The sequence below is a fragment of the Eumetopias jubatus genome, unplaced genomic scaffold (assembly GCF_037043125.1).
Source record: "Eumetopias jubatus isolate StellerSeaLion01/CBP00866 unplaced genomic scaffold, mEumJub1_p1.0 scaffold_1, whole genome shotgun sequence".
In the NCBI taxonomy this organism is placed as follows: Eukaryota; Metazoa; Chordata; class Mammalia; order Carnivora; family Otariidae; genus Eumetopias; species Eumetopias jubatus.
The window spans coordinates 167,830,992-167,901,669 of NW_028274807.1; the positions used below are offsets into that span (position 1 = coordinate 167,830,992).

Genomic DNA, 70,678 nt, shown 5'->3' on the forward strand with positions numbered 1-70,678 from the left:
ATTAACTTTGATGAAATAATGGATCATGGTAAAAAAAAAAAAAAAAGCCATGAATCTATGTGCAGTGTTCCCCTAGCGCTGGAGTTCTCCCATTCTCCTTGATCGATCAACTTGGTCTTGGCTTGCTGGCTGTTCGTGCTGATCTTCTGGGGGAGGGGCCTCTTGCTGTGGTTTCCAAATGTCTTTGCGGAGGCTGAATTGCCCCGCCCTTGTCCGTCTGGGCTAAGGAAGCTGCTGGGGTTTGCTCTCAGGAGCTTTTGTTCCCTGCAAGCTCTCGGTACAGCTTTGGAGGACCAGGGCAGAAATGGTGGCCTCCCAATCTCCACCCGGAGGAGCTGAGAACTCGGGGCCCCGCTCCTCAGTGTGTCCCCAGAGAAAAGCAGTCACTTCCGTGTCCCCGGTCTCCAGCCGCACTCCGTGCTCACCTGGCCTGTGACCGAGCGTTGCTATCTCTGGCACCCGACCCCGCGCGGAGTCTCCAAACCCAGCAGATCCCTGCAGTGCGTTCCCGCACCGCTCCTCCCCGGGAAGGAAGGGGAGTCTCCCCGGATCTGCTGCTTGTTGGGTCCCTGCTGGGGGAGCCGTGCCCCGACTGGGCCGTGGATCACAGTTTATGGCAACCCCGAGCTGAGAGCCCGCGACTCTGCTCCGTCTCTGCAGCCGGCTTCCCCGCTCTGATACCTGGGAGCTCTGGCGCACTCAGGCACCCCCGGTCTCTCCGTGACCCCAAGGGTCCTGAGACCACACTGTCCCGGGAGGATTCCACCCCCCGCTTAGCCACTGCAGCGACGTCCCTCCGCCGAGCCAACTTCTAAAAGGTCCGATTTTGTGCTCCGCGGCTCTAGCACTTGTCAGAAGCGGCCGGCGGAGGCCCCTCCCCCGCCGTCTATCCTCCCGAATATCGCCTCGGATTCACTTCTCCGCACGTCCTACCTTCCAGTAAGTGGTCGCTTCTCTGTTCAGAGAGTTGTTGCTACTCTCCTGTTCGATCTCCTGTTGAGTTCGTAGGTGTTCAGAATGGTTTGATCCCTATTCAGCTGAATTCCTGAGACCAGACGAAATCTAGGTCTCCTACTCCTCCACCATCTTGCTCCGCCCCCCCCAGCTGGAGTGTATTTTATGTGCTGGCCTTTACTCCCAGTGCTTTGATCCTGACTAGAAGTCTGTGAGGGTCTTCAGTCATCCTCACTCCCATTAGAGATAATAGTAAGAGCCTTCATACAGCAAATGCCTATTGGGGGCAAAACTTTGTGTGCATTATCTCATTTAATTGTCATAATAACACCTTTTCACGGTGGAGGAGATGGAGGCTTGGAAGAACTGACTTGCCTAAGAGCGTACCCAGATCCATCTGCTTTTGACCTCTCTCTCTGCTGTTACCCTAGTGCAAGGCACCATCCCCTTTCACAGGCTGCTTTCATAGCTCTCTGCTGACCCCTCCGCTCCCACTTTTGGCCCCTGTGTAGATTGCATCATTGACCTCATTACTCTTGTATTCTTCTGCTTTGTGTGGACTGTGCAGTTCTTCTGATCAAAGGGGTGGAATGTATTTTCTTGCCCCTTGACTTTGGGTTTGGTCATGTGACTTGCTTTGACTAATGCAATAAGGCAGATCCTTAAAAGATTTGTTTCACTTGACATCTTGAGCTTCTGTTGTCACCTAGAGAATGGTATGTCTGCAACAGCCTGCTGGTCCCAGGAGAATTATCCAGCCAGGCTCAGCCTAGATCAGTTTACTCCCAGCAAACTCACACGTGCATAAGCTAACTAAGTACTTATTATTGACGTGTTCTCAAAGGGTGGACTAAAGGGGATCTGTGAGGTCAAAATTGTTTTTATAATAACGTGAAGACCTTATATATCTTTTATATAGTGTTGACATAGGCACTGATGTTCAATCCAGTGGACTGGATTAAAAAAAACAAGACCCAACTCTATGCTGTTTACAGGAGGCATGCTTTGGATTCACAGGTAAAATAGATTGCAAGTCAAATGATGTAGAAAATTTATCATGCAAACAGCAACCATAAGAAAGCTGTAGTGGTTGTACTAATATCAGGTAGATTTTGAAACAAAAAAAGTTACTAAGAACAAGAAGGGACATTCTATAATGAGGAAAGAATAAATCCATCAGGAAAATGTGACAATTATAAACATATATAAGCCTAATAGTGTCCTAAAATACATTAAGCAAAAACTGATGGAACTGAAGGTAGAAATAGACAATTCAACAATAATAGTTTATGACCTCAATATCTTAGCTTCAATAATAGATAGAAAACTAGACAGAAGACCAACAAGGAAATAAAAGACTAGGAATAACATTATAAATGAACTAGACATAGCAGATATCTATAGAACATTCTGCACAACAGCAGCAGAATCCACGTGCACATGGAACATTCTCCAGGACAGACCAAACACATCGTAATAAATTCAAGAGGATGAGAATAATACAGAGTGTGTTCTCTGGCCACAAAGACTGAGATTAGAAATCAACAACAGATGAGCGCCTGGGTCGCTCAATTGGTTAAGTCTGTCTTCGGCTCGGGTCATGATCCCAGGGTCCTGGGTTGGAGCCCTGCATCAGGTGCCCTGCTCAGCAGGGAGCCTACTTCTCCCTCTCCCTCTGCTGCTCCCCCTGCTTGTGCTCTCTCTCTCTCTCACTCTCTCAAGTAAATAAATAAATAAAATCTTTTTTAAAAAAAGAAATCAACAACAGAAGGAAATTTGGAAGCCACGAATATCTGTAAATTACACAACACACTTTCAAATAACTAATGGTAGAAGAAGAAATCACAATGACAAAAAATTCTTTGAAATGAATGAAAATGAAGATACAACATACCAAAACTTATGGGATGCAGCTAAAACAGAGCTTAGAGAGAAATTTATAGTTGTAAATGCCTATATTAAAAAGAAGGAAGATCTCAAATCAACATGATCTTCTACCTTAAGATTCTGGAAAAAGAAAAGTAAACTAAACTCAAAGCAAGCAGGATGAAGATGATAAAGAAGATTAGAGTAGGGATTAATGATATAGAGGATAGAAAAACAACAGAGAAAATCAACAGGATGAAAAGTTACATGAAAAGATCAATAAAGTTGATAAGCTTTTCGCTAAATTGACCAAGTAAGAAAGAGAGAAGACTGAAATTGCTAAAATCAGGAATGATTTTAGGAATTAAAAGGATTATAAGAGAATACAATGAACAACTGTATGACAACAAATGAGATAACTCAGGAAATGAACAAATTCTTAGAAAGACAAAATTTATGGAAACTGAAGAAATGACAGAATATCTGAATAGACCCATATAGCAAGTAAAGAGATTGAATTAATGCTTAGAAATAAGCAAAACTACCCATAAAGAGACCAGATCCAGAAGGCTTCATTTATGAATTCTACCATATATTTAAAGAATAATTAATGTCAATTTTTTACAAACTTCCAAGAACAGAAGAGGAGAGCACATTTCCCAACTCATTCTATGGGGTCAGCATTACTCTGATACCAAGACCAGGTAAAGATGTCACGGGAGAAGAAAACTACAGACGAATATATCTTAGGAAAAGGGGCCAAAAAAAAAAAAAAAATCCTCAAGGAAGAAGAAAAAAAAAACTAGGAAACTGAATCTACAAACATATTAAAAAACAAACCTTACACATCATGACCAAGTGGGATTTATCCCAGGAATTCAAGATTGGTTTAACATCAGAAAATCAAATAATGTAATATACCATATCAATAGAGTAAAAGGAAATAAAGGAAAAAACAGTCATCTCAATGGATGCAGAAGAAACATTTGATAGAATAACACCTCTTCTGATAAAAATATTCACAAACTAGGAATGGAGGGAACTTCCCCCAAACACAAAAATCCCACAGCTAACCTCATATTTAATAGTGAAACATCGAATGCTTTCCTCCTAAGACCAGGAACAGGACAAGGAGGTTTGCTCTCACCACTTCTATTCAACACCATACAGCAGGCTCTAGTCAGAACACCTCACTAAAAAACCATTAGAAAAAATAGAAGAGTTTATCAAGGTTGCAGAATACAAGATCCATATATAAAAATATTTGTATTTCTATACACTTGCAGTGAACAATCTGAATGTGAAATTAAGAAAGTGATTCCATTTACATTAGCATAAAAAATGGAAAGACATCCCATTTTCATGGATCAGAAAACTTACTAATGCTAAGAAGGCAATACTCTCCAAGTTGATCTACAGATTCAGCGCAGTCTGTATCAAAATTCCAGCTGATTGATAAGCTGATTCTAAAATTCATAGAGAAATGTAAAGGGCCCAGGATAGCCAAAAACCAAAAAGAACAAGGTTGGAGAACTCACCCTTCTCCATTTTAAAACTTACTACAAAGCTACAGTTATCAAGACAGTTTGGTACCAGTATAAGGATAGACATGTAAGTAAATGGATTATCGTTGAGGGTCCAGAAATAAGCCATCATCATTATGGTCAGTTGGTTTTCTACAAGGCTTCCAAGGCCATTCAATGGAGAAAGAATAGTCTTTTCAACAAATGGTTCTGAGAAAACTGGATATCCAGATGCTCGAGAATGAATTCAAACCCCTGTCTCATACCAGGTGCAAAAATTAACTCACAGTGCATCAAAGACCTTACATGTAAGAGCTAACACCATAAAAATCTTAAAAGAAACCATACGCATAAATCTTTATGACCTTGGATTTAGCAGTAGTGTCTTAGGTATGACACCAAAATCACAAGTGACCAAAGAAAAAAATAGATAAATAGATAGCCCTTCATCAAAATTGAAAACTTTCATGCTTCAAAGAACACTATCAAGAAAGTGAAAAAGACAACTCACAGAATAGGACAAAATATTTACAAGTCATATTTCTGACAAGGGAGGTGTTTCTAGAATGTATAAAGAATGTTTATAATGCAATAACAAAAAGATAGCCCAATTTAAAAAAATGGGCAGAGGATGAATAGACAGTTAACCAGATAAGATAGGCAGATAGCCGGTAAACACACAAGAAGATGCTCAACATCACTAGCCATCAGGATAGTGCAGTTCAAAAGCACAATAAGGTATCACTTCACATCCAGCAAGATGGCTATAATCAAAAGAGAGATAATAACAAGTGTCGACGAGGGTATGGAGAAAACGGAACCCTCATGCCCTGTTAGTGGGAATGTAAAATGTTGCAGCCACTTTGGAGAACAGTGGGGACATTCCTTAACATGTTAAACATAGAGTTATCAGGGGTGCCTGGGTGGCTCAGTCGTTTAGCGTCTGCCTTTGGCTCAGGTCATGATCTCAGGGTCCTGGGATCGAGCCCCACCTCGGGCTCCCTGCTCCGCGGGAAGCTTGCTTCTCCCTCTCCCACTCCCCCTGCTTGTGTTTCCTCTCTCACTGTGTCTCTGTCTGTCAAATAAATAAATAAAATCTTTAAAAAAACAAAACAAAACATAGAGTTATCATATGCCCCAGCATTTTCACTCCCAGATGTATGCCCAAGAAAACTGAAAATATGTGTTCATAGAAAAACTTGCACACAAATGTTTATGATGGTAATATTCATCATAGTAGTCCTTCCTTATCTGTGGTATGCTTTCCATGATGTCATGTTACTAATGGTCAACCGTAGTCCAGAAGCAAATGATCCTCCTTCTGACATATGGTCAGGTCAATAGTAGCCTGACGCTACATCGCTGTGCCTGTGTCATTCCCCTCGCTTCATCTCATCACGTAGGCATTTTATCATCTCACACCATCACAAGAAGAAGGATGAGAACAGTACAATAAGATATTTTGGGAGAGAGACCACGTTCGCATAATAACTTTTATTGTAGTATATTGTTAGGATTATTCTATTCATTATTGTTGTTAATCTCTTACTGTGCCTAACTTATAAATTAAACTAGTATATTTAGGGTCGGTACGATCCATGATTTCAGTCATCCACTGGGGGTCTTGGAACTTATCCCCCACAGATAAGGGGGGGCTACTGTAGAGCCCAAAAGAGGAAACAACCCAAATATCCATCAACTGAATGGCAAAACGGCTACACAATTGAATAGTATTTAGCAATAAAAAGAAATGTAATACTGTGACACATGCTGCAGCAGTGGATGAACCATGAAACCATGACATGAGGTAAAAAAAAGATATAAAAGACCACATATCGCATGATTCCATGGTTCCTGGTTATGAAATGACCAGGCAATCCATAGATATGGAAAATACATGAGTGGTTGCCTAGAGCTGGACGTTTGCAGAGAAATGGGGAGTATGCTAATGAGTATGAAGTTTCATCATGAATTGAGGAAAATGTTCCAAATGACTTAAAATCCCATAAATGACATAAAATCCCATAAACCTTACAGTTTTGGAGGTCAGAAGTTGGGAATGGATCTCCCTGGGCTAACAGCTAGGTTTCATTCCTAGGGCTGCATTCCTTCTGGAGGCTCTCCAGGAGACTGTTCCCTTGTCTTTTCCAGCTTCTAGGCCACCTGCACTTTTTGGTTGGTGCCTCCTTCCTCCATCTTCAAAGATAGCAGTGTAGCATCCTACGGTCTCTCTCTGACACTGACACGGACTCTGCTCCCTACCCTCTTTCATCTATAAGGAACCTTGTGATTACATTGGGTCCACCCACATGACCCAGTAAAATATCCCGCATCTCAAGGTTGGCTGACCAGTGACTTTAATTTCACCTTGCCGTGCAACAGAAGAGATTCACAGGTCCTAAGGATTAGGTCATGGACATCTTGGTGGTGGGGCATTATTCTGCCTACCACAGGTGGGTAAAACTGCTGGTACTTGAATATGAATTGAGGCCCTGGTACCGCTTTCCAGTAGTAGTCATTTTATTCTTCAATGCCACATACTTAGAGTAAAAAATGCCAGTTCCACTTAAAAATGTTCTGGATGAAGCAGGAAAAAATACTGATTTTGTTAAATATCAACTTTTGAGCACACTGCTCTTTCATAGTCCGGGTGATGAGATAGGAAGTAGGCACAAAGCACTTCTGCATATGATGTATGGGGGCTGTGACAAGGAGATGCACCGGTGCAGTTGGTTGCTTGAGTTGTCAGTTGGACTAGCTGCTTTTTTCATGGAACATAGTTTTTACTGGAAAGAACTAGTGAAAACAAACTATGAGTGTTCATATTTGGGTATCTCTCAGACCCTTTCTCAAAAATGAATGAAATGGACTTGTCACTTCAAAGAAAAGAGTTTACAGGATATGTTGACAAGGATTAAATTAGAGCTTTGAATGGAAAATTAGAACTTCTGAAAACTTGTACATAACTCGCTGAGTTTGATGGCCTCCTAATACCTAAAGACACTCCCGATGAGATCATTGGTGATATTAATGAATGTGAGTTTTAGAATGTTGTTTGAGGAAATTTATCAACATTTAGAAGATCTATATAAACTCAGCGAACCAATATTTTTCAACTGACTAATGCAGGTTGTTATGAAATCATGCATGGGTAAATATGCATTTAATGGTCAAGATCAATCAGTGGGTTTTGATGTATCAGTGTGTTAAAAGTTCATTTAGATTCAGTTCCCACATTGCTACTAGCCTTTTTGAAACAATGACGTGTTGAGTTTTAGTGTAGTACCAAAGAAGAAAGTCCACAATACTGAAAAAGCTGTTAAAATACTCTTCCTTTTTCTAACTACATGTGAGTAAGTCTCCTTTTTCATCCTGTTCCTCAACCAGAACTTCATATTGCACCTGATTGAATGTAGAAACAGATACCATAATTCAATTGCCTTCTTTTGAGCCAGATCGTGAAGAGATTTGCAAAAATGCAAATAATGCTATATATTTGTTTTGTTTTGGTGCAGTGGTTTTAATAAAATGCTGTGGTTTTAATTAAAAAGTTTTGATTACTGGGGCACCTGGGTGGCTCAGTTGGTTAAGTGTCCGAGTCTTGATTTCGGCTCAGGTCATGATCTCAGGGTGATGAGACTGAGCTGTGGTGGAGCCTGCTTAAGATTCTCTTCTCTCTCTCCCTCTGCCCCTACCCACTCGCGTTCTCTCTCTCTCTCTAACTAAAACTAAAAATAAAGTTTTGATTACTAAAAAAAAATAAAATCTTAAAAAAGCTGCGGGGGGGGGGGTGGTGGGGCGGGCACCTGGCTGGCTCACTCAATAAAGTGTGTGACTCTTGATCTTGGGGTTGTGAGTTGGAGCCCACTTTGGGTGTAGAAATTACTTAAAAAAATAAAATCTTAAAAAAAAGTTTTGTATGTTAACATGTAATTGGTTTATTATTGTTATTTTAAAGGGAATTAATATTTAAAAATTTCTCACAGTTAAGATTTTTAATACACTCCAGTATCAATAAAAATAACATATAACAAAAGTTGTTTGGGGTGGGGTCCTTGGTAATTTTTAAGTATATAAAGGTGCCCTGAAACTAAAAACTTTGAGAACAACTGTCTTATCAAATGCCATTGAGCTTTTGTGGCTGTTTGCTATGCAGCAGTACCAAACCAGTATACTCTCTGGTGGTCATGTGTCTACTTAGCATAGTGATCTTTGAAAATATTCATCATTCTGGGCGCCTGGGTGGCTCAGTCGGTTGAGTGTCTGTCCGACTCTTGATTTTGGTTTAGGTTGTGATCTCAGGGTCGTGAGATTGAGCCCCGTATCAGGCTCTGTGCTGGGTGTGGAGCCTGCTTAAGATTCTCCCTCTCCCTCTGCCCCCATCCCCCTTTCTAAAAAAAAAAAAAAAATATATATATATATATAATATACATATAATAGAAAATATTCATCATTCCATCGACAGATAAACAGAGAAAATGTGGAGATACACATGTATATATATGTGTATGTATATATACACATATATATATAAAATACTCTTCACTCATAAAAAAGAAGAAAATCCTTCCATTTGCAACAACATGGATGGATGGACCTTGATGCATTATGCTAAGAAAAGTAAGTCAGGCAGAGAAAGGCAAATATTGTATGATCTCACTTATATGTGGAATCTAAAAAAACAAAACCACACTCATAGAAAAAGATCAGATTTGTGGTTACCAAGAGAAGGTGGGGGGATTGGATGGAGGTGCTCAAATGTACAAAACTCCAGTTATAAGACAAGTACTGGGGATCTAACAGTTGACACTACTGTATGGTATATCTGAAAGTTGCTAAGAGAGTAAATCATAAAATTACTCATGATGAGGGGAAAAATATTTTCCTTCTTCTTTGTTACCTGTATATGATGGAGGCTAACTAAATGTTTTGTGGTAATTATCCCACAATAAATATTAAGTCATTAGGCTGTACACCTTAAACTCATACAGTGCTGTATGTCAATTATATCTCAATAAAAGTGGGAAAAAAGAAACCTGCTGACACCTTAATCATGAATGTATAGTGTCCAGAAGTGTGAGAAAATAAATTTGCGTTATTCAAGCAAAAAAAAAAAAAAATCTGTAGGATTATATCATTACCCCGCTCGAAACTTCCAATTTCTCTTACATTTAGAATGAAGTCCAAATTCTTCTGTGGGCTCACGAGGCCCTCCATGATCCGGCCCTTGACCTCCATGACCTCATTTCTTACTACCGTACCCTCAGTTCACTCTACTCTGGCCACACTGCCCTTCATGCTACATCACATTGTTGCTGCCTCAGGGCCTTTGCACTTGCAGTTTTCGCTGCCTAAAATGCTCGTCTCCCATAGCCAACTCCCTGTTTATCGAGTCTTTGCCCAGTGTTACCTCCTCAAATCGGCCTTCCCTGATCGCTTCACCTAAAATAGCAGCCAAGTCTCCCTCCATCCCCTTACCTTGATTTTTTTCTTCTTCAGAGTTCTTACTCCCTCCTACTGTTCTATGTGTATATTTGCTTATGGTCTCTCCCACTGGAACGTAAGCTCCACGAGGGCAGGGACCTTGTCTGTCTTACTCATAGCCCAATCTCAAGGGCCCGAAACAGTGCCTGGGACTTCACACACCTGGGAGTTCCTAGCGGTAAATCCCTCAGAGCTAAGGTTGTGTTTTAGTAAACATCTCTGTGTGGTTAGTTTTTTGGAATGGGAACTTATGATGGGGGCGGCAGCGTTTTCCAGGAAAGGTGGGTTGGACATCATGCTTTGGGCCCTACTTCCTTGAGAGCTGTGGGTTCACAGACTTGTGTGTCAGTGTGGGGTCTGAGAGAGGCGTTAGGACAAGGCTTGGCGGCAGGTGTGGCCTCTTTGACAGGCGGGGCCCAGGCATGACTGGAGTCTTGCTGCTCTGGACGTGGAGTGGGAACCTCCCAGAGGGGCCATTTCCGGGAAATGGCTGGCAGGCTAGCCTCGTGCCCGGCCTTTGCAGTCACGCAAACCTGGGTTCAAACCCAGGCTGTTTGTTTGTTTGTTTGTTTTTTCCTAGCTGTGTCACCTGGAACAAGTTACGTAGCTTTCCCTAGCTCCCAGGTGTTACCTGTAGGCTGAGGCTGGCAATGGGCTACACTCCCCCGAGTTTAACTGAGGTAGTCCCGCAGAGCTCTCAGGAAGCATACAGCAAGCACTCAGTATGACTGCCCTGCTGCCACGGAAGAGAATCATTCCCTAGTCTCAATTTCCTCTTCTGAGGAATGGGATTCCTACTGAAGGACCTCAAGGAATTGTTTTTTAAGCTTTCACAGCTGAATAGACCGAATGTGCTCTGAGGAAGAACAAAAGCAGGACAGATGGGAGGTGGTTCTGATTAGGCCTCTTTATAAAGGCTCTTCGGCTCCCTGCAGAGTCTCCGTTGTGCAGGCCAGAGGAGCCCGGCTTCTGCAGGGGCTCAGTTCCCTCTGCCTGCAGCCTCCTTTGGATGCAAGCGGCAGCCATTCCCTCTCCAGACACCCTGGACAGCTGTTGGTGGGGGCCACACAATGCCCAGCTGTTGCCAGGCCGGACAGGACCTCCGGGTGCTGCAGACCCTGCCTGGGAGGGCAAAGCCAAGGTAAGGCTGCAGGAGAGGCTCAGCGGCAGCCCTCTTGCTGCTCCTTTCCCCGGCGGGTGGCCTGGCAGGGAGGGGCAGCTCGCCTTCTGTCAAAGTTGACCAGGCCACTCGATAATCTTTTCTTTGAGTCTGAACTTCAGGAAGCTCTGCAGGAGCAAGAAAGCTGGATGCAGCCTGGGCATCTCTGTGCCTACGGGTAGGGTTAGGTGTCCACCCTGCTTCTCTTGATACCACAAGTTAGGTAAGTGAGATTCGAATTAGGGTTTAGGCTAAACCTCACTGAGGCTAAAATTAATTCAGTTGGGTCAAACATTTCCCCCAAAAGGCAACCTGACGTAGAATGGGATCTGGGTTTGGAACTAGTCCCAGCTGGATTTGAACGTTCCCTCCCCGACCCACATACTCTGCCTGGCTGAGGGGACTTTTGCAACCCAAGTTCATTTACCAGAAGTCCCTCTTTCTTTCTTTTTTCTTTTTTTTTTTTTTTTAAGATTTTGTTTGTTTATTTGACAGAGACACAGTGAGAGAGGGAACACAAGCAGGGGGAGCGGGAGAGGGAGAAGCAGACTCCCTGTTGATCAGGGAGCCCGATGCGGGGCTCCATCCCAGGACCCTGGGGCCATGACCTGAGCTGAAGGCAGATGCTTAACGACTGAGCCACCCAGGTGCCCCAGAAGTCCCTCTTTAAATGGATATTCCTCAAGAAGGGAAATGGCATTAGACCTCTGATGTGGCAGGAGAAATAAGTGACTCCAAGAGCTTTTTCCTAGAATCCCAGATACTTGGGGGCAGGGACACAAGAGAGATGTGCCCCTTGCCCCAGGCCTGTGTGTGTTCCCCCACAAACACTTAATAGACACTTACTGAATTGCTCTCTTGTACCAGCTGCTTTTCATACCCATTCTCACCCTTGCACCATTCGATAAAGGAAGGTATTCTTGTCTTCTTGTTACAGTTGGGAAGACATCCTCGTGCCTGTATGAACGCACGCCACACTGTCAGCCCTGGCATTTCCATGTATGTGGCACTGGGTTATTAGTCAAGTCATTTATCACGGGACTTGTGCACACACACCTTGTTAGGCACGGGGGGTGGTGGGGGGGTAGTGGTAAATGCCGCCAGACCTGGCTTCTGCCTCTGGGGACAGGCATTATTCACCCCCCCCCCCCCACACACAGGTGAAATCACACCAGTGCAAAGTGCTAAGGAGAGGTCTGTAGTACCACACGGGGTCCTGACGGGCTTAGGAGGACGTGGTGGGTTTGTTGGGATATGACACACGAGCAAGAGGGAACTTGGCAGTGGCAGAAGCTCAGAGAATTGCAAAGAGGGTGGCACAAGCCAAGGTTGCCTGGTGGCAGGGGCTGGGTCCCTCGGGTGCCATGGGCTGTGTTAAAGCATTTGGTCTTTATGCCCCAGGGAAAGACACGGAACTGTTACCAACAGAGGATGATGTCATCACATGTGGCATTTTCAAAGGTGACTTTCGGGGCACCTGGGTGGCATGGTCAGTTAATCCCCTGACTCTGGGCTTTGGCTCTGGTGGTGATCTCAGGGCGGTGACACTGGGCTTGCGTCGGGCTCCCTGCTCAGCATGGACTGGCTTGAGACTCTCTCTCCCTTTTCCTCTGTCCCTCTCCCCCATGCTGTCTTTTTCTCTGTCTCTCAAATAAATAAATCTTAAAAAAAAAAAACAAATCAAAAGCAACTCTGGCTGCTGTCTGGAGAGCAGGTGGGAGGGGCAGCCTGGGGAGTGTGTGTGAGGGGCAGCTTGAAGTGGAGCGTGGCATGGAGGTCGGAGGGAGGACATGGAGCGTGGCATGGAGGTCATGGAGGGAGGACAGCTCCAAGAGGTGCTTCGGAGGGATGGGGTGGATGGTTCGCAGGAAGCTTCTGGAAGGCTGGCTTCACGGGCATGCAGTCTATGCCTCAGCGTCGGCCCCATCCTCAGAGCGCCCCACACTTGCTTTAACACTCTTCTCTCACTGTCTTGAAATTCGTAATAGTGTTTGACCAAGGGGCTCTGCATTTTCACTTTCCTTTCACTGGAAAGGGGAATTTTCTGCCCCTCACTTGGCACTGGGTCCTACAGGTTAGGAAACTGGGCCTACCCCCTGGGGCTGGACCCAAGGATCTCAGGACTGCCTCTCCCCCAGTTGCAGGCAGTCTTTGAACCAGCTCATCTGAGTGGATGCCCAGGCCTGGCCCCGTAGGGCTCATGGCCCGGGGCCACCCACCTGGGCATGAATCACAGCTTCAGCCCAGGGGCCCTGGCCCTGCAAGGAGTCAGCAGAGGAGGGCCATTTTTTTTTTTTTCTCCCATTCTGGACCTCATTTTGATTCTCTCAGAAACAAAGGGGATGTGTAGGATGATTTCTAGAGTTCTCTCCGGCCCCGACATGTTGTGTTTGATCTGGTTCCTGGCGGCCTGTTCGTGTTGTGCGAGGCGCTCAGGGCTGCTGGGATGTGTGTGTGGGGGGTGGGGGGTGGGCGGCTAGGCAGGGCCCTTGCTTGTGTTCTCTGTCACTTGCCTGATTTTCCACCATTAGAAATGCACTGTGAGGTCACAACCAAAGCCCTCTGAGAGCAGTGATATTTGGGGTATTTTCAGCTGAAATTTGAGTGGTGTGGTCTTCATCGGCAGGGGCAGGGGAAGACTTGTTAAGAGAGGGTGGACCCTTCCCCCCTCATCACAATTTGGCCTCGGACAAGGCTTCCCAGGCCCCCTGGGTGGGCTAGGAGTAACAGTGTGCCAGGGACCGTTTCTGCTGGCCTAGAAGACCTCTGCTTTCTGGAAGTGGCCCTACAGTTGGCAGAGGTTTCTGTCTCCTTTCCAGGTGGCTTGCCTCGGTACTCTGGGTCTTGTGTAGGACTGTGTGGTTTCTTGAGGACCAATACCCTTGGCTCCTAATCTGCGACCTTCAGCAATAATTTTGGGATGGGATGTGTGTGGGGGGTGGAGGCACATGGGGAGAACTCTCACTAACAGGGTTTTCTGGGGCTCTTATCATAAGCAGGCTCTGCTTCACTCAAATGAGGGTGCTGCCGTGAGCCTTGAGCTTTTGGGCTTGGGGTAGAGAGGACAGATTCCACCTTCATCTTCAGGGCAGGGCCATCGGTTTCCAAGCTGTAGCGTCCAGACTCCTGCACATTCTTGTAGGCAGCGACCACCGTGGTACCCACCACGGGCCACGGGCCACTCTAGGTCTTGTTCCATTGAGTCTTCCTGAACCCCTCAGTGACCTGGTGTGATTGTGTACTTTCCAAAGATGGCACAGAAATACTTTTGGTCTCATTTGCCTCTAGCACCTCCCCCTGAAAGAGGCAGAGCATAGTTCTCCTCCTCCTGACTGTGAGTGGGACTTTGATACCACCTTGTTGAAAGGAATGTGGTAGAGGGAGAGGATGTGACTTCTGGTGATACGGCTTCTTTCCAGATCTTTATCCTGTCTGTCTGTCTCTCTCTCTCTCTCTCTGTGTCTCTCTCACATAGGAAGCTGGCCTTTGGAACCCAACTGCCATGCATGAGGTAGCGTGGGAGCCCATTTGCAGGGGCTCTAACTACAGCCCCAGCTCTGGTCCCCACCAGAACCCACCGCTGTCTGCGGGAGACCAAGCCTTCACGAGCCATAGAGGATTCCAACCCTAGCCTTTGAGTCGTTCCAACTGATGTTGAATGAAGCAGAGACGGGCTATCCTGGCCAAGCCATCATTTTGTGAGTGGCATAAATGTTGTTTTAAAGCCTACATCTTGGGCCCATTAGTTCTGTAGCCATAGTAACCGGAGCACATGGGTATTATCACCGTCATCGCTTGTTAATTGAGTTAACTGAGGCACAGAGAGGCTGAGGCTGTCTCTCAGGGTAACACCGTGAGCAGGTGGCAGCAGGCCTGCCTCACCCCTCCATGCAACGCTGGATCCAGGAGCTCTGTGTCTATGCAAGGCGAGCCTGCATGAGCCAGTTCACTGAATCCTCCTCCGCCAGCCTTGAACTCTGAGGGTCCCCTGAAGGCAGAAATAAGGAGACCTCGGGAGAGCTGAGGCTTTAGGGTCATCCATTTTGGAGGGAGCAAAGGGAGTGTCCACTCTCTGGCACCCAGGTCCAGAGTTCCAGAACTCAGTTCTCAGAAAAGGGGCAACTGATGAGGAGGGGTCAGAGATCTGGTCTGATACTGGTGATCGGGGCAATCTTAGGCAGTCACTTCCTGTTGCGAGCCTCAGTTTCTCCATCTGTAAAGGGGGCAAGGTGTGGAATTTGACAAAGGGATGAGCAGGAAGGGCACTCCCAGTAGGGGGCAGGCTACTCGAGGGGAGGGAGTGTCAGGAGTCCTGCCCATGGAGCCTGGCTTGCTGCAGGGAGCAGAGTTTTGTGGGCGCAGAGGAGGTAGACGGGCAGGCCAGGGGCCTGCAAGGGGCTGTGGGGTGGAATTAAGAGTCTGCTGGGGACTGGGAGTGTGGTGTCTGTGCCATGTTGGAGGAGCGGTTTGGTCAGTGGGGAGCTTAACCAGCACCCTGAGCCTGGTGTACAGATGGGAGCTCAGCCTCTGTTTCACTGGGTGACATCAGAGGCCCTTCCTCCTTTCCAGCCCTCACATCCGCCCTACGGGAAATGAACTGAGATGTGTATCTGTGTTCTTCCTCGTCCTAGCGCTCCAGAATCCTGGGGTCTTGCCCTCAGCTCGGCTGTCCTGGCTCAGCTCTGGGATGTGGCTTTTAGGGAAAAGCTCCTGCACATGGGCTGCCTCCAGGAATACAGGCTGAGGGACCTTGGCTGTCCCGGCCTGGTCTGGTGCATCTTTCTTGTGAGGACATGTTGCTGGAGCATGGCCCTTTAGGACATGGTTGATGAAGTGTCACAGCATCTTACAAGTGGAGAGAAAGTGCTGCGTGCTTGACAGCTTCGGGAAGAGCTGGGCGAGGGGATGGAAGAAAGCAGCTGTTCCGTTCCAGTGGGGTTCCTGCTGCGGGACCAGGACCCCAGCCGGCTGCCAGCCCCACCCAAGGCCTAGGATGCTTGAGAACACTTGCAGGGAATGCCCCGACTTCTCCAGTAGGTGAGGGAGAGCACTGTGGAGGCAAAGCAGAGGGCTGGAGTCTGGAGTTACTCCCGTCAGTCTGTGATAAGGCTTTTGGAAAACAGAATTCACTCTTTTCAGATTGCAAAAAAATCCATATGTACTATGAATATTAGAAGGTACAGACCATCAAAGTATCATGTCCATCCATGACCCTACCCACCAGAGATAACTGCTGTTAATTTATTTGTAACATCCTTTATCGATAATTCTTGTCCTCCTTTCTCCCCTCCATCTCCTCCTCCCCCTCCTCCTCCTCCTTCATCATCTTCTTCTTCCTCTCTCTCAGATGCACGCACGACACACACACCCCCATTGCACGTCAGTGAACACAGATCCACCCTGTCATTTGTCCCTTCTAGGCGGTCTTTCCCTGGAGGTACATAACAGCGGTCTTGTCCCATTCACCGCTTTTGACCGTTATCAACAATGCTCGATGAACATCTGTATACACATCTCTTTGCCTTCTTGTCCAGTTGTGTCCTGAAGTTCTGTCACCAGAAGGATTCATTTGCTGCATCAAATAGTATCCAGGTTTTCAAGGCCTTTGATACACACTGTCCTATTTCCTTCTAAGGAGACTGTCCCCAAATGCATTCCCATCTGCATTGTTTGAGAGACCCAGGTGCCCCCCCCCCCCCGAGGTATTTCTCTTGTTCAGTCTCACAGTCTGAGAGGTGAAAAATGCTGTTTTCAGTTGTTGAAGACTTCCTCTCCTGGCCGGAGTTTCCACACTCTTCCTACCTGGGTTTCCTGAGGACCTACTACGTGCCCTAGCCACCCCTGCTACTGAGGAGGTTTCCCCATGCAGCCCGTTCTGTGCCCGCTGCTTTGCTCCGTGTGTTTGGCCGCCCAGACTTAGAAAATGACAGACAGGGCTGGAGGGGACCTTAGAGATTGTCCAGTGCCCTCATTTTAAGGAGAGGAAACCGAGGCCAAGGAGGGGTGGGGGCTTGCTGTCAGTGCGATTGGAACTCTGAATTCAGGCAGGAATTCCAGTCCTTACGCTCCTCCTGATTTTCTCACCCATCCTCAGGAGCACTGGTTGGTCCGGTTTAAGTCCTGGGTTCCATTCAGGGTCACCTACAGCAGGTGCTAAGAAAATATTTACCGAATGAATGTGCATAACAGAGCACAGGAAATAGTACATTTTGTGAAAATGTGCTCAACATTCCAAGAAGAAAGGATGTTTTGTTGGATGCCCCTCTGGGAAGAAATGCCTTTTTTTTTTTTTAATAAAAAAGAAAGTGAGTAGGCTGTTGGAATTGGTGTAGGAGGAGAGATGGGGCTGCCTGGGGCTTAGGGCAGTGTTTGTGTTTGGAGCTGTCGGGTCACTGGAATTTCCCTCAGGTTCCTCCGTGCTCCCAGAGATGGACTGACAGACACAGGGTAGGGGTGGCAAGAGCTTAGTTTCCTTTGGTGGCTGGTGTGAATCTACACAGACTTCCTAAATGGTCCCCGGGGACTGTCTCAAGTCCTCTCCCTTATCCCCTTTCCTCAGACCACACCCCCTTGCCCTCGCCTTCACCAGAAGGTCCTTCTGGCTTTTATCTCCAGCACTTTTTCAGTGCTGCTCAGGCCCTTCAGGACACAGGAAGTGGCTTGGTCTACAAGAGACTGAAGTTTTGGTCCGACTTCATTTCTGATGGCAACGGGACCTTGGGCAAGTCGCCCGTCCTTGCCATGTCAACCCGGCCATCTTCCTGTTCAGGCCAGACTGGCTCTCAAGGGGGCTCTTATCCCGTCTGCCTCCTGCCCCTTGCCTCCTTCCCATCCTTCCTCCTGCTGATGCACATATGTTATCGCTCATCACAGGTAACCTTCAGATAACCCCCTCTCCCCGCCCCCCGGTTTCCAGCACTCTGAGGGAGAGAGTACAAAGCCCCTTCCTAAGGCTGCCAGCCTAAGGCTGTGGTCTGGTTCAGGTGGACCTCTCTAGGCTTGCCTCATCCTTCATGCCAGCCACACTGACCTTTAACCAGCTGGGTGCCTTGGGCCAGCCCCTCACCCTCTCTGAACCTCTGAACCCCATCTGTAAGAGAGACAACATGAGAATCCCAATTGCTCTGTTTGTTTGGAGGATAACAACCACTTTGAAATGACTCTCAGCTCCTTGGGGCCCTGCTTCTCCAAAAGAAGTCACAGATTCCAAAGATCACGGTTCTCAATAAACCTTTTCTTCTGCAAAAGAACAGGCTGCTTTTATTCCAAGCTCAGTTATTCCCAAAGAATGCTTTTTGTCTCGGTTATGTCTTGTTGTGTCTTCACCTAGGCCAACAGTGTCTACAGATCGAGAATACATTTATTTATGCCACTTCCTTAATAGGGGTTGTGTTGTCACATCCGTTGTCATGCTTTATCTCCGTCATTGCTTTCTTTCGGGAAGAATAATCCCACATGTATGAATACCATGCTTCCTCACACACAGCCCTCCTGTAGCCAGATTGTCACAAAAATATTATTCTGGGAAGCAAGGGTCTGACCCTAGTGATTAATTTACTGGGGGATGTTCTTGGGGAATCCATTAATCATTTTCTCAACACATTTTATTGATAGGTATGTACAATAGGTAAGGTGATGGGTAAATATAATCTATCCCATCGGGGGTGCTTAAGGAAAACCCCTCCCTCATCCCACCATGGAGTGGGGCAGGTGTGTTTTACCTCCTAGAATTAGGTTCTCAGATGGCATAGATCATCAAATTCTGGAAAACTAGAAGGATGAGATCTCAGAGAGTAGATGATCTTGACCAGCCCTCTCATTTTACATATGGGGAAACTGAGGCCCAGGGAGAAAGTCAAAATCACTTAATCCTCACCTGAGTAGTTTATAACTTTAATCTGTAATTTGTGTGAGAGACTATCAATTAATGTGTTAAAAACAAGACAAAAGACCCAAAATGAAGTTGCTTATGCTAAGCCCCACATCACCAAACCCAGATTCAGTTTCAGCTCACCCAGGGATGGAATTTCAAACCAGTCAATCTGGTACTACCTGATCAGCACTAGTGAGTATCTGCCTGATAGAGCCCTGCCATTCCCTATAGTGAAAGTAACCTGGCAGTAACATTTTGTTGCCAAGAATAACTTCGTGTTCTGGGGCTCCCTTCTGCCTATAAATACCTTTCCCCATTTTGTAAAGTTCCTCGGAGGTTCTTTTTATCTAGTAGATGGGATACTGTCTGATTCATGAATTGCTGAATAAAGCCAGTAAGATCTTTAAATTTTATTCATTTGAATTTTGCTTTTTAATGATATTATGATACAACTTCCAAGGGCAAGAAAAAGACAACTTTCACCTCCTCCCAATGCTGCTGGAATTCCCAGGCCCATCTTGGAACGCTCACTCACCTAGAACCCTGGGACCAGGATGGAGTAATGGTCTGTCCCTAGGATGTCCTGGCACAGGGCTGTAATTGTGGATTCAGGAAACCCAGTCATTGACTAACTCAATTCCACATAATTAAAAGAGGGAGAAGGGAAATGTCAGGAGGAAGTATGCATTTCAATTTTAAAGAGCCTTGTTCATTTTTGAATCCTCACCTTTTTTTTCTGCCTTAATTCTTGGCCTCTGTAAATTACTTTAACACCCACCCCCCCTCGCCCCCCGGATTTTAGAATAGAAAAGGAGTTAGGAGTCAGAAGAAGCTGTCTTTAACATTTCATCTTCCTTTGGCATCATGTAGGATTTTAATTTCGAAGCATGGGCAAAGAGGCAGAAAAGGCTTCAGGCCACAGACGAAAAGAATCAATTTAAAATGAAGATAGATTTTTTTCTTTTCTTGAGATCTTTCCCCTAAAACTCCCTAAAGAATGAAGCCCTCTGCCAGTGCTGATGAGAACAGAAGGCATTTCTCGTTCCTTAGAAATGGGTATAGGAACAAAAGTATTCCAAAGCAAGGACTTACTTGAATTCACTGCTAAATCCAGTATATCAGGCTCTCGGGAGGGAAAAATAAGCGCTGAAATTAACCTGATGTTTGGGAAATGTCCGTTAAATGCCTTTGCAACTTCATCACCATCTACTCAGGGGAAAATATCGCTATTCCAGCGCTATTCAAGCTTCCCGTTTGCCTGAGAGTCAGGAGCTTCCAAACCAAGAAAGGAAGAAACCAAGCGGGTTATTTATGAGCTCCTTCCCTCTTGCAGTTTTAAGCCACTGTGAAAGAAGCCTGTTTGTTGCCGCTCTGGGGCGAACCCGGGGCGAGTTAACCCGGCTTGGCAGGGGTTGGCGGGGCCGGCCCTCCGCGCCTCCCAGCGGCCTCGTGTGGTGGTGCAGCCCCGGCTCAGGCTGCAGAAAAGCGGGCCGCCGGCAGACACCGCCGCATCCTGACGCTGTCAGCGCGCACAGCTTGGGCTGCGCTTCTCGCTCGCCTTCTGTCCCTGTCCAGTGACCAGTTAGGTGTGGGCGAGGGGAATTCCAGCTGAGGCTTCCGAGTCTGAGACCTCACGATAGTATCAGACTGGGTGCCGCCCGCAGCCATCCCAACCTGGCCTGGGAGCGCACGCGTCCTCGGAGCTCTCCGCGGCGGTGCAGTTTCCCCAGGGAGGCAACTTTAGGCCAGCTGGAGGACTGGGTGCAGGTAGCTGGGTCTTGCGCACGGGTAAGACGGGTTGGCTGGGGCTGGGGGAGCCATTGGAACCCGAGTGGAGGTGGTGGGGTGCCTCGCGCCCCTGGCACCTGGAGGCACTCCCCGTGCTCCCACAGACTGCAAAGAGACCGCTCAGGATCAAGATGCAGAACCCTTAACTGTCGAGGGTCAAGACCACATCGGCTTCCTGAGGCCGCTGGGCTGGGGAGGATCCTCATGGGAGGGCTTCCCGGAACAGCAGTTGGGCGTCCTGGGGGTAGGTATTGAGACAGAAGTTCTTCTAGGAGGGACCGCTGGAATGGGGGTCCCATCGAAGCAGTCGTTGTGGAAGTTCCGGGGGTGAGAGCGGATGGCTAAACCTCTTAGAAATAGGAGGTTGGTGGGGGATGGTTCTGAGCTGGGGTTTCCCAAGCAAGTGGCTGTTTGGGGGGAATCTCTGGAGGAAGTAACTGGAGTAAGGAGAGATGGCTGTTTGGGGCGGCTTGCGGGAAGATGCATGTGCTGAGGGTCGGGGGGTGAGGCGGGGCGGGCAGCTGCTTTGGGGCCCTCTGGGAGAGGTGGCTGTTGAGGAGGCCCAGTCCCGGAGGAGAGTGATTAGGACCCTCCCCTCTCCCCCAGTACAAGTGACTTAAAATCTTAAGGAACTGGCCGTCTGGTAGATTCCCGCTCATTTCCAGTAGCTCAGAGGAGGTACCTCAAACGGGGATTTCTGGGGTGGCGGCTGAACCACCCCTGGGGTGGCGGCTGAACCACCCCCGGGCTGGCGGTTGTGCCCCTAGTCCCAAATAAGGTGGGAAGGGGACCGCTGAGCCGCACGTGCATCGGGAGATAAGCGCTTGGTCTTCACAGGGGCCTCTGGATTGTTTCAGGCTCCCAGCAAATCGGCCCTCCGGAGTTTCAGGGAGTGGAACCCGAGGAGCGCCCCCCACCCCCGCCACCCCCAGGCGCGTCGGGCCCCACCCCGCCGCACTGCTCCTTAAAGGGCTTGAAGACCGGGGGCGCACGGCAGCAGCCACGGTCATGGAGGGCGCGCTGGTGGCCAACTGGAGCGCGGAGGCGGTCAACGGCAGCGAGGCGCCTCCGGAAGCCGAGGGCAACCGCACCGCCGGGCCCCCGCAGCGCAACGAGGCCCTGGCGCGCGTGGAGGTGGCCGTGCTGTGCCTCATCCTCTTCCTGGCGCTGAGCGGCAACGCGTGCGTGCTCCTGGCGCTGCGCACCACGCGCCACAAGCACTCGCGCCTCTTCTTCTTCATGAAGCACCTGAGCATAGCCGACCTGGTGGTGGCAGTGTTCCAGGTGCTGCCGCAACTTCTGTGGGACATCACCTTCCGCTTCTACGGGCCCGACCTGCTGTGCCGCCTGGTCAAGTACCTGCAGGTGGTGGGCATGTTCGCCTCCACCTACCTGCTGCTGCTCATGTCTCTCGACCGCTGCCTGGCCATCTGCCAGCCCCTGCGGGCGCTGCGTCGCCGCGCGGACCGCCTGGCCGTGCTCGCCACGTGGCTGGGCTGCCTGGTGGCCAGCGCGCCGCAAGTGCACATCTTCTCGCTGCGCGAGGTGGCCGACGGCGTCTTCGACTGCTGGGCGGTCTTCATCCAGCCGTGGGGGCCCAAGGCCTACATCACGTGGATCACACTCGCGGTCTACATCGTGCCTGTCATCGTGCTCGCCGCCTGCTACGGCCTCATCAGCTTCAAGATCTGGCAGAACTTGCGACTCAAGACGGCGGCGGCGGCGGCGGCGGCTGCAGAGGGGCCGGAGGGCGCGGCTCTGGCACGGGTCAGCAGCGTCAAGCTCATCTCCAAGGCCAAGATCCGCACGGTTAAGATGACCTTCATTATCGTGCTGGCCTTCATCGTGTGCTGGACGCCATTCTTCTTCGTGCAGATGTGGAGCGTCTGGGACGCCAATGCGCCCAAGGAAGGTAGCGCTGGCGGGGAAACCCGGAGGAGGGAGCGCGGCGGGGCGGTGTCCTTGTCCTGCCTCCTCCGCACCGACAGGGCTCTGGGGATCTCGTGCGGGGGATGCGGGCTTTGGAATCCTGCAGAGCTGGGTTTGAGTCATGGCTCCATTATCCACTGGTCAAGGGATTTGGGGCTTAACTTCCCTGAGCCTTGACTTCTTCTTCTGTAAAATGGCCATAATGGTGAAAGTACGGGCTCTCATCCGGGGGATGAAATGAGAAAATGCACGCAAAGTCCTTAGCACAGTCCTTGGGCTACATAAGGGGCATATGGTTCCTTATTATGGATGGGAAAACTGAGGTTCAAGTGACTTTCCCACCTGGTTAGCAGTGGTGGAAGTAACTTCCAAACGGCGGTCCAAGCTCAGGCTCTCACCACTTTAAATTTACTTTATGTTGAACTTCCCCTTTAAGTTCAAATCAACCTGAGCACCCGGGGTCTGGTTTGGATGAGGGCAGCAGGAGGTGGGCTATTTGATTCGTCCAGCTTGGCGCTGAGTACCTGAGTAGGTCCGGGGCAGGGTGTTGTGGGGATGTGCGGTCGAGTGGCTGAACCCCCGGCCCGTTGGAGGCGGTGAGTCTCGAAAGGCAGAGAGGTGAGTGCCGGGGGTGTGTGTGTGGGGGGGGGGGGTGGGGGGCGGTCTGCCCGCGAGCGGGGCCTGGGGGTGCCCAGGGCCAGATTCGGTTGCTTGTGCTGTGGGATGGGGAGGGGTGGGAAAAGGGTGGGAGCCCCAATCCAAAGATGCAAACTTCCCAATTTGATCTGGGAGGCTGGGTGATTTCTGTAGGGAGGGAAGGCGCTCTCCAAATGGGAGGACTGCTGAGTGCTGGGCTGAGGGTGGTGTGGGGAAGACCTGGAGGGAGAAGGCAGAAGGGGCTGGTCTGTGGGGAGGGAGCTTGGGGGAGCAGAGAGCGCCTTGGGTCCTGGGGCTTGTGGCCAGCGCAGGGCTGCTGGGAGCTCCAGGCAGCTTCGCCTTCATTGCACACAATTCCAGTAGCTTATCTGCAAAGATCAGGAGGGATGATCAGTGATGGTGAATGACTTACACATTTTGTTTGAGGGTAAGCCCATAGCACTGCACTGGGATGCAGGTGACCCTAATGATTCTAAGAGTAGATCAAGGGGTTTGCTTTTACCCTTTTTGCAGAAATGTCCCATTTCTAAATATAATCACTCCTGCTCCCAGAAGTCTAAAATACACCCATCCCGTGGAAGCTGAAATCTCCCTTCATTCAGCTGGATAACTTTGCTTTGTTCTCTTCCAGAAACCACAGACTCCTGGCTTTACCCAGCCCTGCCTATTAACCTAGCATTTTTCTTAGTGGCCTAGGCAATTGTCATTCAGCACATATGGAGCACCTGTGGTACAGCAGGCTCTGGCAGTGTGTGTGTGTGTGTGTGTGTGTGTGTGTGTGTGTGTGTTGGGGGGGGGATTGCTGTGCAGACGCAGCAGAGCCAGCCCTGCTCCACGTTGCAGAAAGGGTTCAGGGGTCCAGAGGGGGAAGGTGCTTGCTCCAGGTCACACAGCCAATCGGAGGCAGACTAGAGCTGGGGGTTCCTGCTCCCACCCCAGCTCTTTCCTCCTGTGCCAGCCTTCTGATGAAGGACACAGAACTAGGGAGTTGGGCTGGGCAAAAGCCAGCAGTGGGTGTTTCTAATTAAGGCATCAGGCTACACTTATTTCCTGGGCGCGAGCCAAAGAGATGCCAGACCCGGGTCTTGAGGAGCTCTAACGCCAGTCCTTGAAGAAGTGAGACCGACACTGAGCAGATACTGGGGAGCCCTCCCTCTAGCCCTTACTAGTGTGGGACTTTGGGTGAGGGGTCCCCTTCTCTCCCTTGACCCTTAGTGTCTTGCTTTTAGAATGAGGACATTTCAACATTCAGTTCATTCCTCTCTCTTTCCCTCCCCTGGCCTCTGCCACTCATTTTTCTCCCTGGTGAATTTTTCTCCCTCCTTCTTTCCCCCACCCCCTCTTCATATGACTTCTTGTTGTCCACCCCCTCACCTGCTCTCTTCCTATTTTCCTCCCTAAAGAATGAGAGTATATGGTCAACACATATCCTAATCACTGAGTGAGGTTTTGATCTTTCCTACGCTTTAAAAGGACATCAGATAATCCATGTCTTTGTCTTAAAACACAGGAAGAGAGAGACTGAGAGAACACCCAACTAAAGTGGGGGCCAGAGGTGTTTTGGGTACATGTGGTCCCCTGAGGATTTCCCTTCAGTAGAGCCAGGCTCCTGCTCTCAGACTCCAGGAGCAGGGAGAGAAATAGACTCTAGGAACCTCAGATCTTCCCTCTGTTCCTTTGCTTCTTTCCCAGTTCAGAGGAAAGGGTGGGTGCCACATGGAAAGCCCAGGTCCCCCTCATCCTCCTCAGCACCCTGTCTTGGGCGCTCCAAGAAGAGAACAAATGCAGACAACAGGGCAGGGGATTCATGATGCCGCTCCTGCGAGGAGCGGGCACCCAGTCCCCGTGTGATGGGCCTATCAAGCACCGAGGACTTGGGCTCTGGTTGCCAGCCTGGCCAAGTCATGCCGCGGCCTCAGGGCTTTCAGTGGGGATCTGAGTGGACCGCAAGCTCCGTGCCCACTTGGCATTAGTTGGGATAATTGCAAGTAGCAGCCTGGGCCGTCAGAAATAATGGTGTTTACAGTCCCTTTGGAGACGTGACTCTGTCTGGAGGCTATTGGCAAGTGTTAAGGAACAAAACAAAGATACAGCTGAGCTACTCAAGAGATTCTGATCAGCACTGGGGAAGGAATGCACAGCCCTCACTTTCCAAGAGGAAGGGAATTGAGAAGAGATGCAAAATATCTAGATCTGGGCCCCTTGCTCTGCTCATCTCCTGGGGGGTGGAGGCTGGAAGTTCAGGAAGCCCAGGAGAGCAGCCAGACATTCTCCTGGGAGGCTGGGGTGCAGGCGGGTACAGAGAGAGGTGGAGGGAGCGGGATGCATGTGGCATCGGTTCCTGCCAACAGCTTCGTCGTGAGAGCCTCTGAGGGAAGGAGAAGCTCTGGAACCACAGGCTACAGATCATGGGCTGACAGAGGGGCTGGAGAAGGCACGACTGCCTTGGCAGCTGGCCGCGTGGCCCTTGGCCGGCCTCACAGCCCCTGCCTCCGCGAGGGTTTGTGCGCCCTGGCTTTCTCTCCAAACCCAGGCGTTCCTTTCACACATCTCTCCTTTGATGGACTTCTTTCCCTGCTATGCCTTCGTTCACACCAAGCGCTGCCTTTATGGGTTTAGAGCTCACCTTGCTCCAAAAGTAATGAGAGGTTGGCCACAAAGATTCGGGTATTGTGGCCAGACAAAGTAGATACAAGGAGACCTGGATGAAGGGGAGAAAAAGATAGGGAGATTATAATATAATCATAGTAATAATAATAACAAAGGCTCTGTGTGTGGAGGTGAGCCGCACACGGCGCTTCCTTTTTCTAAGAGCCAGAGCAAAGAAGGACCCTCTCAATTTCCATATTTCCATTGTTCAGAAGGAAAACAGAGAAAAGGGAGAGGAGCATCGTGGTAATTAATGAGCTCCTCCCCACCCAGAGCAGCCCCCTGCTGCTGGAGCCCTGCTTTGGTGAGGCTGGTGAGACCAGATACCCAGGGCATGTGTGGACCAGCCGCATATGTATCTTCACAAGCAAATTCCACTGTCAAAGATTTGGTGCCAACCTTTCCCCTTGAACTCAGTGAGATTTGCTTTGCTGCTGGTCCCAAGGACTTGGACCTGGCGTAGTTGGGAGGGAGGAGGTAGAGAGGGGGCGTGTCTGTATTTCCAGGGGCTCATTGATGCTGCTTGTTTGTGGTGGGGCTGATTTTGAGTCTTCAGCTCTACTTTTTATTGAAATTCCTGGTCCAGTAGGCAGAGATGAGAGAGGAGGGGGGACAGGTTGGCAGATGGGGCAGGGGTTGCCACCCGTCCACACAGAACGCTATTCGTGGCTCCTGTCTCTTCACCAGAAGGTGCCTGGAAACTAGGGGAGAAGGTTTTGAATTAAAAAAAAAAACAACTCACACTTCATAGATGAGCCATATGCAGAATAGTCCCCTTTTCTCTCAAACTAGCTGATTTCCATGGGAGGAAGAAAATGCCCAGAGAACAGGGTGGGGACGTCCAGTGTACAGAGAATGCAGAAGGACCAAGGGACCTGTCTGGTGGGCCAGTATAGCCGGCAGGCACTGTGGAACCCTGCATGGTTTGTGCAGGGAAAGAAGCATGTGGCTGGCCTGTGTTTGGAGCTTGCCCTGCCCTTTTCTCCTGTGTCCTTGAGCAAGCTGTTAGACTTCTCTGGGCCTCAGCTTCCTCCTGTGTGTAATCAAGGAAGCAAAGCCTACCTGTAGGGTTGTTAGGAGAATGACCTAATGGTGTGTCTCATGGCACCTGGGAGCCATGTGATCAATGTCACTCTTCTCCTCTTCCCCCATTCTACTTGTTATGAGTTTTGCTTGCATTCTTGGGATTGACTCTGAGAATCTTGGCAGGTATTCCTGAGGGAGGAGATGGGCATTTTTCTCCTGAGAGCCCAGGCGGAGGGGGTGGGAGGGAAGCAGAGCCTGTAGAAAATAGGCAGTGTGTCCAGAGAAGTTGGTATGTGGAGGAGAAACTTGTTAAGGCTGGACTGTGAGCCTGGTCACAACAGTGACACCTCTGTCCTGCTAACTGGTGTGTGTCCAATGCCGAGCACAGGGCTGGGCACCCATTAGGAGCTCAGCCAATGCTGGCTGAACAAATATGAGGGATATGGGAGGAGAAAGGTGCTCAAGATGGGCTGGGATGTGTGTGTGGATTTGGACTCCGGAGAAATCAGGATCTTCTAAGCAGCCCTCCAACACTGGAACTGGCTGCCTGGTGAAGAAGCGAGCGCCCAGTCACTTGGGGACAACCAAACATCTGTCAGGAGTGTTGTACCAGGAGGAAGGTGGAAATGCACAGGAGGCCTGGTGTTAAGTGTTTCCCTGATCTGAGAATGAGCTTCCCAGCTCCTTCTCCCTTTTTCTGTGGAACCGTGGCCCCTCCGGTGTGGCCTACCCACCTCACTTTTTCAAGGACATTGTGCCCAAGGTTTGGGTGGGCCAGGCACCTCGGAGAGTCTCCCCTTCAGGTGAGCCATTCATAGGCAGAGCAATGGGGGAGGGAGGGCAGGAGGAGATTGGACAGATCATTCTCTGTCCTGAAGAGCTCTTGAACTTGGCCCTTCTGGGGATAAATTGCAATTAGATGGACAGTTAACAACCACACTCTCGTCATTAAGCAGTTGTGAGTTATGTTCTTGGCTAATGCGAATGCTTTCCCTTTGGGTTTCTGTCCCCGGTGACTTCACATCCCCCCTCCCCCCAGAGGTTTGATTAATAACAGAAAAAACAAAATCTGTTGGGTGAGGCTTTGCTGCACCCTTCTTCCATTTGATGGATGTTTGGAGGGGGGTGGGGAGGCTGTGAGGGGCTGTGGATCAGGAGGTGAGCGGCAGAGCAGGCCTCTCTCGGCTCTAGGTCCTCTCTAGGGAGGCTGGGCTGGCCGGTCAGATGCCTGAGGGCTTGGCCCGCCTGACGACCCCACCGCCTTGCACTGACAAGTGATGGAAGTGAAGGGAACCCCACGGGGCTCACCCCCAGGGGCAGGGGCTGGCTGGGGGCTGAACTGTGCTCTCCCGGCCCCCACTTCATCAGTCCCGGGAGACAGCACTGGGCAGTGGTGAGAGCCCCCTTCAGAGACCTGGTCTTGTTGCCATCTCTGTGATTTGGGGCACGTCTCTGGGTGATCTCTGGGCCTCTGTCACTCCCAGATGAACAGTGGGGATAGAACAGGACACCCTCTGTGGGCATCGGCTTCAGCGACGTGAGGAGTTAGAGTAGTTGCTAACAGGAACCCCCACTTGTTGAGTACCCAGCCCCACGTCTCATCCTCACCCGAACACGGTAAGGTAAGGGGGCTTTGTCCACATTTTACAGAGGAGGAAACCGAGGCCTAGAGAGGCAAGACCTGCTGGAGGACACTGTTGAGTAAGGGGTGGAGCTGGGGTTTGAACCCTCATCCTGCCACAGCAAAGGCCGCCCTGTCACACTGCCCCTCCTCGCCAAGCCAGCATTTTCAAGGTGGTCCTCCACGCTTGGCCTTGGGATCTCCTGGGTGCTTTTAGAAAGCTGGTTCCTGGCTTGGCCGCAGAGCCCTGCACCCTCTTTGTGACCCCAACATCTTTACACTCCTGGGCTCTCTTTGCTGAAACACCCAATACCCCCCCCCCCCCCCGCCCCCGCTGCCTATGCCCTCAGGGCACCACACTCTGGGCACTCTGGGTTCAAAGCCTGCGCTTCTCAGCCCCCTGCTGCCTGCTAACCCCTCCATCCTAACTGTACCACACCTCTCATCGTGGCACTTTCTTTTCCATCAGCAGCTTTTTGGTTGAGAGCAGAGTGTCTCAACTTCGTCACTGCTGACATCCTGGGCCTAGGAACCCCTGTTGGGAGTGCGTCTGTCCAGGGCGCTGTGGGACGTTTAGCAGCATCCCTGGCCTCTGCCCACTGGTTCCCACTGGCACCTTTCCCTCAGTCGCGACCCCCAACAGTGTCTCCGGACATTGCTGAATGTCCCCTCGGGCAAAATCACCCCTGGTTGAGAAGCGCTGGTTTAGACCCACTATGGAGGCGTGGCCTGAATAGTTAAGGAATGAGGGCACCCTTGTCACCTCTGCCCTGGGCTCTGGCCAGTCTGCCTTGTGTACCCCTGACGGCTTGCCAGGTCCCACAGGGTCCTTTTGCTTAGCACTCGTGCTGATTCTGTTCTCACCGTAGGAATGCCCACTCCAGTCTCTTCTGTGGAGACCCGTCCTTCAAAGGCCAAGTCCAAGTGTGGATTGCTTTGTGGCACAGTTCCAAGGGGGCGCCCTTTACCTCATGGTCTGTGAGAAGATGCTCCCAGGAGCTGTGCGGGCCATAACTTGGCAGCCTCCTCCGGGGTCTCCTTCCTCCTCTGCAGGCCGGTGCACCCATTCTACAAACAGTCATTACTGTGCCCCAGGGGTCCTGTCCACACAACCTCTGCTTTGATACCTCAGTCGTCCAGTGAGGAGAGTTTGCAGGGAGCCGTCCCAGTTCCTCACCTGCCCTCCTGAGGCCGACAGCTGGCATTTGCATAAACATGGGACAGTCAGGCCAAGGTGGGCTACAGAGCTCTGGGAGCAACACCCCGTTTTCTGCCTGGCTGGCGTCAGGCCCTCAGGTCCCGAGGTGTAGCCCAAAGGAGTGGCAGCAGTGACCTTGGGCAGTTGACTACAGCTGCCCGGAGCCCAGTTTTCTGGAGTTAAGAATAGTGTTTAGGTTGCGGGCGGGGGGTGGGGGGGGGGTGCTGTGGCTGCCAGTGGCACAGTGCCTGGCATATAGTAAGTGCTCAATCAATGGCTGCTTTTTCTTTTTTAAAAGGTTTTCTTTATCTGAGAGAGAATGAGACAGCGCGGGTGAGATAGAGTGCCCGAGCCTGCATGCCAGAGCACAAGCAGGGGGAGGGGCAGAGGGAGAAGCAGGCTCCCCGCTGAGCAGGCAGCCCGATGCGCCCGACTGCGCCCGACTGCGGGGCTCCATTCCAGGACTCCGGGATCATGACCTGAGCCGAAGGCAAACGTTTAACCAACTGAGCCACCCAGGCGCCCCCAACGTCTGCTTTTAAAAAGCAGAGAAATTCCAAGACTGTCAGGTCCTGGGCTGGGTCAGTGCCGTTGGAGGTGGGAGTTGTCGTGAGCTCAGGAGCACTGTTTTAGCAGAGCGGCTGCAGTTTCCAGTGAGGACGGGTAGCAAGCCCATGGGTGCTCCAAACCAGCATTAAGAGGTAAAGAGAAACTAAAGCCTTACCTGGAGGAGGCCGCAGGAGGGGAGGAGGGAAGGTTCTAGATCTCGGTTTTAGAAGTCACAGGCGACTCTTGCCTAAGGGGTGAGCCGGAAGCGGGTATAACCAGGCAGTCAGGTCCTAGCCCCTGATTCCTGTGATCCTGATTCCCAGCCACCCATGGAGGGGCAGCCATGGCCAGAGTCTCCTGTCCTGCTCTGCAGGGAGCTGACACTCACCCCCCCCACCCCCGTCAGATGCTACAGTAGCACAGCCTTCTGCCCTGCATGGCCCACACCTCACGCCGGGAAGGTCACTCTTGCTCATTCTGTTTCTCTCTCTCTCTCCACCAGACCTGGGTATCTGAGTATGAACCTGACTTTCCTAGAGGGAACTGCACTAGAATCCACTGATGGTGTTAGAACCCCCTCCTATTGTCAGGCAGGGAGATTACCCTTATGCCTTTTCAGCAGTTCTCTCAGGACTTCCTGTCTGCTAATTTCGTGCTTCACTTCAGTTCAGTCCCTTATAGAACTCTTAACTGTTTTCCACAAATGACACCCAGCACCCAGCCACAAGTCTGGAAACGTAAGTAATGACAATGTGGAGGGATGCCGCAGTAAGAGAGATCTTTACTATCAGTGTTTATTTATCACCCCCAGGTGAGTGCCCCAGGAGGCATCGGTTGATTCTGTCTCCCTGGAGGAAAAAACATCGGGAGGGCTTCAGAGAGGAAGCAACATTTGAAAAGGGGTTCCAAGGATGAGTAGGAGCTGGCTCTGCAAAGAAGCACATTCCATGTTGACATCATCGGGCGGTTACCTTATTATTATCTTTCTCCCCGTTGGAGGGATACTTCTAAAACTTCATGAGCGCACAGATCATGTGGCAGGGGGGATCTTGTTAAAATGCAGATTCTGATTAGGGAGGTCTGGGAGGCAGCCCAAGAGTCTGCATTTTTACCAAGCAGCCAGGTGATGCCTATGGAGCCGGCCCATAGACTACATATTGAATAGAGAAGTCTTTAATGTCTTACCTCTTTTATCAAATGTGCAGTTTGCCTTTGTACCTACGGCTGAAATCGGCTGCACGGCCTGTCGTTCCCTGCAGGGTAGAGAAGGGCTGGTTGTTTACCAAAAGGCCCCAGCTCTTCTGCTTCCAGAATGTGGTCATTCCTTAGGTCCAGCCCAGTGCACTCAACATGTCCCCCAGATTTGGGCAGTGACATATAGAAGCTCACTTAAAGCTCTGTAACCCACAAATGTGGCTCTTAATCTGGCTTTATGATGCATGGGGTGATCACACACCTCTGAATTTTAAAACCATTCCAATGTTGTAAAATTGTCTTTTCAAAAAAGGCACTCTATAATCCATACTTATTCCATAATTCAATCTTGATGTGAGTGTACATTTAAAAATCATAAAAAAAAAGACTTCTGTAGACTACAGCTCTCAAATTCTTACACAGCCCCTCTAGGAATAACCTTATTCCCTTAAACCCAAATTCCCAATCCCCTGGTGGGGGGGTCCTTGAACCAAGTAAGTGGTGTCTGGAGTGAGGGCCTCTTATAAAAGTGGATGGGCCTGATTTGACTCGGAGGAGAGATGTTAGCTAAGCCGGACGTCTTTGAAGCGTATGTGAGATGCCTTAGTTGCCTCAGGCACAACATAGCCCAGAGAGGCCGTGGCCACCTGCCCATCAGCTGTCGGGGCTAATTTGAGCCTTCGGTGCCAGGGTGGAGGGGGTGCCGGGAAATCCGAACATGGGAGTTCTTGGAGCTTGAGTAACGCCAGGCTCGTAGGTGGGTGGAACGCTTTGGGGCATACCGTCCCTGTCCTCAAGTGGCCGTCTGCCGCCCACCCCTCCATGAATCACAGTGCTGAGTGGAAATACAGAGTTGTGTCTGTCTCCTGGGGGTAAAGCCCAGCAGGGGATCTGGCTTTTGGCGGGTGGTCATTTCTGCTCACATCTCTTGCTTGGCGCCTAGGAGCCCCCACTTGAAGATCACCCCTAGTCTCCAGGCTTGGGCCCACCAGCCTGCCCTCCCAGCGCTGCACCTCCCTGTTTAATAGAGTGCTGTCTTCTACGTCTGTCTTTCCCTTGAGAGCAGGTGCCCAGGGCTGGGGCTGTGGCAGTGGGCACAGGGCATGAAAGGATGCTAGAACATTTGACTTCCTCCTCCTCTTCCTCCGAGAAAAGCCCTAAGCTGGTGGCCAGGCTGGTGTGAGGACCAGTCCCTGGACCAGTGCCTCCCGCTTTTTGGCAAGGACCAGAGAGAGCAGTTTGCATCACTCAGGGCTCTGTCCTGGGGAGGGATGTTATTTTTATGGGGAGCAAGCAGAAGAGGTGGGGTCCCACTGGAGACCCTGAAATCCTGCCCTCCCCAGGGTTGCAGCCACCTTCCCTTTTGGGTTTCTTATGTCACTGGCCGGGTAAGCTTTTCCAGATGGACGATCAGGAGTTTCTTTGGTGTCATGTCCTCCAACCCCAGGGCTCTGGGTTTTAATTTTTTTTTTTTTTAATTTTTGAAGTCATGGAAAAACAGTCAAAGGACACTTTCTTTAATTGACCTGGGATAAGGAGCCTCCAAACTTTGGGCTTTAAAAAATGATGCGGTTGGTCATATCTCCTATCTGTTAATAATGATACTCATCACCTGAATAAACACTGCCATTCACAAAGCCCTTTTACACTTTTCCCTCTAGTTTTCTCAAAGTCCTTACAAGTGTCACCTCCAATTTACAGATAAGGATGTTAAGGCTCATATGGTAGATGTAGCTCGGAGAAGGATTAGGTGGAGGATTCAGACCCCAGGGGTTTGCATCTGAATCCTGTGTCCCTGGCTCCTCCCTTGTCAGTGCTCCACCACGGCCCCTCCTGAGCGCTGCCCCACCCTCCTGGCCCCAGAGGAGGTGCCGATGGCGGCAGACCACACCTTTGGAGGAGTCAGTGGATTCTGACTTTCAGTTCCTCCTTTTCTGCGTCAGCTTCATCATTGCTCTGCTTTGTCCAACACGTGGCCGGGGGCCAGGGTTGGAACTTCCTGCAGGGACGGCCCTTCAGAGAAGCCTGAGTTAAGGCAAAGGGGTGGACCTTTGTATATTTGCATGGACTGGTCTAGGCTGCTCCTGGGACAGGGTGTTCTGCTCTGGCCAAAGGCAGTGCCCCAAGAGGAACTCAGCCGAGAGCCTCACTGGCCAGCTCCCTGGCAGCTGGGGAATGAGCCCCTGGGTCCTAAGATGAGACCTGGGCTCGGGGCACCACGGCATCCACTGCAGACCTGCTAGACCCACCTTGAGGTGGCACCACTCTGAGTCACCTTTTCAATGGTGCCTCACCCTCAGCTACCTGTGGGTAGCTGTGTTTTGAAAGAAGACAGTCCTGGGGCGCCTGGGTGGGTCAGTTGGTTGAGTGGCTGACTCTTGATTTTGACTCAGGTCATGATCTCAGGGTCGTGGAATCAAGCCCTGAGTCTGGCTCTGTGCTAGGCATGGAGCCTGCTTGAGTTTCTCTCTCTCTCCCTCTGCCCCTCTCCATGCTCACACTCTGTCTTGAATGAATGAATGAAAGAAAAGAAAGAAACAAAGAGAAAGAAAGAAGACCATCCCCATGGTAAGGATTTCACTACAGAAGAACACCCAGAGGGCGGCGTGCCCCAGAACCTGGAGCTGGAATGCCGCGAGCAGAAAGGCGAGAGGGCAGTTTGCAGTGGCGAGACAGCAGCGTCCCCCAGCTGCAATGTCCAGGCTTGCACATGAGGTAATACGGATCTTAGCACTGAAATCTACAGGGCAAGATCAGACATTCCCAGGACCCCAAGTGAGATGGAATAAGGCAAGAACATTCTCCTCTATCACTAGTTCCTTGTTTCAGCACAACTTTGACTTTGTGGAGCCCCGGCACCCCCTTGCTCTCCCTGAAGATGGCCCATTGTTTCAGTCTGTTTGAACCCGTCTGGAAGTCACAAGTTAGCTGAGAAGGGTAGATAAGCTTGTTGGTTACAATGGTGGTGCGGGCCTCTAGGGCCAGGAAATGAATCTACGTATAAGCTGACCTTCTTGGCCATGCGGTCCGGCCCAAGAGCCACACTGGATGGACACTGCCATATGGCAGTACACCTTCCAGAAGCTAAGCCAGTGGGTCCTGTGCCCTCTGCCCCCCCCGCCCCCCCGCCACCCTCCGGGCTGTCTCAGATTCCAAGACACAGCCCAGCCCAGGGAGCAGCCTCTCCCCATTGTTTCACATGGGTTGGCGTTAACTCTGTTATCGTTAAGGAAAGTAGCATTTACTGGGCATGTACACATCATGGTAGTGATAATGGCAATACCTAAGTTCATTAAGTTTTTACTTTTATTGAGTGCCAGGAATCATGATGAGTACTTGGCATACTGTCTAATGAAACTTGGCAGTGATTCTGTAAAGAAGTTCTTTTTATTACTCCCATTTCACAGATGGAGAAACGGAGGTGAAGAGAGGTTAGGGGACTTGCCGTAGAACACACAAGGTACAAAGTGGCAAAGCCAGGATTTGTGCCATGTCTGGGTAACTGGAAAGCAAAGCCATCACCCGAGTCTTCTCATGGTAGTGTGGGGGGAAGTGGGCAGGGCTTGCTCTGTGGGCTTCTCCCTGCCCTTCGTAGCCCTTCCCGCCACTTTTTAACATCTGCCCCTCCTCCAGGCATCAAGGATTGGCTAGGTTTCTGTAAAGGGCCAGGCAGTAACTCTTGTAGGCTTGTGGGTATAAGGTCTCTGGAACAGGTACTCTGCTTTGTCCTTGTAGTGCAGAAGCTGCCATAGACAATATATGAATGAATGGGTGTGGCTGTGTTCCAATAAAACTTTATTTAGAAAAACAAGCATCAGGTGGGGTTTGGCCCCCATAGACCAAACTATATAGCTTGCTGGTCCCTGGCCTAGGCCATGAGACATTTCTGCTAGGAACGAGGATGGTCTGATAGGAGGTAATGTGTTTACCATCCCAGATATACTTAGATTATAAAAGACCATCACTGGGAACAGGCAATACCTAGCCTCCAGGGGCGTTTCTATCTGTGTGGGCAAAGGGTAGTTGCTCTCTGACTCTGTCCCTCAAATCACACTCTAAGAGTGATTGCCTGGCAAGCCTGTGTCTTTGCTTTCGGACAGAGAGGATTCACTAACTGGTACGAATCTGACGTGTGCATGCTGACCTAGTTTGAAAAGGAAAGACTTCATTAGTTTCAGGTAGAAACACAGGGTGACGTGTTGTGTGTCCCTGGGGAAGTCAGTTCCCTTCTGGGCTTCCCTTTCCTCACATATAAGATGGGGATAAGTCTGCTTTGAAAACCACAGGGTCCTATGTGAGCTTGAGCAGTCATTCCCATGGTCAGCATTGCTACCTTGCCACGTGCTCTCTTGGAAACAACATCGTGAATCATGAGGACAATATTTTCCATGCTTTGTTCTGTTCCTGTTGGTCTGCAACCCTGTGAAGCAGAACGGGCAGCAGTGTGGTCTAAACAAGGTACAGTAAGGGCAGAGAGCCGGTGAGGTGCAATACAATCAGTCACCTGCTCACAAACCATCAAGGGCTCCCCATTGTCTAGGCTATGTCTGTAGACTAAAACTCAGATGGCCTGCATTCAGGATTCTCCTCATCCTGGCTCTTTCCCATTTCTTTCCCCGTGAAATTCCTTTTCTCCAACTCTGGCAGTCCCTGAATGTTCTTGGACGTTCTCACTTATGTGCCTTCATTCCTATTGCTTCCTTCCTCTGAAATGTCCTCCACAGCCTGTTTCTGATTCCCAGAGAGCTCTCCTCCCTGCTGATGGCTTGCATTTCCACCACTGTGGACTCCTGTCTCTCGATGGTTAGGATATTGCCAAATTTTTAAAAGTCTAATTGTGCCCTTAGCCTTTGGCAACCTGACGGGAGCAGGTTCAGCTTAGAGAGGGTCATCCATCCCCCAGGGAGCGAAGCCAGGCCCATCGTTCATATCTCTGGCCACCAGGTGGGGGCAGAGGCGCTGGCCCTGGTCCCAATTCCTCCCACCCGGGCTGGCCACGGGGAGGTAGGAAATCTCCACGTGGTGACTTGGGAATTCATTAACTGTTTACTTTTTTGTTGTTGATGTTTCTGTATGCTTTCTTTTTTAATAGGATAAATAAGTTAAATGATCCAAATGTAAAGCCAGGCAAACAGCTTAAGAGAAAAGATACAGTTGTAACTATATCCAGTTAAGTAAAAGGTGGTGCCTCCCTGTGCATGTGTCAGCTTCATTCCTGCTATGTCCTTCTACCTTGTTTCCTATCCTTACATGCCTACATTCTTGCCTCTGTGTCTGGTAGCTTACTTCTCAATGCCCTTTTTATTTATTTTTTTAATTTTTTATTGTTATGTTAATCACCATCCATGACATCATTAGTTCTTGATGTAGCGTTCCATGATTCATTGTTTGTGCATAACACCCAGTGCTCCACGCAGAACGTACCCTCTTTAATACCCATCACCAGGCTAACCCATCCCCCCGCCCCCCTCCCCTCTAGAACCCTCAGTTTGTTTTTCAGAGTCCATCATCTCTCATGGTTCGTCTTCCCCTCCGACTTACTCCCCTTCATTCTTCCCCTCCTGCTATCTTCTTCTTTTCTTTTCTTAACATATATTGCATTATTTGTTTAAGAGGTACAGATCTGTGATTCAACAGTTTTGCACAATTCACAGCGCTCACCATAGCACATACCCTCCCCAATGTCTATCACCCAGCCACCCCGTCCCCCAGCCCCCACCACTCCAGCAACCCTCAGTTTGTTTCCTGAGATTAAGAATTCCTCATATCAGTGAGGTCATATGGTACATGTCTTTCTCTGATTGACTTATTTAGCTCAGCATAATACTCTCCAGTTCCATCCACGTCGTTGCAAATGGCAAGATCTCATTCCTTTTGATTCAATGCCCTTTTTAAATTCTAACTTTTGATGTGTTGATTTTGCCTCCTTTATTTTATACATTTAATTATGATTTTGAGGACATTCTGTTTTTAGTCTTGGTGATTTCCCACCAGAATTTCTAAACTTAAATTCATCTTCTTAGCCACCCAAATCAAATATATATTTTTTTATTCTCTTTTATAGAAAATGAGCAGTACTGGCTCCCCTCCCCCTCCATTTTTCCACTTTCCTGTTCTTTACTATTTCAGTCTAAGGATTAGATGCTACTCCTTTGCTTCCCTAAAGATTCTCTTGTGTGGGCGCCTGGGGGGCTCAGTCGGTTCAGCGACTGCCTTTGGCTCAGGTCATGATCCTGGAGTCCCGGGATCGAGTCCCGCATCGGGCTCCCTGCTCGGCGGGGAGTCTGCTTCTCCCTCTGACCCTCTTCCCTCTTGTGCTCTCTCTCTCTCATTCTCTCTCAAATAAAATATTAAAAAAAAAAGGATTCTCTTGTGCAACACTTTCTGGTTTTATCTGCTGTAGTTTGCTCTTGTGCCAACAAGTGCACCAAGGAATTAGACCAGTGGTTCTCCAGCTCGTGTGTGTGTGTGTGTGTGTGTGTGTGTGTGTGTGTGTGTGTGTGTGTCAGAACCTCACCTGCAGGAGTCTGGTCCAATAGGTCTAGGGTAGGGCCTGAGAATTTACACTTCTAACAAGTTCCCCGGTGATCCAGGGATCCCACTTTGAGAACCTAACCTTCATCTTGCAGACCATCATCCTTCTCCCTTTGGTGCTTGGTGACTTTGCTGACAAATGTCTCCATGCTCTGCCTCTGTCATGGCATCTAGATCTTGTGACTTCACTGTCCCTGTGAGAAATCCTTTCTTGGATTTAGCTCTTGAATTCTGGAGTTATTTATTGTTTTTAAGTTTTTATTTACTTAGTCATTTAAGTCTTCTCTACACCCGGCGTGGGGCTCAAACTCACAACCCTGAGATCAAGAATCACATGGCGCTCCAACTGAGCCAGCCATGCGCCCCAGAATTCTGGAGTTATTTTTTGAAAACTTCATGCAGAAAAGACCAAAGACCAGTAGATTTTCCAAGCCTTCTTGTAGCTGCCTTCGCTGCTAAGGATGTGGCTGTGAGCAGCATTCTTGGGTACATTGTTTTCCTTGCAGGTTTCTGGAGGGATTGATCATTCTCCTCCATTGGCGGGAGATATCTGCAGTTTGTCAGATTGAAGTCTATTGCAAGAAACTCAGATTTTTTCCCCACCTCTACTTGGAAGTATATAGGATTAGGAATTTTTCTTTTCTTTTTTTTTAAATGTCGACACCCAGCGTGGGGCCTGAACTCACAACACCAAGATCAAGAGTCACATGCTCTGGGACGCCTGGGTGGCTCAGTCGGTTAAGGCGTCTGCCTTCAGCTCAGGTCATGATCCCACAGTTTTGGGATCGAGTCCCACATTGGGCTCCCTGCTCAGCGGGGAGCCTTCTTCTTCCTCAGCCTGCCACTCCCCCTGCTTGTGCTCTTTCTCTCTCTCTCTGAGAAATAAATAAATAAAATCTTAAAAAAAAAAAAAAGAGTCTCATGCTCTAGTGACTGAGCCAGCCAGGCGCCCCAGGATTAGGAATTTTTTTTTTCCTCTTGAAGCTTGAATTTGTGACAAGCAATGTCTTGAAGTTGATCCTTAATTTTGCCTGGAACACAGTCAATTCTCAGTATAATGGCTTCTGCCCAGTGCCTTAAATAATTTCAGGGTAAATTTTTCTCCTGTGTAAGTCTGATTTGTCGCATGAAAGCAGCGCTCTGAGGGGTACAGAACTTTCAGTGTTCTCAACTGCAAAAATGGCAACGCTTTCTTGCCACCGTGCCTTTGTCTGGGCTGTTCGTTCTGCCTGGAGCACCCTTCCTCCCTTCTCTGCCTGGAAAACTCATAAGCATCCTAAAGGTATCAGCTCAAATGGTGGTTTCTGTGGGGCTGGCCATGATTCGCTCAGAGTGGCACCCCTCCTTGGTCTGCCCAACCTGACCCGCATCATGCCCACCCCGTGGTGCTCCTCATTTTATTTTTGTGTCCCCAGTGCCTAGCCTGGTGTGTGGCACATGGTCACGATGGCAGCCACCATATATTGGACACTTACTGTGTACCAGGCATTTTTTTAAATCCTCACAGTATTCCCGTGAGGTTTGGATACTCTTGTTATCCGCATGGAAAGATTAGCAAACAGCAGTCTCCTGGGGAACTAAAGTAATTTGTTGCTGGTGGAACAAGACTACAAACTCGGTCTGGCAGCTTCCAGACTGTGCTCTTGGGCACTTGGAGTTGTAGGCACTAGATACTTGCTGGGTGAGTTATGAATGAACGGGTGGCTGTGACAATGCAGCTCCTACATACGGAAGCATTTGGCAGGTGCTCTTTTGATGAGAGAAAGGACAGGGAGCATTCTAGGGCTGGGCTGAGCCTGGGAAGGCTGTGTGTGTGTGTGTCGGGGGGGGGGGGGCGCAGGGCAGGCTAAGCGCATGCCCAGAGCCACAATATGGAAGGCAGACAGACTTTGTCTCTCTACTTCTTTGTCTTGTGACCCAGCACCTGGTACCTGGGAAAGGCTGTTCTCAAGTAATGATGAAAACCCTCCAGTAGTGATGGCCTGTTCTCCTCCCCCCACCCCCATCCTCCTTTCAGCCTCGGCTTTCATCATAGCCATGCTCCTGGCCAGCCTCAACAGCTGCTGCAACCCTTGGATCTACATGCTCTTCACGGGCCACCTCTTTCACGAACTTGTACAACGCTTCCTCTGCTGCTCCTCTGGCTACCTGAAGGGCAACCGGCCAGGAGAGACAAGCGTCAGCAAAAAGAGCAACTCATCTACCTTTGTCCTGAGCTGCCACAGCTCCAGCCAGAGGAGCTGCTCACAGCCATCCACAGTGTGACTGGGCTGGGCCAGGACTGCCTCCCGTGGCTCAGTTTGTGCCGACGTAGACAGTCCGCCCCTTGGTGGCCGTGTGCTTGTGTGTATAAGGTACCTTTCAGTTTGCACCCTTCCACACCTTGGGGTAGCTTGAGTGGGGTGGGAAATTCTGGCATGGGTTGGGAAGTAGTCTCCGTGGTGGAAGATGATGGGATGACTCAGCCATCAGACAGTTCCTGGGTCTCCCCTAACTTCGCACAGGTGTTTATATACCCTGCTCCCACTGCTACCTCTGGCTGGTGGATGGGTTGCTTTTTTTTCTCCTGGACCTGTCATTTCACTCCAGTATCTTTTTAGTCCTTTTTTCTGGGGTCTTGTGAAAGCTGGTGAGTATAGGATAGGTATGTGGAAGCTTACTGTTCTGAGCTCAGAATAAGGAACGGGAGTGGGAGCCCAGATGTGGAGGGTGGTGCTAATAGCCTCCTGACTTCAGAGTGCTTTTACTTTTGCATGGAACCATCCTAGCATCCTTGGGCACCAGCATGTCCGAAGGTGGCCCTAGGAACAGGGGATTCCCTTATGAAACCATTCGGTATAGGCAGTCTGATTAAAACTTCGGTTAAAAATATTTAAGAAGCTAATATTTACATGAAACAATTAGGAAAGAAAAAGAAACAGAAGGCATCCAGATTGGAAAAGAAGAAGTAAAACTCTTTGCAGATGGCATGATTTTGTAGGTAGACAGTTCTAAGGAGTTCATGCACATGTACAAACCCATTAGAACGAATAAATGAATTCATCAGGGTTTCAGGGTACAAGGTCAATATGCAAAGATCAGTTGTATTTCTTTATACTAGCAATTCACGATATGAAAATGAAATTAAGAAATAATCCCATTTATACTGGTATAAGAAAGAATAAAATAGGAATAAATTTAACAAAAGAAGTACAAGACTCATACCCTGACAACTACAAAATATCATTGAAAGAAACTGAAGAAGACATCCTATGTTCATGGGTCAGAGACTTAAATATTATTAAGATGACAGTACTGTCCAAAATGATCTACAGATTCAATGCATTCTCTTATCAAAATCCTAGTTGGCCTCTTTGCACAAATTGATAAGCTGATCCTAAAATTCATACAGAAATGCAAGGAACCCAAAATAGCCAAATGATCCTTTGAAAAGAAGAACAAAGTTGGTGGATTCACAATTCCTGGTTTCAAAATTTACTACAAATCTTCAGTAATCAAGAGAGTGTGGTACTGGCATAACGATAGACATGTAGATCAATGGAATAGATGAATAGATCAATGGAATAGAGTGGAGAGTGCAGTTATAAACCTTCATATTTATGGCCAATTGAATTTTGACAAGTGTGGCAAAAGAATTCAGTAGGGGAGAGAGTCTGCTCAACAAGTGGTGCTGGGAAAACTGGATATCCACATGCAAAAGGATGAAGTTGGTGAAGGGAATTAAGAGGTACAAACTTCCAGTTATGAAACAAGTAAGTCACAGTGATGAAAAGTGCAGCACAGGGAATATAGTCAATGACATTGTAATAGTATTGTATGTGACTACACTTACTGTGGTGAGTACTGAGTAATGCATAGAATTGTTGGAATTCCATGTTGCACACCTGAAACTAATATAGCATTGTATGTCAACTATACTTCAATAAAAAAAAAGAATGAAGCTGGACTCCTACCTCACACTGTGTATAAAAATAAACTCAAAATGCTTCAAGCCCTAAACGTAAGAGCTAAAACTATAAAACTCTTAGAAGAAAACATAGGCATAAATCTTTGTGACCTTGGATTAGGCAATGATTTCTTAGATATGATACCCAAAAGCACAAGCAAAGGAAAAATAGATAAATTAACCTCATCAAAAATGGGGTATAGAATTTTTTTGCTTGAAAGGACACTGTCAAAAAAGTGAAAAGACACCTCAAAGAATGGAAGAAAATATTTGCAAATCACACTCCTATCCAGAATGTTTCAAGCACTCTCACCACTTAACAATAAAAAGACAAATAAGCCAGTTTTTTTTAAAGGGGCAAAATATTTTAATAAACAGGTAAATAGACATATATTTATATCCTCTCCAAGGAAGACATAAAAATGGCCAACAAGCCCAAGATGCTCAATATTATTATTCATTGGGAAAATGCATATTCAAGCCACAGCGAAATGCCACTTCACACCCACTAAGATGGCCGTCATCAAAAAGATGGGCGTTAACAGGTGCCGGCAAGGATAGAGAGTCATTGGAACTCTCCTCCGTCGCTTGTGGGAATAGAAAATGGTCCAGCCACTTGGAAAATACTTTGGCTGTGCCTCAAAAAGTTAAACATAGAATGACCATATGAGCCAGAAATGCCACTCCTGGGTATTTACTCAAGAGAAATGAAAGCATATACAAGTACAAGAACTTGTACATAAATGTTCATGGCACCATCAGTTGTAATAGCACAAAGTGGAAATTACCCAGATGCCAATCAACAGATGAATGGGTAAATATGGTCTCTGTGTACAGTGGCGTAGTATCTGGCTATAAAAAGGAATGAAATCCTGGCACATGCTACAACATGGATGACCCTTGAAAACAATGCCAAATGGGAGAAGGCATTGCAGAAAGCCACATACTGTATGGTTCCGTTTTTGTGACATGTCCAGAATAGGCAAATCTATAGAGAAAGTTAGAGGACCGTGCTGGCCAGGGGCTGCAGGCTGAGCTGAATGGAGAGTGAATGTGAATAGATGCCAGGTTTTATTTGGGGCGGGGGTGATGACAATTTTCTAGAATTAGTGATGATGGTAGGTGAGTTTTTAGAATATGCTAAAACCACTGAATTGAACATGTGAAAGAAGTTAACAACAAAAAAATGTTAACCAACCAAAATCAGAGGTGGCCAGCTGGAAGGAGGAATTCCTTAGAATCTCCCTGAGCTTGTTTCTCTCTGTGACTCACCATTTAGGAGGAATAGTTACTCAGTTTTTCTGGAAGAGTTGATGTTTCCAGTTTGGACGAAGGTGCCACTGGTGGTAATCCCCCCATCCTTCTGTAGGAAAGGCACAAGTGAAGTCTTGTGGCTGCACACTGTTGTGTTTTATTTACAAGAGCAATTCACCAAGGGTCTCAAAGGTTTTATTTACCTGGTAAACACGTTCTCACGTGTCCTCTCAGCCTTTAGGAAGGATATGACTGTGCCCAAGAACTACCTTTGGTTGTTAAATACAGGATGTTCTAGATCAGAGGTTTCTTGATGGGGACTGGCCAGCTCATTAGTACTCTGGGGCACTTTTTAAAAAAATTATTTTTACATATTTTTTGGACTGTAATACAAACAGGAGCACTTCCGCAAAGCCATAGATTCACTCTCTATATACACTGTCCTCTCCTCCCTGCACACTGCGTTATGCACACATGTACACACGCACACATTTATGCACGTGGTCTAGATGTTCAAGGAGAAGAGAGGCGTGCGCTGAAACTCCAGTACTCAGGCTCTTACTGTTTAGTACAAGATCTTCAGTACTAACTGGACACCGAAGACTGTATTGTTTTTAGACCCAGAGACAGTGTTGCTGTGACGTGTCCCAAGAGTGTCAACACCAGTCAGTCCCTGCTCTTTGGGAAGCTAACGGGTTGCTGATTGGGGGTCTTCGTGGCCATGCTTGGGACCACTGGGGCACTCTGGGTGCACATGCAGCCATGGTGGGTTCTGTTGGCATTTGAGCCTCCCTGCTCACCAGCCAGAGATGCCCTCTCCTCTGCTGTTCCCAGGGAAGTTGCTGCCCTAGCAGCTAACAGAAGCCACTGGGGATCAAGGGAACAGCAATCCACAGATTTTTCTGACTAGGGGCACAACCTTCTTGAGCACCCTGGAGATGCAAGGTTCTTGGGCACTAGAACCAGCAAATCAGTGGCATTGGATTTCAGCAGCACCCGTGGCCCTATGCCCCTCCCCTCCCGATCTTGTGCTGGAGAATATCTTCATCGTCTCAGTCTTTCTCTAACCGAGCCTGGAAGCATGAGTGCGGGGTCCTGATCACTGTCTGGAGCCGGTTGTTTCTGTCCTCCTTCCCCAAACCCCACGCCCGAGGTCTGCGTACCATCTTCTCCCACAGTGTCAGACCTGTTGGCAAACCAAACGCATGGCTGGACATGCCAGTCAATTGGAACATGTAGGTTTTCTTCTGGAACGTTTCATTATTCCAATGGTCAAAAGTGAAATGTGAACACTTGAAGACTCCGAGCCTTATTTCTTTTGGCCCTGAAAGAAATAATCTCTCACACAGTTTGTGCTCCTTTGGGGATGGATCTGTGGGTTACAACTGCAGGGGGCTGCCTTTTACAGAGATCCTGGTTTCAAAGTGCTTAACCTTTTCTATTCAATTGCAATGAAACACCACCAAATGCAAAATGTGGATTCCTCAATTTTGTTCTGTGGTGATTTTTGTGGTACCCTCGTGGACTGTGCCTGTCGGTGAATGGTGTGGCCAGTACCAAGATGTCTGCTTCATCAACTGCTTTATAAAAGGCGTGCTGAATAAACAACTTTTTTTCATACGTTGCTTTGCCCTCTTTCTCCCTCCCTAAAACAGTGATCGTGTCTGGTGGCTTGCGGACTTGGATTCCCCTGCAGGAAGGCAGAATTTTCTGCCTGATTATGACAGAAGTACACATGGGGTGTGGTGGTGGTGGGGACCTGGTCCCATGGTCTTCAGTCACTATTTGTCAGAATTCCATAAAAAAAAAAAAAAAGGCTCTAAGACCCAGGCACGGACCTCTTGTATATGACCTAGCCACACCCACTGTGTGCCACCGTCTGACTCTGGAGATAATAGGATTCTAGATTGTCACCTCGAAGGGACACTAACACATATTTCTTCCAGTGAGATCAGGGGGCCACCTGCAGAACCACAGATAGGTTCACATTCATTCCTGGGTTCCATGGACTCACACTCTGGAGCTGCATTTTGCGCAAGAGTCCCAGATGAGCCAAATGTAGCATATGAGAGAGAGCGGAACTCTACCCCGCCTCCTCCTCTGGCCTGTTCCCATTACGCCCCCAGTGTGCTGTTCTTCCTGCTACTTCTCCAGGAGATTCCTGGAAGAAACAGAACTTCTCAGACATACATGCGTCTTAACTGTGTGCCCTTTCTCCAGTTCTGTGAACTTCACGGGTAATCGAGCACCTGCTATCGTCTGCCCCTAGCGAAAGAGAGCAAGCTTCAAAAATTGGAGCTGTAGTCAAATCAGGTTATAGAAAGTGTTGAGGTGGTGAAACATCTCTGCACAACCCAAGATTCCAAGTCTGAAGCTGATGGCCTAATGCCTTCAAGAGATGTTTGGAAGGGCAGCCCCCTTCGAGGAGGATGTAAGTAATACTGACTCTAAACCTTTTCAGCAGGAGGAGCCTGGGCTCACTGAATCCACTGGAAAACGTGAAAGAGCCCCAGCACAGGGCAAAGAGTGGGCAGGAGCTGCTACACTCCAGTGCTGGCCTGTTGGGTGTCTTTTTGGCAAGTCCAGAGCTGACCTCTCTGGGCTGTAACTGCCCTACCTAGAAAAAACTAAGGGATGACTGCTGAAGTGTTTGGTAGTAAAAATATGGATATCTGCAGCTTATTTGAAAATGCATAAAAAAGAAACATGCACAAAGAAAGCTGGGGCTGGTGGATGGAGAGAGCTGTGACAGAGTAGGAGCTGTAAAATGTTCATTGTCAAACCTAGATGGTGTGCAAACCTTTCAACTTTCCTCTGTGTTTGAAAATGGCATAATAAGATACTAGAAAAAGCAAAAATGAGTAAAATTTTAGGGCTGAGATGGACATTAGGGATCGCTTTATGGATGATAAAATTGAGACCAGAGAAGGCAGCTAGGAGGAGAGACAGGACTGGAACCAAGGCTGCCTGTGCCCTGTCTCCTTATCTGCTCCACCAGACTGTTCCCCAACACCCCTTGGGCTCATGGCCAGGCATCAGTGAGCTGATGCCTCTGAAAACCTGCTGTGGAACCATCATTTTATGAGACCTAAATGGGTTTACATGGGGGGAAGCAAAGGGCAAGTGGGATTGGGAGACACTGGCCTGAACACGTTTCTTCACTGCAGGACTTGTCAGAGCCTTTGATGTACTGATGTCTATTGAAAAATCTCTGAGAGAAATAGCATTTTCTAAACAAATGTAATCACAAAAGCACCCCCCCTCTTTTTTTTCTGAGGACTAAGTTCTGGATAACAATCTTGGGGAAAATATCTCTGAAGAATGTAAGATTGCTGGTTTTCGCCCCCCAGTGGGGTTAGGTGAGGAGGAGGTGGGATATGCCCCTGCTATTGTTTTTTATGTCCATAGTGAGTCCACACATGCACAAATTGGACCTTATGCCCTCATCACATTTCTGAAGGCTGAAGGGGTGCATGTCCCAAGGGGCTTGGGGTCTGGTGAGCCAAAGGGGAGGTTCTGAGGGTTTTGAACTCAGGCCCTGCCCTCGATGGTGCCCAGGGAGGGACTCCCGCCCCTTCCAGCCCAAGGGCCATTTTCTTCTGTTGGTGACCACTGGCTGGCCTGGAGCAACAGAACCCAATGGGAAATAATCTCCCAAGGAACATGGGGGAGCAGATAGCCAGCAAATAAGAAGAAGCCCAAGAGGAACCCAGCTCTGTTCTGGCTCTTGAATTTGGCCAAGAGGAGGGCCAACCATCTTGCCCCGCTTGTTTCTCAGGGCAGCAAACTGTATTTTTGGAGCTCATCGGGACACGTACCTACCTTCTGGACACACACAAAACACAGTGTTCCCCAAATGCAGCCGAAACCCTTTATTGGAGCCACCCTCCTAATGCCAAGAGTCACTGGTAGCTTTCCCAGGTGGCGTGCATGGACAGGTTGACCCCAGGTGGGGACTGAGTGCTGGTTTATGCCGTTACAGTACAGGTGAATGCAAAGACTTGCAGTAGCTGCCTCTTAGCAAATTCTCTTTCCTCCTGCCCGGTCGCGGGGGCGTCGAGGTGGGGTAGGGGGCAGGCTGAAGGGCCACCGTGCTTCTGTGGCAGGGCTGTCTTTTCTTTCTGGCTTCCCTAAACTGTGTGCTTCCGTCTTGGGGGGAAATAGCAGTCCCTAAAGAGAAAGCGCTCGCCAGCAGGCCCGCCCAGAAGTACTGTGGGGCCAGCCTGGCCTGACTCCCCCTGCCCAGCCACCCACATCGCCCCCACCTGGCCTTACACTTCCTTCCGGAGCATCACTTTGATGTTGCTGCAAATCTGGCCCAGGGCGGCAAAGAGCGGGTTACAGAAGGTGCGGATGCAAAGGGAGTAGATGTGGCTGATGCACTGGATCTCGATCAGGTAGCTCTTAATGCACGGCACCACTGCCCAGATGTGGCAGAAGGAGATGCAGGCGAACAGGAAGCCCCAGAGCAGGGCCAGCGGGACTCCCAGCAGTGTGGACAGCAGGCGGTAGCACCAGTACTTGGAGACCGTGAAGGTGGTGTAGCTCACCTTCCACACGCCGTCGAAGCTGTAGGTGCCCACGGGCTCTGCGATCACATCTTCGAAATCCACCTGGGGGGTAGGAAGGGCAATCTTTCGGTCACAACATCCACCCACTTCCTACGCTTCCGTGTGCCGGCGGCAGAACGCTCTGGAGGGCTGGTTGCACCTGCTGGCGGGGCAGCCCTGCCGGGGATCCTGACTCAGCACAGCCGGGGTGAGGCCTGACACTGCATTTCTGACAAGCTCCCAGGAGATGCCAGTGATGCCCGGGAGCAGTGAGGCACGGAGCTGGGCCCACGCCCTCATCTTATGGGTGGATAAACAGGCCCTGGGGAGTTGCGTGACTTCCTTAAAGCCACCAGGACATGTGAGGCATGGTTCTTAAATTCTGTGATTTTGTGATCCTAGAGAGTTGGATAGTCCTGGTCATCCTGGGGGTAAGGAGCAGACATCTAGCTAGGCTGGTCCCTGAAGGGAGCCAGGTGGAGGGAGGGGTGAGGGTTGGAGAAACATATTGGGCATGGCTAGGACCTCATGGGATGGACAGTGTGCGCCCTCGGGGTGATGCAGGTGCCTCCAGAAGGCCAAGGGCAAGCCCAGCGTGGCCAGAGTGAGGCGAGAGGGGCCTGGCCGGACAGTCACTGTGATGAGCAGTCTCTGAAGGCTTTTGTGCAGAGACTGGCTTGACTCGATCAGAGTTGTTTTTTTTTTTTTTATTGAGGTATAATTGATATATAACATTGTATTAGTCTCACCATAATGATTCGGTATTTGTATATTTGGGAAATGATCACCACACTAAGTGTAGTTAACACCCATCACCATACAGAGCTCTAATTTGTGTGTGTGTGTTGAGAACTTTTAGGATCTCCTCTCTTAGCACCTTTCATATATGCCGCACAGTATGGTGAAGCATAGCCACCATGCTCTAACTTACAGCCCCGGGACTCATTATTTTACCACTGGTGGTTTATTCCTTTTGACCCCCTTCGCTCACCACCCGCCCCGGCCTCCGGCAACCACCAGCCTGTTGTCGGCAATCTGATCTGGATTTTGCGTAGCTGGCTGGGCCGGTGGTGGTTGGGAGAGAGGACGCAGGTGGGGTCCAGTGGGGAGCCGTGGCAATATTCCAGGTGGGACCCGCTGCCAGGCTGGTTTGGGGTAATGGCGGTGGGTTAGAGAGAGGCACACAGGTCTGAGAGCTATTTTAGGATCTGGCATGTGGTGAAGTGAGGGCCATGCCGTCCTGGCTTGTAAAGGTGTCTGGTGCCAAGTCAGGCTGAGCAGGCCCGAAGCACCTCACCCTAGTCCCACGGCGACCTCAGACTTTCCTCTCCCTGCTGCCTACCCCAGCCCACCTTGCAGCTAGAAGGAGCACGGGCGCTCAGAGAATCCGGTTCACACTTTCCACTATGCTGAGGCCCCATTTGGAAAGTGGGAAAAAATAGTCAGTAAACTTGAAAAAAAAAAAAAGTACTTTCAGCCAAGTCATTTAACTAAACTTTCTTGAGTCCCCATTATGCATTAAACACTATCATAGCTCATATGCGATGTCCTTCCGCATCCCTAAGCTTTAGCTGTCCTGTCTGTGAAATGGGGACATGATCATCTTTCATGCTCCTGGGCCATTTGAATAAAAGCTGGTTGAATGAAGTCTCAAACTCATCAGACTGAGGGTGGAGGGGTCACCTGTGGGGCCTGGGAGTGGGAGGCCAGAGCTCAAACATCAGTCTTCCATGCGATCCTCTCATCTGGGCACAGAATTACTATTCAAATTGCTTTTCATTACAAAATGACATAGCCACATTGCAGAAAATTCAGGAAATAGTAAAAGGAAAACAAAAGCATCTCCAATTTGTATTTCTCTAGTACTAACAATGTCATTGCTTTGGTGCTTTTCTTTCCATGGTGACTTTTTTTGGGGGGGGGAGTGGACACAACCCTGTTGTATGTATAATGGCGAGTCCTGTTTTTGTCACATGAGCATATTCTGAGCTCCTGTGCCGCACCTCAGATCCCTGGATCCCCCTGGAGACCGCAGAGGATGAGGTCTCACCCAGGGGCTGGTATGTTCATGGGGAGCAAAGTTGACAGCCTGGGATTTCAGGCTGCAGGTGATGTGAGAAGCTGACTCGGGGAGTCAGTAGGGCCTTCCAGGACCCCCTGTAAATCTCAGCCTCCAGCTCTCTCTGCTGGGGTTCAGCAGAGGTCATTTAACCTCTTAAAGGGGGGCCTGGATGGAAGGGCGAGGCTGGAGGGAAGAATATAAATATGGTCCTCATCTCAGAAAGATGGTACTTATTCCTGGAGGGCTTCTGGGAGGTGGTAGCAGGCTGGGAATTTGGTGGACTGTGAGCTTTGGAGGCAGAGATGGAAAACGGGTGTGCTGGATATTTGGAAAAGAAGGCCCAAGTTGGTTGAGGAGCATCTCATGGCTTTGGACAGTGGATGGAAAGGACTGGCATTTTCTCTATTTGGTTATATACGGGGCAAAAATTCAGAGTTGTTGTTTCTCGGGGGAGCTTTCAAATCTCAGAAGCTGGGGAGGATAGGCCTAGGCGACCATTCCAACCCTGACCTAGGTCCACCCAGAATGATTATCGAGGTTCAGTTAGATCCCTAGGGCCTGGGTCCTGTCCATTGCGGCGTTCTGCCCTCTGTAGCCTGCCCCTCCTCCATCATGGTCCTGCCCCAGCCTCATGCCTCTTAGCACCCTGGCTGGCTTCTGGTGCATGGGGCAGCCCCAGGAACTTTGCCAGCGGGAGGAGATATTGTCCCAGCAGGCACTTCCTCCTTCCTTCGCTCTCCCACTCAGTGCCTGTGGCCTCCCTACCCTTCCTGTGGCTGTTCCTTAGGATGGTGCCTCCGCTACTCACAGGTGACCCAGGCCTGCCTCCTCACCACACAAGAGGCAGACAGCCCAGAGGTGGGAGGCAGGGCACAGAGGTCTGGTCCTCGTTGACCAGAGAGACGTGCCCCAAGGCAGGGCTCTCGGCGCCTTCCTTCCAGCCCCCCGCCCTGCTCCTCTGTAGCCCAGCCTGCTGTGTTCATTTAGCCTTGTGTATCCTGCCTTTCACCACATTTGATTATTTGTGTCTGGCCTCTGAGAGGTGGCAGCGTGGAAAAGAGCCCCGTCGGAAGTCACGTTCTGGAGACTGGAGTCCAGCTCTGCTACTGACTGGCTCTGTAACTTTTTCTGAGCTTTTCTGTGCCTCAGGTTCGTGGATTCATCCCGTAAAGTTTGTTGGAGGATTCAGTAAGTTAAGACATCTAAATACTCAGAACAGTACCCGGCACAGAATACCGGATTAATCACTGGTATTCTCTTCAAGAGGATGGTAGAGCCCCAAAAGTGGCTTGGCACACCAGTGACGTGCTGCTCTGATGAGTGACTTTGGCAGATGACTTACACCTCTGAGCTTCACTTGCTCATCTGTAAAATGGGTTTGCTATTTCTTACAACCTTGTTATGAGGAATTGAAATAATTCATCATCTGTTCACCCCCCCACCATCTATTCATCCGCCCATTCATCTCTCATCAGTCTGTCATCCATCTATCCATCCATCCACCCGCCCACCCGCCCATCCATGCATTGATCCATGGATCTATCCATCCACCCATAGATATCCATGCGTCCATCCTTCTATCCATTCAAACACAGATTCATTCAGCACCCACTCTGTGTTAGGCATACCACCTCTTGGGCAATGCTCAGCATAGTACTTGGCACCTGGTAGGTGCTCAGTGACAGTAATTATGTGTTCAGTTGTTCTCACGTTCCTATGAAAATATATCTCAGAAAATCTGTTGACACCCCAGATCCTAAGTACAGTAACTCTGCAGCTTACCTAGTCATAATTGTGTGCACGTGCACGCACACCTCCACCTGCGCTAGTAAGATGGGTGCAGGGCTCTTTTCCCTCATTTTCTGTTTATGGTAATAATCTCACTCCCCGGGACCTCTCTGTTGTGTCTTTTAATTATTACTTCTTTGCAGAAGACGTCGTGCTGACATTTGAATTATTCCCTGTAACTGCCTTTGGGCACTGTGCATGGGGTGACTGCCCGTTTTCTGGGAATCAGAAAATGTGCTCTTGGGGGATGGGCTGTGTGGGCAGGCCCAGCTGTTCCCCTAATTCGGGTTGAGCCTTGGGACGGCTTTGGTCACAGTGCCGACTTTGGGGAGGTATTTATAAGACCCGGCTCAGGGAGATCTTAGGCAGTCACGCCAGTGTATCAGAAGCACAGCGTGACTTCATTTCTGAGTCCGTCTCTAAAGTGGAGGGGAGATTGCTTTTTCTGGGAGGGTGGTGGGGTGGGTGCTGGACCCATCGGCCGAACCTCAGGGCTTGGTGTGCAATTGGAGGGAGGGGAGAGGGTGGGAAGGGTGAACGTGGCTGCCCATTCAGTCGGTGTCCCCTTCTCTGGCATATTTATTTTTGGAAGAGTGAGAGAGCCAGTTGATTAATTGGAACGAGACAGCACAGCCCCACAGGCTCCAAGAGGGTGGGGAAGGGTGCAGGGCAACAGGGCTGGGCTTTGCCGGAGGATTCGGGGGAGGCCAGCAGCCACCCCCGGTCAAAAATACCTCCCCAGATTCCTGTATGACTCAGTCCTTGGGCATCCTGGGCCCTGGACAATTCAGATAGAGTATCTGTGGGTGGGGAAACAGCTCTAAGCAGGAGGATGGACATCTGGTGCCAGTCTCTACTTGACCACTGAGTTGCTGTGTGATTTGGGGCATGGTGCTTTTCCTCTCTGGGCCTCCGGGGTTTTTTGTTTTGTTTTTTGTTTTTTTTGTTTTTTGTTTTGTTTGTTTGTTTGTTTTTAAACTACACCAAGAGGATTGGGCCAAGAACCCTAGTGACTCAAAGTTTGATTTTGGAGTCAGAACACCCAAGGGGAAGGTTCAGTTTTCTGGTCTTAGTTTTCTTGCCTAGTACCTTGCTACTTAAAGGGTGGTCCAGAGCTGGTGCCCCTCTTCCCAACAAGGTATGGACAGAAGTTGAGAGTAAGCATTTAGAAATAGTCACAGAAATTTGAGCCGGTCATTGTATGTCTGGTAACTCTCATAATAATAAAAATTGGGGCTTACATTGTAGATGCCTATTTTTCGTTTCATTTCCCTAGTAATTCATTTCTATTGAATTTTGCCAAAGTATTGGTGTTCAACAAATTGAAATTATTATAATAAAACTGACCCTTTGCCTAGATAATTTGAGAAACATGGGTCGATAGAGTAGGAAGCTAAAATGGGGTGATAGCTGTAAAACAGCTGAAAAATGGCAAAGCTTTGCTTCTTGTGTTATGATTGGTAATAACAATAATAGAATTCTATATAATCTGGGGGAACCAAAGCAATGCTCACAATGTGTCCCTTGTAGGTGTTTTCTGGCCATGTATCTTATATTTGGTATCTTGCCAGCTTTTGGGTGGGGGGGGGTTAACCAGTCTCCAGAGATGACCCCCAATTAGTCATGGCCCTGAGCATTTAAGCCCTTGCCTCTTCCCATCCTGTACTGAGTCTGGGCTTGCCCTAGGACTCACTTTAATCACCCCAGTGCGAGAGAAGGGATGCCGTGCCAGGTCCAGAACTAAGCCTCACAGGGGCCTGGAAGTTTCTGCCTTGGGAGTCCTGAGCTGCCATATACGCTGATGTAGAGACTGGTGGAGTTAGAAGTCCGTTACTATCCCCTGCTCTAGAGCCTGATGGAGAGGCCACCCGAGGGAGAGACCCAGCCATGCCAGCCTCCCAGCTGCGCCCTGCCTTCCACCCGTCCCCGTTGAGGCACCAGGCGTAGGAGGGAGCCAGCTCAGCAGAGGCCCCAGGTGGCTGCCACTGCTTGAGGGGCCACCAGTGGGAGCAGTGGAAGTGCCCAGCTGCATCCACAGAACTGTAGGAGACCGTCACAGGCTTGCTGCTTTACACTATTGAGTTTGGGGTGATTTGTGACCACAGCGCTAGATAACCAACACAGTGTGTCTTGAGGGGAAAACTGGTAATAACTCGGGACTCCAGGTTTCTCTTCTACAGGACAAGGGGGACTCGTTTGTACTTGAAAGTGCAAAACACTCACCGGCCCTACCACATAGGAATTTCTGGTGGCAGAACCCAGAAATCTGCATTTTAACTTGCTCCCCCAGAAAGTGGACCACCTTTTGAAAAGCTAGGTTAGTTAATACTTAGGTGTCCCCTAACACTAAATTATAAATACCTCAGTTGGTTAGTCCAGTGGAGGCCTTCTGAGAGATACCTGACGGGGGACCAGACATGTCCAAAAGGAAGAAACCGCCAACATGGAATGAGTGGCAGTTTGGATGGCCTCCCAAAACCCAGTCTCAAGCTGCCCCTTCTGCTTTCTCCCACAAATTCTCTTTCAGATGCACTTAGTCCTGTCATTCTTTGGCAGGCAGAGTAGCGAAGAGGTTTCTTCTGTGTGTCAGCTCTGCCTCACCAATGGTCCGTGGCTTCGTGAAAGAGTGCTGGGGTCCATTAGTAATGTCGGCCATGGACATAGGTTGAGGGGGTGGTAGCAGTAACTATCTCTCACGCTTGCCAGTGCCACCCAACATCCTTCTCAATTGTATGGCTTTTGCTTATTTTGTTCCCTCTTCTTCAAAAGCCTTATTCACATTTTAATTTTTTCCCCATTTTTTTAATGCACCTGGGCTCCTGTCTCCCCATGAAGCTGGCTCCTGATTTTCCCAGGCGAGAGTAAGGTCTTCCTCCCTTAAACCCCGGGACACTTCATCAGGGCCTAAACTATGGTGTTTAGCACCTTCTCCCAGATACCCTCATTATTTGAGTCTCATCCTCTCTGTTAGTTTGGATTCCTCTCAAGAGGAAGTACCAGGTCGGTGTCCTCTTTCTGCGACAGGGTGTCCAGGTGGGCCCAAACCGGGAGCAGAGTTTGCCGAACTGGTGGCTACTGGGTCCTTTGGGTGTTTCTTAGCCTGAGCTGATAGGCAAAGGGTGCAGTTTGTGTGTTTTTCTAAGGGAGGAGGGTGTTTAGTGGCAGATGTAGCTGTAGGATGGGCTGGGGTCATGTCTGGCCCCCTGCCCTCTTTGACCTTGAGTGGCTGCGGGGAGAGAGGTTGGAGCCTGAAGGTGAGAGGGACCTGTGTGACACTTTGGGCTCAAGCATTCCCACTTTAGAATCTGAGTGCCTCAGTGTGGGTTAGGGAGACAGCCCCGAGCCCTCTCAGAAAGAATTCAGAGACCTTTGAGGTGGGGCTGCGGGTTTCTGAGCTGGGTCTGAAGGGAAGGCGGGAGAGCTTCTGGGGACTGCTGCTGCACCTTCACATCCCCCGGAGCCTGGCATGAGGGCTCATATGTGCTCATCCCCATCTCCTCTGAGACAACCCAGGACCTGGCACATAGTAGGCACTCAGGAAAAATTCATGGGATCCGTACTCTGGGAGTGGTGGTGACAGTCGGGGGAGGAGGGAACGGGGTGTGTTCTAATCCCTAGGAGCCTCCCCTTAGCCCAAGACCCAGCCCCGAACCTGGGGGACCACAGTTCAAGTCTGGCAGGCTGTGCAGGGCTCTCCCTCTGCCTTTGGCACCCATTTTCCAGCCCAGGTCCAAGGGCCGTACCAGGCCTTGTTTGGGGAAGTTTGGGGAAGTTTTGACTGGAAAGTCAAAAGGGAGCGCTTCCAGTCTGCTGAGGGTCAAGTCCACAGACACCACGGGTCTCTCTCCTGCTCTGTGTCCTTGGCTTTTCTGTGTGAAACCTCAGCAGCTGCTGACAGAGGGGACAGGTCTCTTTCTGTGCCACCCAGCCTCTGTTGATGCCAGGACTCAGGCCAGAGAGGGAAAGGGATTTCCCTGGAGTCACACAGCAAGCCTGGGTCAGGGCTGGGACCAGAACTAGGGTCTCTGTAGCTCGGCCTTATTCCGGCATCTTTGTGTGTCTCCCATCCTACCCCATGGGGAGCCCGTTAGCGCTGGTGAAACCACCCTGACAGGTCCCTCCTGAGCTTTCATCTCCACCTCTGCCTTGTTCCTCTTTCTCTCCGTCTCTCTCACCCTCTCACTACCTTGTTCTGCCGCCTCCCTCCATCTTGTCTTTGCCCCAGTTGATTAAAGAAGCCCAGGTGCCCCAGGCTCCCGTTCAGACAGGCCCCCTGCCTAGCCAGCTCTCCTGTCTCTTCCTTCCTTTTATCCCTTTCACAAGACCGTACACAAACCCCATGTTGGCTTTGACCTGTTTGTGCTATTTATCTGACTCCGTTCTATGATCCTTGTTCTGAATTTCAAAACTTTTTCATTTCTCAGTTATTCAACACAAAAGAAAGTCAAATAACTCCCCAAACCAGGGAACGTCCAATAAATACACCAAATAATCATCTGCTCTCAACAAGATTATCTGCAGGGCCTTTTGCTTAGCCATCGAGGGATGTTTTCCGGGGTTCCGGAGAGACCACTCTCAGCCCCTGGGGAGGCTGCCCCCGGCCCTCCCTCGGATTAGAACCTGGGCCTAGAGCCTGGAGCTGGCTCCCTCCGGGCTCGGTGGGGCCTGAGAGACTCTCTACACTTGTCACCTGTTGTGGGTCTCGTTCAGAAGCCACATTCTCCCTTGGGGTCCTCTTCTCTGCCCCCCGCAGCCGGCTAGGGACCTCCTGAAGGGGAACCTGGTTGTACAAGCTGGCCCCCGGCTACCCTGTCCTGCCCTGCACGCTCCTCCAAGCTCCCACTTGGCTCACGCTTGTCACACCCTTGCTGTGCACCAGCGACTGTGTTAGGCACTTTCCAATCCCTTATTTCCTTTATTCCTCACGTTATACTTTTATTTGCACAGCACTGCTCGGAGAGTCCTGTACCTGGCGGAGGTAAGTGATATTATGTTCATTTTACAGAGGGAAACTCAGGTCCTGAAAACCTAGGTGGCTTGTCCAGGGTCGTCGCTTTTAGGTAGAAGAGAGTAAATTTGAAACCAGGCCTTTTAAAGCCAAGTTCGGGACTCTTTCCTCCAGACCACACTGCACAAACCACGACGAATACTATTTTACATTTATCTAGTAATTTCCCCCTTGCGGCACTTCTCACACTGGGCCATAAGTACCCTATTGGCACCATTAAGGATACAGATAAATACAGTAATAGCATAGTATGAGCTATGATGGGGAAATGCCCAGAGGGAAGTTGGAGCATGAAGAGGGAGCGACTGTCTGCCTGGAGGAGCTGAGGAAGGCTTCCTGGAGGAGGTGACATTTGAGTTGGCTCTTGAAAGTGGAGCAGGGCATTCACCGCAGGGAGGAGTGGGGGTGCTCCTGGTACAGGAGTATGTTCTGGTTGGTGTGGCCGGCTCCTGGCGTTGGAGCTGGAAGGCAGAAGAAGAAGGTTGGGGCCAGATCGTGTTGGGGCTTGAAAGCCATGGGGAGGAGTTAAAGTTTATTGGGCAGGGGAGGTATCCCACCGAGGGATGACAGCACAGGGGCTGTGCTTCTGAGCAAGCCCAGAGCCACACTGTCTGGTCCAGTGGCCACGAGCTCAAAGCTCAAAGCACTTGACCTATGACCAGGGCAACAGAAGAATTCTAAATCTTGTTTAATTTTAATTCAAATGTAAAAGATGATACTTAATTCTGAGATGGGAAAATTTTAAAAAATATTTGGAACAATTTGGGCCTGTGACTCGATTTCAACTGTACATTTTATGAGATCTTAAGACAGAACAAGGATTTCTGATCCATGTGGAGGCTGAACTGACAGACAGCCTAAGTGTAAGCTACACGCTGGATTTCAAACGTGAAAACAGACTGTAATCGTGCATGATAATTGTTTTTTATCAGTTACATGCTGAAATGATACTATTTTGGAAATATTGGGTTAAATCAAAAAATATCACAAAAACTAGTTTCACCTGTTTGTTTTTCCTCTTTAAAATTGTGGCTGCTTAGAGAATGTACAATGACATCAGGTGATTGTATAATGGGTCGCATTGTGTTTCTACTGGTAAGGGCTGATCTGTGATTCTGATGCATTTAGTAGGACCCAGGGAGCCCCAGGCACCTGCCCTTTTAACAGCCCTTCCAGTGACTCTGATGCTAGGGGTGGGCACCCTGCTTCCAGGAATTCTGCTGAAAGATCCCTGTGGCTACTGGGCGGAGGTTGGAGTGAGGGTGTGGGCCTGGAGGCGGCCAGGCTGCTAGTGGCATCCAGACGAGGAAAGAGGCTGACTCAGGCAGTGGCCATGGGGGAGACGCCCCAAAAGCTGGGTAACTGTCCTCCGAGCGCTGCCTTTCGGGAGCCCGGTACCCTCCGAGAGGCCTCTGCCCTGGCCTGGCAGCAGGACCTGGGGTCAAGTGGGGAGCTGGCATGAGCGCCGGGCATGGCCCCCACACCATGGACAGTGGACACGGGGCAGTGCTCTGGGGGAATTAATGCGTACTGGAAGCCACCCTCTGGGGATTAACCCCGCACCCACCGCGAAGACCGCAGAAATAACCCCTGGCGCGGAAAAGAGCCCAAGTTGGCCACCCATTGGTCTTCATCCTGGGACGAGGGCCAGGAGCTAATGGGAAGAGCCGCGGAGTCGTATGGAGGCACTTGCCTCTGTGAGTCGCCTCCCCACCCCACACCTGCGTCATGTATGTCCGGCTGAGGTTTTGCTCTTGTTTAGGCTAAATGTTCTTTGGGGGTGTACATGCTGGCTTTTGAGGGAGGATTTGGAGCAGACCAAGGAACAAGGCCTCTCGTCGGGGAAGCCGGTCGTGGTTGTGCATGGATCAGAGCCCTCCCCCGTCCTGTGCCCAGACGCTCTGCAGACCCGACACCCTCCGGGCAGCGGTGCCCAGGCAGGCCCACTGAGCCTACCTTCACTATGTCCTCGTTAATGTTCTTGGGGTCTCGGTTCACCAGGTCGATCTCCTTGCAGTGGATGTCCTTGACAATCTGGGCCTCCAGGTCTGTGTGCTCTTCAGCCATCATCGTGGAGCTGGGGGACCGTGGGAGGAGATCTGAGCCGTGTGGCCACTGGGGCTGAAAAGACTTGGGGCAGGGACACAGTTCAGTGTCCCCAGACTTGTGCCCCAGCCGGCTAAGCAGGCCCCACCCAGCATGCCCTCTGACAGCTGTCCCACATAACTTCAGCCTGTCTCTCGCTAACGCCTCTGTGGCAGGGCTCCAAGCTAAAATTAAGACTGGAGCTCTGCTGGAAGGCCCAGCGCTCCTTACAGGGGCCTCACCCGAGCGAGAGCAGAGGCTTTGGCATCTGTGGGCCATGGGGCGGCTGGGCTGGTGGTGCAGACCCTGGGATTCGCCCCCTGCCATCAGCATGCGGGCAGCTCTGGGAGGGGAGGAGGGGTTGGCCTGCAGCTCGGCCTCTTGTGGGGCCAGGAGCTTTGGCACACCTCGCCTCTCCGCCCGCCACGCTCCCACCTGGAGAATGAGGCCGCGCTAAAAACAATCAGGGGCTCTGCCTGCCCTCCCGGAGAGGAGGAGATGAGCTGGCATGTGGGAAGGGGCTTCGGGAACTGAAATGCTGTCTGGTAGGGGTTCTCACTGGAGTCGTTAGTACCTGACCCTGCCGTTTGGTGGCCTGGAGCAAGACTGAATCTTTCCCACTTCTGGGGTTTCCCCTGGAGGTTTCCCCTTCCTGCCTGGAGGATCTCATAGTCTGTGGGGACAGATTGATTAAAAAATAAGTAATTATGATAGGGTGTGGCAAATGCTATAGCTCAGAGATATTTTACAAACAACTTACCTTAAGAGGTCCACAGGGGCTCTGACAGCTTATTCTGAGGGCATCAAGGAAGGCTTCCTAGAGGAGGTGGCTTTAGAGTTAGGTGTTGAAGGGCAAGCAGGAGTCCACTACCTAGAATATTTCAGGTGAAAAGACCATAGGTATCAGAGGACTCGTGTGAACTACGATGCTGAGAAGTGTGCAGTGGCCAGGGCCTGGTTGTCTGGTGGGGGTGAGGCAGGACATAAGGCTCAGCTTGGGCCTGGGTGGGAAGGATCCCAAATGTCATACTAAGTAGTATGGATTTTTTTTTTAAGATTTTATTTATGAGAGAGAGGAAGCATGGGGGGGGGGGAGGAGGGGCACAGGGAAAGGGAGAAGCAGGTTCCCCACCGAGCAGGGACAGCCTGACTTGGGGCTCCATCCCAGGACCCTGAGATCATGACCTGAGCCAAAGGCAGATGCTTAACCATCTGCTTAACTGACTGAGCCACCCAGGCTCCCCCCTAAAGAGTATGGATTTTACAGAGGTATTGGGAAGCCCTTGAAGACTTCAGTGAAGCAGAGGGTCTATTGGAATGATGTGTGAGGATGATCACTGGTGGTTAGAGCTGGGTGAGTCTGAGGCAGGAAGACGGTCAAAAAGCTCAAGGCAAAAAGCTGGGCTCTGTCAGTAATTGCACTTGGCTACTATCTAATAAAATTCAAAATACTTGTGGCTGGTGCAAGGTAGGGGCTACCTTCCCCCCGCCCTGCACATAATACAAATAGTTCAGAACTACTGTGGGAGCTCTATTATGTCATCAGCCTCCCAGACCTCCATCTTTCTGTTCTGCTGTTCTTAATAGCCACCTCATAGGCACAAGGTGGCTGCCGCTCTTCCAGCCATCAGATGAAAGAGGAAAAGGGGGCAAGGGTGTACCAGGAAAAGGCATCTGCCAGCTAAGTCAGCTCCAATAGAAAACTTTCCCAGAAGTCCCACTTGACAAGTTTTGTTTGTCGTTGGCCATCCCTCTTGGCCAACGAGGCCAGGAAATGCTATCGCCCCCATAGTGTCACCAGGGATAAATGGTAGGCAACTAGCAAACTCTATTGCTAGCTCTCTTAGGAATTACCTATTTGTTTTTTCCTTCACCCCCCTGCCTGGGCCCCCAGGTCTTGGGAATATGGACCTTCTCCTGTGAAGAGTTGAGACGAAGGAAATGTTGCTGCTTGTGTTCACATGGGATATGGCAGGGATCTGAGCCTGAGCTTGAGTTTTGTCCGCTGCAGGACCAGATATGTCTGGTCAAAAGCCGGGGCAGCTGGGGCAGTAGTCATTCACAAGGGTTGGAGGAGGAGCTGCCTGGAGGAGGCTCATCGTAAAGGACAAGTGGTGGTAACAGATAATAGTAATGACTATGGACGACTGTGTTTTTCAAAGATGGCCACATTTGTGCTCTTACAGGAGGACTGACTCTCTTCCACTAAACGGGGTCTGTGCCCTTCCCCTTTAATCTGGGCGGGGGTTTAGATTATTCTGACCTACAGAGCATGGCAGCGCTGATGCTCTGTGACTTTTGGGCCAGGCCATAGGAAGGATACAGTGCCTGGCTCTCACCTCTCAGGACTCCTGCCCTTGGAAATCAGCTGGGGGCTGAGGAAGCCCAAAGAAGCCCACGTGGAGAGACCACGTGTGGAAGGGTCCAAGGCCCCTGGCTGGCCCGTGACACCAGCTGCCCGACGGGAGAGTGAGTGAGGCTTTGGACGAGGCCAATCCCTGGGCTTCATGTCACCCCTAAACCCCCGCGCCTTCCGGCTGAAGCCCGGATGTTGTGGGACAGACACGCTGCTCTGCGTCCTGTCTCAATATCTAAACCACAGAGGCCACGAACATCCCTTTTTGATGCCACTGAGTTTGAGGGTAGCTAGTTTACAGTCACAGGAACTAGCACAGTGAGTGCTCACTGCAGGAACAGCAGCTGCTTTGTTGAGGTTCACCACACACTGGTACCTTGTGAAGGGACCCTTGGTGTGCCTGAGTTGTCCCCTTGGTCCTGTGAAAGGGTGGCCGCCTCGAGATGGCGGTCGATGCTGAGGAGGTTGTGGGGCAGCTAATACACATTTTGGGTGTCAGAGGAAGAAGATGCTGTGGCCTGAAGTGACCCGGGAGAAATCTCTGCCGGCGGGTGGCACTGCAGTGGGACCAGAAGGCTGAGTAGAATTAGAGAGGCAGGGTGGGAAGAGCCAGATGCCAGAGGCAGAAAAAGAACTGTCTCTCATTTCATTCTGACGGTCCTATTTCCAAAGGCGATGTAGTGGGAAGAGACTTAACTCAGGAACTGTTAGGAACTCAGGCCTGAGCTCTTCTCCTGGCCCCATCACTAACTGGTTTCGTGACCTCGTGTCAGCTCTTGACCTTCCCTGTGCCCACCTGTCCAATGTGGATGGCGATCCTCACCCGAGACTCTGTGCTTCACACACAGGGACAACACGAACAGGGCACCCGCGGGCCCATATACTCACAGAGGAGACATTACGAAGCATTACGAAGAACATACTGGAAGACAAAGCTTTCGAGTCAGCCCTGGGGAGAAGCTCCTGACATGGGAGCACAGTAAAGGAGGCAGAGTGACTTTCCGAAGCCCATTTTGTGCCTGCGGTTTTGTGGAGGACGCTGCGTTCTTATTTTAAAGCCATTTTGTTGTTGTTGTTCGGCTTGCTCAGTGAGAGAGGGAAAAATCTTTGAAAATGGGCCATGCAGGAAGACATAAATCTGTGGAGTGTGAAAAGGGGAAGTAATAGGAAAGATGATATAGACCGACTCACCAGGAGAGTCACAGCATTACAGTCTGAAGACTCAATTAACTCTCCACTCCAGTCAGATTGAAGGCTGCATTAACCAGCAAGATTTATCACTTATGCAGAAGTCTCCAAAAGAGGTAAGGCGAGGATGCATAGAGAAGGAAATCTTTTTGTTTTTTGTTGGAGTTTTAGATCTAGGCAGAGGGCCTCTATTTTCTGTTTGCTACTTGCCTTTTGGAGTCTGCATTTAGAAGACACATCACAGCATTCCAGAGCTAGAAGAGGCTCTGTTTCTGCATTTTACAGATGAAGAGTGTTGGTTGCTGGAGGGGAGAGCCAAGAATTTGGAGACATAAGAAGAACTGGGAGTGATTGACCATCTGCCAATCAGCAGGCCACTCCCCTCCAAGCTTCAGTTTACTCCTCTATATAATGAGGATAAGGACACCATCCCCTCTTACCAGATTTTGGTATCTGATTCCTGCCAGAGATTTTGGAGGTTTTTAGAATGTTCTCCAAAAAGGGCAATGCAATCTCAGGATGCATTAATAAAGATATACCATCCAGAATGATGGAGGTGACTTATCTACTCAACTCTGCACTGGTCAGACCCTAGTGGGAGCCTGGTACATAGTGGGAGCCTTGGGCTCCATGCTCCAAGAGAGGTTTTGGGAAACTAGATCCCGTCTACATAGGGTAAATAAGATGGTGCAAGAGCTAGAAGCATGTCTTATGAGAAACAGAACAATGTCAGTTTGAAGGAGAGAAGACTGAAGGGGAAAAACAGAAGAATCTTACTCAAATCCGTGAAAGCTTAAGGGATGAGATTTATTCTGAGTGGTCGCAAGGACTGGTGAGTAAGTGGCAGACTTTGGCTTCATTCAACCCAGTGCCCAGCTCTTGATAATGGTTGATTATAGGATTACTGTCAAGGGTAGCAGGAAGAACTGACTCTCGGTTATCCAGAAGTCTGCTAGGCTGCTTCAGAAAGGAGTGAGCTTCCCAAGGCTGGAATTGTTCAGGCAGAGGGTGAAAGGGAGTCAAGGGTTGGAAAAGTACAGGGAAAAGTAGGCAAACTTTGGGGCCAGATAGTAAATATTCTAGGCAGGAACAGCTACATAATTTGCAGGACCCATTGAAAAACAAAAATGTGGGGCCCTTGCTAAAAATAATTACGAATTTCAAGATGGCGGTGGCAGAGCATTAAAGTAAGCTTGTGGCATCTTCTAAGCCTGGAGCCCCGTGGGTTGCATTCCCATGAAGTTGCCCCTGGTTTGGGGCCCTGTGGGTCATATTGTCTCTGTCGCTATGATTCAGCTCTGCTGTGGTAGCACGAAAGCAGCCGCAGACCATACATAAATCAAGGGGCATGGTTGTGTGTTGGTAAAACTTTATTTATAAAAATAAGTGGCAACCAGATTTGGGCCCACGGGCTGTAGTGTGCTAACTGCTGTATGGTGCTGAGAGGCTCGTGAGAACCATGGCAGGATGGCGCCACGCCTGAGCCTCTGCCCAGGTCTGAGACACCACAGAGTTGCTTCTCCTGCCTTCTTCTTCCACCCAAGGGAAGACTATATCTCTGCCTCAAGTCCCACACCTCACTGGGATTCCTTGAGTCCTGATCTCCCTTTTCGTCAGGGAATGAGAGTAAGTAAATGAACCCAAGTCCCCATATTCCCTGCTAGGGTCATTGTCAAAACAGGGGAGACTGGCCCCTGCCGTTTGTTGCTCAGGTGGAATCCACTTTGCCTCCCAGGTGAGAGTAAAGACATGGAATGTTTGCCAGCCTCAAGGACCCACAGCAACACTGTTCAGAAACAGCACTGGAGCAGGCTCTGGGGAAGGCGCTGTGTGTGCGTGTGGCTGAGACTGCTGTTTGCTGGGTTTTTTCCAGACCCAGAAGAGGCCTTGCTCTCTGAGAACAGCAGGAGCTTCTATGTTCAGCGTGACTCCATTAATGCACATCCAGGAAGGGGTGGATGCCTGGAAGGGGTTCTGCAGGCAGCAGGCTGGCATCTCGGCATCTCTTTGAGCTGACCCAGAACCCCGTTGATGTTCTAGAGACTGGGCATCTGCAGGTGATGTTTCTGTCTGAACTACTCTGCTGTGCTCATGAGGGGCTAACATGAGCGAGAGAGGTCTCTGTTCCTCCCTGTGGGTCTCCTTAATCTCTCAGAGGATGTCGGTCTCTGCTTCAGAAAGGATTGGCTCCAATTTACTTCTGCCTGAGCTGCAGACGTGAACTGCTTGCAGTGTCCTGGTGACTCAGAGAAGGTCCCCACTGCGTAAACAGGGCCTTGTTTGAAAACAGGTAGAGTTCAGCAACTCTGTGTCCACGGAAGGTTTCCCAGGGCCACTTTTTCATTTCACACACACCGACTCAGTGCTGGTGTTTTTTGCTGGGTTCAAAGATGAATAGTGCATTCTTCCAGCCCATGCTTACTGGCATGTGGCATGCAGCAGGTGCTGAGACTGGGAGGCCAGGATGGCAAGGAAGGAACCGAGGAGGCTCCCCCTGGGGAGGATTTCACTGTCTTGTAGGGGCAGAGGCACTCTAGCACCGCCAGGCCCCGCACAGTGTGATGAAATTACAGGGAGCGGGTGGTGGGTCCTGTCCGTGGGTGTTGGGCATCATCTTCTCAGGACGATGGCAGTGAGCTCAGGGAGGGCAGCTGGAGGACATCGGGATGGCTTGTTTTTGCAGGGAAGGCATGCTTGCCCTCTTCCCCGGGCTTTGTGAAGAGGAGGGCAACTTTCAGGAATAAGATTGTGTACAGGTTGAACTGTGTCCCCCTAAAAGATCATTTGAAGTACTAACCCCCAGCCTTATTTAGAGAGAGAGTCTTTGAGGGCGATCCAGGTAAGATGAGCTCGTTAGGCTAGGCACTCATCCAGCATGACCGTGTCTTTATAAAAAGGGAAAATTCGGACCCAGGCACAGATGCACACACAGGGAGAACGTGATGTGAGGGTTGGAGGTGGGCTGCCACAAGCCAAGGCACGAATCATCGATCCTTCCCTACAGCCTTTGGAGGGAGTGCGGCTCTGCTGGCAGCTTGAGCTTGGACTTGGAGCCTACAGGACGGTGAGGCGATAAATGTCTGTTGTGTAAGCCACTCGGTGTGTGGTGTGTGGTACTTCGTTAGAGGCCCAGGAAACCAACACACACGCAGGAAGGAACCCAACTTCTTTTTTTTTTAAATAATTTTTTATTGTTATCTTAATCAACATACATTACATCATTAGTTTTTGATGTAGTGTTCCATGATTCATTGTTTGTGCATAACACCCAGTGCTCCATGCAGAATGTGCCCTCTTTAATACACATCACCAGGCTAACCCATCCCCCCACCCTCCTCCCCTCTAGAACCCTCAGTTTGTTTTTCAGAGTCCATCATCTCTCATGGTTCGTCTCCCCCTCCGACTTACTTCCCTTCATTCTTCCCCTCCTGCTATCTTCTTCTTCTTTTTTTTTCTTAACATATATTGCATTATTTGTTTCAGAAGTACAGATCCGTGATTCATCAGTCTTGTACAATTCACAGTGCTCACCATAGCACATACCCTCCCCAATGTCTATCACCCAGACACCCAATCCCTCCCACCCCCCCACCACTCCAGCAACCCTCAGTTTGTTTCCTGAGATTAAGAATTCCTCATATCAGTGAGGTCATATGATACATGTCTTTCTCTGATTGACTTATTTCACTCAGCATAACACCCTCCAGTTCCATCCATGTCGTTGCAAATAGCAAAATCTCATTCCTTTTGATGGCTGCATAATATTCCATTGTGTATATATACCACCTCTTCTTTATCCATTCATCTGTCGATGGACATCTTGGCTCTTTCCACAGTTTGGCTATTGTGGACATTGCTGCTATAAACATTGGGGTGCATGTACCCCTTCGGGTCCCTACATTTGTAGCTTTGGGGTAAATACCCAGTAGTGCAATTGCTGGATCGTATGGTAGCTCTATTTTCAACTGTTTGAGGAACCTGCATACTGTTTTCCAGAGTGGTTGCACCAGCTTGCATTCCCACCAACAGTGTAGGAGGGTTCCCCTTTCTCCGCATCCCCTCCAACATCTGTCGTTTCCTGACTTGTTAATTTTAGCCATTCTGACTGGTGTGAGGTGGTATCTCATTGAAGTTTTGATTTGGATTTCCCTGATGCTGAGCGATGTTGAGCACTTTTTCATGTGTCTGTTGGCCATTTGGATGTCTTCTTTGGAAAAATGTCTGTTCATGTCTTCTGCCCATTTCTTGATTGGATTATTTGTTCTTTGGGTGTTGAGTTGGATAAGTTCTTTATAGATTTTGGATCCTAGCCCTTTATCTGATATGTCATTTGCGAATATTTTCTCCCATTCTGTCGGTTGTCTTTTGGTTTTGTGGACTGTTTTTTTTGCTGTGCAAAAGCTTTTTATCTTGATGAAATCCCAATAGTTCATTTTTGCCCTGGCTTCCCTTGCCTTTGGCGATGTTTCTAGGAAGAAGTGGCTGCAGCTGAGGTCGAAGAGGTTGCTGCCTGTGTTCTCCTTTAGGATTTTGATGGACTCCTGTCTCACGTTTAGGTCTTTCAACCATTTGGAGTCTATTTTTGTGTGTGGTGTAAGGAAATGGTCCAGTTTCATTCTTCTGCATGTGCCTGTCCAATTTTCCCAACACCATTTGTTGAAGAGACTGTCTTTTTGCCATTGGACATTCTTTCCTGCTTTGTCAAAGATGTCAAACCGTAGAGCTGAGGGTCCATTTCTGGGCTCTCGATTCTGTTCCATTGATCTATGTGTGTTTTTGTGCCAGTACCATACTGTCTTGATGATGACAGCTTTGTAATAGAGCTGGAAGTCCGGAATTGTGATGCCACCAGGTTTGCTTTTCTTTTTCTATATTCCTCTGGCTATTCGGGGTCTCTTCTGGTTCCATACAAATTTTAGGATTATTTGTTCCATTTCTTTGAAAAAAGTGGATGGTATTTTGATGGGGATTGCATTGAATGTGTAGATTGCTCTAGGTAGCATTGACATCTTCACAATGTTTGTTCTCCCAGTCCATGAGCATGGAACGTTTTTCCATTTCTTTGTGTCTTCTTCAATTTCTTTCATGAGTATTTTATAGTTTTCTGAGTACAGATCCTTTGCCTCTTTGGTTAGATTTATTCCTAGGTATCTTATGGTTTTGGGTGCAATTGTAAATGGGATCGACTCCTTGATTTGTCTCTCTTCTGTCTTGTTGGTGTATAGGAATGCCACTGATTTCTGTGCATTGATTTTATAGCCTGCTACTTGACTGAATTCCTGTATGAGTTCTAGCAGTTTTGGGGTGGAGTCTTTTGGGTTTTCCACATACAGTATCATATCATCTGCAAAGAGTGAGTTTGACTTCCTCTTTGCCGATTTGGATGCCTTTGATTTCTTGTTGTTGTCTGATTGCTGTGGCTAGGACTTCTAATACTATGTTGAATAGCAGTGGTGAGAGTGGACATCCCTGCTGCGTTCCTGACCTTAGGGGAAAAGCTGAGAATGATATTCGCTGTAGGTTTTTCATAGACTGTTATGATATTGAGGTATGTACCCTCTATCCCTATACTCTGAAGAGTTTTGATCAAGAAAGGATGCAGTACTTTGTCAAATGCTTTCTCTGCATCTATTGAGAGGATCACATGATTCATGTTCTTTCTTTTGTTAATGTATTGTATCATGTTCATTGATTTGAGGATGTTGAACCAGCCTTGCAGCCCAGGGATAAATCCCACTTGGTCATGGTGAATAATCCTTTTAATGTACTGTTGGATCCTACTGGCCAGTATTTTGGTGAGAATTTTTCCATCCATGTTCATCAAGGATATTGGTCTGTAATTCTCCTTTTTGATGGGGTCTTTGTCTGGTTTTGGGATCAAGGTAATGGTGGCCTCATAAAATGAGTTTGGAAGTTTTCCTTCCATTTCTATTTTTTCGAACAGTTTCAGGAGAATAGGTATTAATTCTTCTTTAAGTGTCTGATAGAATTCCCCTGGGAAGTCATCTGGCCCTGGGCTTCTGTTTGTTGGGAGATTTTTGATGACTGTTTCAATTTCCTTCGTGGTTATAGGTCTGTTCAGGTTTTCTATTTCTTCCTGGTTCAATTTTGGTAGTTGATACATCTCTAGGGATGCACCCATTTCTTCCAAGTTCTCTAATTTGCTGGCATAGAGTTGCTCATAATATGTTCTTAGAATTGTTTGTATTTCTTTGATGTTGGTTGTGATCTCTCCTCTTTCATTCATGATTTTGTTGATTTGGGTCATTTCTCTTTTCTTTTTGATCAGTCTGGCCAGGGGTTTATCAATCTTGTTAATTCTTTCAAAGAACCAGCTCCTAGTTTCGTTGATCTGTTCTACTGTTCTTTTGGTTTCTAGTTCATTGATTTCTCCTCTGATCTTGATGATTTCTCTTCTCCTGCTGGGTTTAGGCTTTATTTGCTGTTCTTTCTCCAGCCCCTTTAGGTGTAGGGTTAGGTTGTGTATTTGAGACCTTTCTTGTTTCTTGAGAAAGGCTTGTATTGCTATATACTTTCCTCTCAGGACTGCTTTTGCTGTATCCCAAAGATTTTGAACAGTTGTGTTTTCATTTTCATTGGTGTCCAAGAATTTTTTTTAATTCTTCTTTAATTTCCTGGTTGACCCATTCATTCTTTAGTAGGATGCTCTTTAGCCTCCATGTATTTGAGTTCTTTCCGACTTTCCTCTTGTGGTTGAGTTCTAGTTTCAAAGCATTGTAGTCTGAAATTATGCAGGGAATGATCCCAGTCTTTTGGTACCGGTTGAGACCTGATTTGTGACCTAGGATGTGATCAATTCTGGAGAATGTTCCATGGGCACTAGAGAAGAATGTGTATTCCGTTGCTTTGGGATGGAATGTTCTGAATATATCTGTGAAGTCCATTTGGTCCAGTGTGTCATTTAAAGTCTTTATTTCCTTGTTGATCTTTTGCTTAGATGATCTGTCCATTTCAATGAGGGGGATGTTAAAGTCCCCCACTATTATTGTATTGTTGTCAATGTGTTTCTTCACTTTTGTTATTAATTGCCTTATATAATTGGCTGCTCCCATTTTCGGGGCATAGATATTTACAATTGTTAGATCTTCTTGTTGGATAGACCCTTGAAGTAGGATATAGTGTCCTTCTTCATCTCTTATTACAGTCTTTGTTTTAAAATCTAATTTGTCTGATATAAGGATTGCCACCCCAGCTTTCTTTTGGTGTCCATTAGCATGGTAGATGGTTTTCCACCCCCTCACTTTCAATCTGGGGGTGTGTCTTTGGGTCTAAAATGAGTCTCTTGCAGACAGCATATTGATGGGTCTTGTTTTTTAATCCAATCTGATAGCCTGTGTCTTTTGATTGGGGCATTTAGACCATTTACATTCAGGGTAACTATTGAAAGGTATGAATTTAGTGCCATTGTATTGCCTGTAAGGTGACTGTTACTGTATATTGTTTGTCTTCCTTTCTGATCTATGCTGCTTTTAGGGTCTCTCTTTGCTTAGAGGACCCCTTTCAATATTTCTTGTAGGGCTGGTTTTGTGTTTGCAAATTCCTTTAGTTTTTGTTTGTCCTGGAAGCTTTTTACCTCTCCTTCTATTTTTAATGATAGCCTAGCTGGATATAGTATTCTTGGCTGCATATTTTTTCGTTTAGTGCTCTGAAGATATCATCCCAGTCCTTTCTGGCCCAGGTCTCTGTGGATAGGTCTGTTGCCAATCTAATGTTTCTACCATTGTAGGTTACATATCTCTTCTCCCGAGCTGCTTTCAGGATTTTCTCTTTGTCTCTGAGACCCGTAAGTTGTACTCTTAGATGTCAGGGTGTTGACCTATTTTTATTGATTTTGAGAGGGGTTCTCTGTGCCTCCTGGATTTTAATGCCTGTTTCCTTCCCCACATTAGGGAAGTTCTCTGCTATTATTTGCTCCAATATACCTTCTGCCCCTCTCTCTCTTTCTTCTTCTTCTGGGATCCCAGTTACTCTAATGTTGTTTCGTCTTATCGTATCGCTTATCTCTCGAATTCTGCCCTTATCGTATCGCTTATCTCTCGAATTCTGCCCTCGTGATCCAGTAGTTGTTTATCTCTGTTTTTCTCAGCCTCTTTATTTTCCATCATTTGGTCTTCTATATCGCTGATTCTCTCTTCTGCCTCATTTATCCTCACAGTTAGTGCCCCCATTTTTGATTGCACCTCATTAATAGCCTTTTTGATTTCGACTTGGTTAGATTTTACTTCTTTTATTTCTCCAGAAAGGTTTCTCTAATAACTTCCACACTTTTTTCAAGCCCAGCTAGTATCTTTAAAGTCATGATTCTGAACTCTAGGTCCGACATCGTACTAATGTGCGTATTGAGTAGGTCCCTGGCAGACGGTACTACCTCCTGTTCTTTTTGCTGAGGTGATTTTTTTCGTCTTGTCGTTTTGTC

The 70,678-nt window shown here is 49.0% G+C and overlaps 2 protein-coding genes across 2 annotated transcripts; one reads left to right on the plus strand and one right to left on the minus strand.

The window, feature by feature from the left end:
* The first annotated feature begins 21,655 nt into the window (after window positions 1-21,655).
* On the plus strand, window positions 21,656-40,269 carry OXTR (oxytocin receptor). Its single transcript, XM_028101835.1, has 2 exons — window positions 21,656-22,559; window positions 40,022-40,269. Exons 1-2 carry the CDS (start codon window positions 21,656-21,658, stop codon window positions 40,267-40,269), a joined length of 1,152 nt encoding a protein of 383 aa, XP_027957636.1.
* Window positions 40,270-47,475: 7,206 nt separating this feature from the next.
* CAV3 (caveolin 3) lies at window positions 47,476-58,682 on the minus strand. Its single transcript, XM_028101780.2, has 2 exons — window positions 58,569-58,682; window positions 47,476-47,817 (listed from the first exon to the last, which is right to left on the minus strand). Exons 1-2 carry the CDS (start codon window positions 58,680-58,682, stop codon window positions 47,476-47,478), a joined length of 456 nt encoding a protein of 151 aa, XP_027957581.1.
* Window positions 58,683-70,678: the final 11,996 nt, after the last annotated feature.

What these genes read in the sequence shown, in the direction of transcription:
- OXTR (XM_028101835.1), top strand. Translation starts at nt 21,656, where the DNA reads ATGGAGGGCGCGCTGGTGGCCAACTGGAGCGCGGAGGCGGTCAACGGC. An exon ending in CGCCAATGCGCCCAAGGAAG is followed by an intron (nt 22,560 to 40,021) that starts GTAGCGCTGGCG and finishes TCCTCCTTTCAG; the next exon opens with CCTCGGCTTTCATCATAGCC.
- CAV3 (XM_028101780.2), bottom strand. Translation starts at nt 58,682, where the DNA reads ATGATGGCTGAAGAGCACACAGACCTGGAGGCCCAGATTGTCAAGGAC. An exon ending in TTAACGAGGACATAGTGAAG is followed by an intron (nt 47,818 to 58,568) that starts GTAGGCTCAGTG and finishes CCTACCCCCCAG; the next exon opens with GTGGATTTCGAAGATGTGAT.